Raw genomic sequence first — 72,089 nt, 5'->3', positions numbered from 1 at the left:
CCTCTCCCACATACATCTACAAAGTGGAACTCTTTACAAGAGCCCTAAGTATCTTTTTTGTTGCATCCTTGTATTAATCTGTCATGCAACACCCCCCTTCCTAGTTTGCGCACGTCCTCGAGCGCGGTAGTAGCAAGAGCTGCAACAAAAAACAATTGATACATTAAAGTCTTTTATTGAAAAAGAAAAAGAAAAGAAAAGAAAAGAAAAATCAGCAATGATGATTTCACACGTGAGCATACAAGTGCAAGGCTGATTAAAGTTTTAATGAGTCCTAAAATAGGTGAGTAAAGACTAGTCAAAGTGAGACTTAAGTAGTAGATAATGCTATGCAAAGGCAAGTGTGCTTTGTACACCGCCGGTTATGACCGTAGTCTCAATGTCCTACCAGTATGTAAGTTACTCCTAAATGGCATACCTACTCCTAAATATGAGCAAAGGTGATTGGAACTCTCGTTTTTTTTTTTTTAATGATATGTGTGTAGAAGGTGATAAAGATTAAGTTTCTATCCCAAAGAGACCCAAGCAATGGCCAAGAGACCTCCGCCAAGAGAATCTAAAGACCGCTAAGTATCTCAAGGGCGACAGACCCTTTTTCTTTCTTTTATGACCTAAGGAGTACCCCATGAAGATGAGGGCATCGGTCTCGAGGGCCCATAGTGTACCCCAGAGTCCTACCAACATCTATCAAGGCGATAGATTCCTCAAGGGTCTTTTTCTGAGGCTTTTAGACATCAGTGTTTACCCCATAGAAACCAAGGCATCGGCCCCAAGGTGCTAAGACAACCCCAGGTCCTACCAAGCATTTCACATGGCGGTAGACACTTCGTGTCTCAATTCACTTTGTATATATATATATATTTTTTAGGGTATATTTTCATAAATTTTTATGACTCCTAGCACCTAGCTCATATCTAAGAGGTAACTACCACTAGGGATAACTAATATACCTTGAAAGCATAAGAACTTGGCATATTCCATTGGTATATATCCTACACTGTCTTTAGATAGAAATATCTTTTCCTAAGTCTCCTAAGACTCTAGAATTCACTCACCATATTTTAAGAACTAATCAAAAACTTTAAGCAGCCAACATTGTGTGAACATGCAAACCATATATTCGAAAGATAAGAGCACATAAAGAAATAAAGATTAAGAGTTGAATACACCTGTTGTAGTGCCCTGTTGATGTTGTTCGTTTGCATTGATGCATTGCTGATTTTGTGCAGATTGCTCCTCCTTGATCTTTGTAGGCGTAGCAGGTCTCCCCCCTTCCTAATTTGTTTGCACGATAGGTGGACTATTGGGGCGTGTTTGATGCTCTTGTTTTTTACGGAGATTTCTGTAAAATTTTTATTAACAAACACGAAAAGAAAGAAAATAAAATTTGCCATTGGTGCCAAACACCGAATATAGCCGAGGGGAAAAACCCAGTGGGAGAAAAGTGCCCTGGCTTGTCGATCTTATTGTGGAGTCGTTGAACTTACCCTTGCGCTGGTGGTGGATCCGTGTCCTTGTCTGCTGGAAAGATGGTATCAATTTCCTCAGGATGCAGAGACAACCCCTCACAAAAACCTGCCGCTGGAGAAGTTGGTAGAGGAAGGAGTGCTTCCTCACTAAAGTATGGCATTGGTTCTATGGGAAGGTTAATCAGACAGTTTCGATTTTGGAACTGCGCAATGTAGGTACTCATATTGATCCAATATTGACATGTGGAGGCTTGGGGAAGGAGGGCTTGCAAGATCGGTGGTTGCAAGTCATTTAGGCTTGTATCCCTCCATTGTTGTGCTTGAACCTCCTCAGGTAATCTACGCTGATGTGGTCCTCTCTCTGGTATTCTCACATTAAGAAGATTATGGCGTTGGGGTGTAACTCCCACAATTTGCTTCATTAAGCCCGTGCCATATCGTCTAAAGTAAGAGCGGCATATCCAACAAATATGTGAAGCTTCTTCTAATACAAGCCGTGCACACTCTTGACAATGTGGAAATGGGTGATGCTGTTGATAGAATAATGTGACAAAGTGATGCCCACAGCAACTTTCACCTAAGGGAGCATAGAAGTACCTAGAATGTGTTTGAAATGGAGGAGCACTATAACCCCCGCGATGATCTGGTCGAGTACTATCGGGGTCAATGCATGGTGGACATGTATCTCGCCAAATATCCATCAGGAGTTATCTGGACGTAGAACAATGAAATTTAGAACACTCATATCCATCATGACAATTCCAATCAAAAACAAGATTATCTCAAAGAAAACACATCTTCTAAAGGCATAAGGAACTACATTATTCAATCATTGATTTACCAAAGAGCTTTAATTGTAGTGTTAATGCCTTATCTTTAGTTTTTGGTATATCCTTTTTAAGAGGTGGACACTTTAGCAATTGTCTTGGAATTTGAGCAAGATAAGAGGTTTCAGGCATTGAAATGCTAGAATCTATGCTCAAATGAGACACATTTGGACTTGTCGTAGGTACACAAGTTGATGGTTGAATTGTGTTACAAGGAGAAATCGGGACAACCGGTGTTTCAATACATGTTTTAGGAAGATCAACACAAGTAGTTTTGTAGGTGCTATCACAGCCACCTTTCCTTTCTTGAAGATTTTGTGTTGACTTCTTTTGCACCCTCTGATATGGACAATCAATTGTGGCTTTTGGAATCTTTCTGAAACACTCTTTTACCCCTGTCAAAGCATGGCATTTTGGAAGCCAAATTGCTGTTGCACCCTCATAATAGCCTTGTGCTTTGAGCACATTTTTTGGGACCCATCGAGTAACAATCCGAGGTTTGGGCTTGGAAATGATGTGCTTCTTAAGAGGCTTAGCAACTGGATTAGATGGTACAAGTTTGTACGCATCTTTGGGTAGCCACATTGATAATTCTTTCTTGCCTGGCCTTCTTTGAGCGGCAACTAGAGTAGTTGGAACATGCCAGCCATGACCCTCACTTGAGTACTCATCAATTATCCACATCATTTGTTTTGGAGTTTCAATAGCAGATTTTGAAAGTGCTTTGTGTAAGGTAGAAACACCACCCTTTTGATACGATAAAGCTCGTTGAGTAGCAGAGACTTTCTCTACATGCAGTGCAATTGTGGATGCATTCCTATAGTACAAATCATCTAGAAGATCACGTGGTTGTACCATTCGTATAGGAATAATATCATATCCATCTGAGTCACAAAATTGAATTGGCTTCGGTAAAGCACATGTCGATAATGTTGCAAGGACATGACTCCATTCTAATGGATCAATTAAATGCTCAGGGAAGGGTTGTGGAATGTATGCCTCGTCTGATACACTTCGATTACCCTTAAGTCTCTCAGTGTTGAAATCCCTACATGAGGCTCCACACATCCATAGATCTTCTCGCCCATCTGACAGTGTAACTCTTGAGCCCTCAGATGAAGCAGAATCAAACTCATCTATTGGAGACCTTGTTACATCACGATATGAGTGATTCCTTAGGTTGACCCTTGTGATGACAGAATCATGTCGGAGGTACAAATAATTGTATCCCCAATCTTGAATCATTTGAAATTGTCGCATGAATGGTCTACCCAATATCACTTCGTAGTTTGGATGTTTTCCAAAATCCACTACTGCAAAGGTGTGCTCATATTCAATCCCACATGTGGTGACCAATATGTTCTCGAGCAGCCCAAGGGGATGTTCTAAGCTTCCATCTGCTAGCTGCAAGCGCATCCTGGTACTCCTAATAGCTGGTTTGCCCCACTTTTCCCAAATGGACCTTGTCACAATGCCCACTCCTGCACCACTATCAAGTATTGCAGTTGAAGATACTTTTTGCACTTCTAATGGGAGGGTAGCATTTCCCTGATCGTCTTCACAAAATTTTCCTACTTTGTTGATAGGAACTGGCATTACATGCTTTGTCTCAGGGTGTATAGTACACTCATGGTGACCCTTTTGTAGCAATACCTGCTCTCACAAACATGTGGCAATATCATTCCACAACTCAGGTCGACTTTTTATCAAATCAAGCAAAGGTAAGGTACAAGCCACTGGTGCTGACAAAATAGCTTGCACCATACTCATATCCTTCTCCTTTGTCAACCTTTTATGCATGGAGGGTATCCTCAAGGTTTGAGAACAGTTCTCATATTCTCCCAGATATGATGGTAAGGTTTTCATTGTATGCTTACTTCTAGGAGAAACAATTGTTTGAACTTCCTCCTGGATGCTTGGGTGTCCAAAGTTGTTTTCCGTGCCTCTGGTAAAATCCACCTCAGAGAATGGAGGCGAACTAATAGAAGACATGTGCTCATGAACTTTCTCGTGAACTGCAGCCCACATCTCATTTGCCATGTCCTCATTAGCATCAATAACTTCATCATTGCATGGGAAGACAAGGCTAGGTGGTGGCAGATTACCCCCTTTCAATTGGGTGTCAATTGGTGCAGACCTTTCGCTATGAGCTTGTGAAATGAACTCACTTTTCATTTCCCTACTTGACGACACTTCCGGTATGGTTTCTAATGTTGGCTTAAGAGAGGTTGGACCCCGAGGAATAGGTGGTGGTGGTCCCTCAAGTATTGACTGAGCTTCCCTAATGAGTTGCTGATGTACAGCTAGATTGATCTTCTCCTCACGAGGGTTTGGGTATTCTTGAAGCTTCTTGGGTAGTTCAGATAAGGCTGTAATGCGACTTCTATGAGCATCAATGATGGCCTCTAGAGTCTCATTCACTTTATCCACAAAAACAGAATCTTCAGAACTAACCTCAGTCGTACTAGCCTCATTTTGTTTAACACTAGCCCCAGGTTGAGGTTGATGTTCCTCATGCACTTCTTGGGATGTAAAAGTTTTTATCCTTCATGTTTTGTTTAGAGGCTTCCTGAGAACTAGTGGATGCACTTTTAGTTCGCTTGTTTCGGTTCTTCTTCCTCCTAGTGGTCTTTTTTCTACTGGACTGTAGGGTCTTGTCCACTAGATTTGTTTTTGCATCCCTAGTTTGAGGTGTCTCATCAGTTTGCATTTCTGCATTTCGTGTCTGTGATCTAGTCATGACTCTAAGTGGCACGACATCCTCATTCTCAGATGAAGGTGGTGATGGAACTGCCCCTACAAGGTTGAGTGAGACCTTTGGTTGAGAGGTGCCTTCCTCATGTGGTTTCAGCAGACAGTCTTTTGGGAAGTGTTCTACACAGCACCCTAGACAATATCTTTCAATTGGTGGAAACTGTTGTACTGTTGTATTGGATCGATAAGCTTGCCTAGAGCGATGTGGACAATCACGAGCCCAATGGGGTTCTCCGCACTCATAACAGGGGCCCATTGGTTTGGCTTCTACTTTCCTTGGCTGCCATTGACCTGAGGGGCCTGGAGTCCTAGGTTGGTAGCTGCCTAGCAACATTAAAGAGTTTTGTTCCCCTGGTTGAACGTCCAGTGCTGGGCTTGGGTATGCGGGACTTTCAAAGAGATTATCTTTGGATGAATATGATGCGTATTCTTCTTCCACATAGCCTGGGTTTACCAAGTCTCTACACATATTTGAATTGTCATAGTCGACAACCCTCACAGGAGCAGTCCCTGGAGCAGGAGGTTGAGCACCAAGTACAGGTCGTGCTTGCTCTTGTGCCATCGGTGGCTTACGTTCAAAATTAGTATACTGTTGATACATTTGTGGAGCCACTCCACCCCTCGGCTGCTCACGTTCCTGTCTCATTCTCGCGATTCGAGTACATTCCTGTGTGGTATGAGTAAAGTTCCAAGCACAAGCTTGGCACCACTTCTTTGTGGGTTGGTTTGTGACTAGAGGAGAAAAGGTATTACAGTCCTCTGTTTTATGGTCACCGCCACATGCTCCACAAAGATGAGGACCTGTAGGAAGTACACTCCTCATTCTCTGCTGCTGTTGTTGTGGCTGCATGGGTGGACGATAGGTTTGTCCTAATCTCCTTAGCACTAGATTAGCTATCTGGTCTGGATTTACTAGCGTGCTAGACCCTGAACTTTGGTCGTCACCCCACTGATCTCTAGGTTTCACCTCTGGGCCAGAACCATCTTGGAACTTGAAGTTATCGGTGAAATCCATAGCATCATGGCAACACTCATTGAAACTTGTATGCTTCTTCGCATAGAGATGTGTATGCAGTGTCGAATTTTTGAGGCCTTTTAAGAAGAGAGAAATTAATCGACTTTGGGCGGGCTTCTCATCTTCTGGGCAACGATTAATGTACTGCTTCATTCTATTTACACAGTCTCTAACACTCTCATTCTCGCCTTGTTTGAAAGAGTAGATGTGTGCTACCGTGTCATGTTGAATTCCCATCAAGGAAAAAGCAGCAATGAATCGCTCTTCCAAAACTCGTAAAGAAGTTTTGTCTGAAGCCTCTAATGCCTGAAACCAAGCCAGGGCTTTTCCCTCAAGAGTGAGTCCAAACCCTTCAATTTGAGTATGCTTATCAGCAACTTGCTCAGCTCGAACTGCTTGCCTAAATGCTGCTACATGGTCGTATGGATCTCCCGACCCTTCATACTTCTTTACCAGTTTCTGAAGAGTTGATGGCCTTACTTGTCTTGAATACTCATCATAGGGCCTACGGCCTCTTACTCTCAGTGGGAATTGTTCCTCTCTTTGGAAAGATGGTCCACATGTTTCCAAAATTGGTGTGGGTACCCTATTACCAGCCTCACCAAACCCCTCCAAAGATCTTGTCGCCCTCATTTCAGGAGGTGCATTTATAGGAGGCCGAGTTGGCTCCCCTATCCTCCGATTGTTATAGTGAGGAAGATGTTGGTGTGGTGTGACCTGTGGTCGCACATTTGGTGAAGGACAATATCTTGGTGCTAGAGTTGGGCTACTAGCTGTGGTCCACTTGGATGTTGAAGGTCCCTCTCTAGTGAACTCTCGTAGGGGAGGAGCAACAGTTTCTCCAAGAAAGGCTGTCTCTCCTGGTTTGGCTGTATTTGTTGAGAACACTTCCATAAATAATGGTTGTCCTTTCCACGTTAGTTCCCGAATCTCTTTCCAATCTAAGGTTCGGTATTCATTGGCCCATTTATCAATTATTCTGTTCATGTGTCCTGCAAGCTTCTCAACTACCACCACATGAGCTAGAGGAAGATCCAGCTGTGGCAATCTAGTTGTGGCATAATATTCCTCTAACGAGTCCTTATAGACCTCTTGAAGTGGGTCATCCTGTAAGACCTTTGTCACAGGAATTTGTCGTACAAACTCCCATTGGCTTTCAGCCCCCTGATCCATTTTACTCTTGCCTTTCCTATCCCTTTCCAAATTTAGATCTACAAGAAGTAAATCATCTATGGTGGATGGCTTTGAGGATTGGGCATTGGATGGTCCAGGCATGTCCGGCTCGATGAGCCAGTCATCTCTAGACTCCCTTGCTCTGGAAAGTTCTGATAAGTCTAAGAACTCGGTTTTAGAGAGCTCCCCTAATTTGTCTACCTTTTCTGGATGGTAGGTGACTTCGTAGCGAACACCATCTCCACCCATATACATGTTACCCTGGTCATTGACTAGAGGTGCGCTATCAAGTTCTGAGAGAATGTCTGCGATCTTAACAAGATACCTTTGTTGTGGATCCCTAAAGATCTCAGCTCCTTGAGCATTTGTGTAGACATATTGGAGTCTCACATTGAGTGTTAACCCCATGGTGTCGGCTTCAAATGGATTAAAGGATCTTGAGGGTGTCTTATTTAGGGCTACGGGATGACTATTTGTCGGCCCTAGATTGTCCATGGACAATGAACTAGTTGTTCTAGAGGAAAGGGTATCGGATTGGGATTCAGAAAGGGTTTCAGCAATATCTGCCAAATTGCCTACCGATTGGGTCCCACTTTCTTGCGTAGGTACTCTAGAAGGTGCCCTAGGCCCTATGGCAGAATCTACAAGACGTCCCGACCGCAAGTGCATAAGGTCAAATTTTTTTGGTTTTTTATGTGTTTTTGTCTTGTTTTGTTTTTGTTTTTTGTGTTTTTTTTAATAAATATATATATATATATATGTATACATATATATATATTTTTTACCCTACCTAACCACTAAAGAAATAAATATGTGTGGCGTAACTATCTATCCTATTTTTTTATTATTTGTTTTTTAAATGTTTTTTTTAATGATTTTATGTTTTTATGATTTTTACCTTTTTTACACAAAAATTATGAATCACACTAAAAAAGATACTAATTATGCACAAAGTTACAAAAATTAAAAAATGCAGGTTAAACTAATTATGCAAAAAATTAAAGAATGAAGAATTACAAATTATGCAAACAAGTAGACTCCTAAAAAATACTCAATTTTTTTTTCTTTTTATTTTTTTGTTTTTTTTTAAATTTTCTTTAGTTTTCTTTTGTTTTGTTTTTTTTTCTCCTTTTGTTTTGTTTTGTTTTTTTTTGAACTAATAAATTTCGTGCCTAATATAAAAAATATGAATTTACTAATTATGCATCATTTACAAAAATTCTAAAAAAAATAAAAAATAAAAAATGCAAGCTACTTTAATTATGCAAGACTTTACAGAAATTGAAAAAATGAACAATGGTTTCAAAATACAAAAGTAAAAATTGTTTTTTCTTCTTTTTCTTTTTTTTTTCTAAAAAAATTTCAAAAATTTAAAACAATGCAAATTACTTTAATTATGCTAAATATTACAGAAATGAAAAAAATAAAAAATATGCAAACAATATGGACTCAAAAAAAACAAATAATTAATTTTTTTTTATTTTTTTTATTTTTTTTATTTTTTTTCTTTCTTCTCTCTATTTTTTTAATATTTAATTGTTCTCTTTTTCTCTTTTTTTTCTATCTTTTTTCCCCTTTTTTTATTTTTTTATTCTTTTTTTAAAAAATATATATATATATTTATTGTTTTATTATTTTTATTTATTTATTTTTTATTTAAAAAATACAAAAATCATGAAAATTTAAAAAAATAAAAATAAAAAATAAAAAAAATAAAAAATTCCACCAACCTTATCTCCACCGCTTCGCCTCGCCGGATTTTTCGCTGCTCCACGTGGGTCGCCTTCAACGCCTTCGCCTCCACGTCCAGCTGCCGACGCCTTCCTCTGCAATGCTCGATGCAGACGATGCTCCTTGCTTCAAGCTCCTCACCTTTACTTCCTTCGCACCTTTTCTTGGCCGCCTACTCCAACGCTGCTCTTAGCTGCTGCAGGCGCTTCACCACCTCCAACCGCCTTGCTTTCAGCCGTATCGACGCCTCCTTGCCTTTCCACCTTCGCTACAGTCACCGCCTCACACAGCTCGACAGCTTATGCGGGCTTCGCTACAGTCACCGCCTCTCTTGCAGACGCCGCCCACGCTACGCTTTGCGAGCTCTTTCAGTGTACATAATTTTTATTTTTATTTCTTTTTTTAAAAAAATTCCGCCTCCACACGCTTCCCACTGTAGACGACGCCTTCACCACCTCCTTCTACCAGCGCTTCACGCCAGCAGTGCCTTCGCCGCCCCACTGCAGCGCTTGATACAGCCGCCTCAATGCAGCGCTCAATACAGACGAACGCCAGCAGTGCCTTCGCCGCCCCACTGCAGCGCTCGATACAGCCGAACCCCTCCAGCTGCCACGTCAGATCTATAAAAATATATATATATATATATATATATATATATTTAAAGCTGCCTTCTCTCTCCTTTCAGCCGGCTTCCAACTGCTGTCCTTCGCCTGTCTACAGTAGAGTACATATATAAAGAAATAAATAAATATATATATATATATATAATATATATATATATATATATTTTCTTTTTCTTCACTGCGCCCTATGAAGACGCCTCCTCACACAATAACAAATCAAAACAATAAAAGAAAGCCGCTTCCACTACTTCCTATCTACCTCTCGCCAACTTGCAACAAAAATACAAAAACAGAAAGTACTTAAACGGGATTACTCAACCGCAATGGGGTTTAAAAATTTTTTTCTTGCTTCTCATCAAAAAAACGAAAACACACAAGGCGCCCTTGAGATCACACACTCAATGCCCTAAACCTCAAAACAAAAAGAAATAGTGGTAGTAATGCAAGCTTCTCAACCGGTTTTGAGTCTTCTCCCCGGCAAACGGCGCCAATGGAGAGACGAAAAACTCTCTCACTTGTAGCAAGAGTAGTATGATCCACACTTAGCTCAATCCAATGGGATTTGCATCCCTTTCGGAGCTAGGGATTCAACCCGTACCGGTGCACAAAAGCTTATCCATTTGATGGAGAGAATGCTAAGAAAACTACTACTATTGACATAGACTCAACACACACTCAAGCTCAATCTTGCTATTGCTCACTCAACTCCACATTCCATTCATCCATACATCCAAACAAGAAGAAAGCCTAGCTATTGCTTACACAAGATCAAGCATTCTTCATTCTCAAATACTCATTTCCCTAGCATGCACACAACTCTTGAAGCTATCAATAAGAAACATGCATACTAGAGAATTGACAAGAGAAGAGAGACAAATATCAACTCATTGCATTGAATTAACAAAAGAATAGAACTTACAATAATGTAGATGGGGAGTGAGAAGAGCTTGCACCTCTATGGAAGAAGAGGGAGAGCTAGTCTCAAGAGAGCTCAAACATGAGTTTGCCCAATGTGTCCATGCTCTCAAATGAGCCACCTTTTATACAAAAATTCTAGAACTCCCAAAAGTTCCCATGTGGGATTATTGTGAAGCCCTCTCCCACATACATCTACAAAGTGGAACTCTTTACAAGAGCCCTAAGTATCTTTTTTGTTGCATCCTTGTATTAATCTGTCATGCAACAATAGCCAAAATCCTTTAGCACTCCTTCTCTAATCCTAGGGATCCTAGACACATGTTGATATGTCATGCCATGCAAGACACTCTTTCTGCGATGTCTCTCTAGCCACTCATATACATCTCAAAATTGTCAAAGCCAACTACTAAGCGATGCAAGCATGGCCTCTAGATCAACAAACAATGTGCATGGCCTCTAGATCAACAAACAATGTGCATCGTGGTGGTAGAGTCACTACCTATCCTCCTAATAGTTGTCAACTCCCTCTCAATGACTCAAATGATCTATCTCCACCACTACCACTAGGCTCATGTCTATCTACTCCACTACCACTAGGCTCATGATCAACAAACAATGTGCATCGTGGTGGTAGAGTCACTACCACTGGCCTCTAGATCAACAAACAATGTGCATCGTGGTGGTAGAGTCACTACCTATCCTCCTAATAGTTGTCAACTCCCTCTCAATGACTCAAATGATCTATCTCCACCACTACCACTAGGCTCATGTCTATCTACTCCACTACCACTAGGCTTTTGTGAATCCATGTGGACAATCTAGCAGGTGAGGCCACAAATGAAAACAAGTATTGCATATGATGTAACACACAAAAGACAACAATCAATTAAAATAATATATACAACAACCTACTTTTATTAGATCATAAAAGAAAGAAAAGTACATATAATAGTTTATTTAATTAATAATCAATGGTATCTATTTTTAATTATTGTGGATAAGTTTATAATTTATCCTAAGGTTTAGGCTAAGATTTATTGTAGAAGGCACTATAATACAAGGCCATGTTTTTTGGCTAAGGTTAATGATCAAAGACTTAGGCTAAGGTCAATGATCAAAGGTTTAGGCTAAGGATTATTGTGTAAGGCACAAGGTTTAGGCTAAGCTTTATTGTTCCATCCTAAAGTTTAGGCTTTTGTTGTGGAAGGTAGCACTATAATATAATGCCACATTTTTTGGCTAAGGTTAATAATAAAAGGTTTAGGCTAAGGATTATTGTACAAGGCACTATTAATATAAGGACACGTTTTTAGGCTAAGGTTGTTGATCAAAGGTTTAGGTCAAGGTTTATATTCATTATTAATCAAAGGTTTAGGCTAAGGTTTGGCTTACTTGAAGTGCTTGATAAGCTTTCAATTCAAGATGTGATCTCTTGGGCTACTCTAATGGCTAGATATGTGGAACAAGGGTGTAGTGATGAGGTGGCCTTGACTATTTTCAACAGATGCAATGTGATGATATTGTCATGAACATCATCACATTTGTTTGCTTCTTGAAAGCATGTGGTACCATTAGAGCCACAATCTAGTGTCAATGAGCCACTAGGCTCCTGTCTATCTGCTCCCACTACCGGTAGGCTCCTATGAATCCATGTGGACAATTTAGTGGGTGATGGGCACAAATAAAAATAAGTACTACAAATGTAACACACAAAAGAGGACAAGCAACTAAAACAATATATATGACAGTCTATTTGAATTAGATTATAAAAGAAAGAAAAGTACATATAATAGCTTATTTAATTAGTCATCAATGGTATTTATCATTAATAATGTTGGATAAATTTATTTATCATAAGTTTTATTATGAAAGGCACTATAATATATGCCACATTTTTTGGCTAAGTTTCATGATCAAAGATCTAGGCTAAGGATTATTTTGCAAGGTACTATAAATATAAGGACACATTTTTAGGTTAAGGTTATTGATCAAAGGTTTAGGCCAAGGTTTATATTCATTATTCAACAAAGGTTTAGGCTTGCTTTGCAAAGGAGCACATGAAGTGCTTGATAAGCTTTCAATTTAAGATGTGGTCTCTTGGGTTACTCTAATGGCTGGATATGTGAAACAAGGGTGTAGTGATGAGGCCCTGGACTATTTTCAACAAATGCAATGTGATGATATTATCATCACATTGCAAGGTACTATAAATATAAGGACACATTTTTAGGTTAAGGTTATTGATCAAAGGTTTAGGCCAAGGTTTATATTCATTATTCAACAAAGGTTTAGGCTTGCTTTGCAAAGGAGCACATGAAGTGCTTGATAAGCTTTCAATTTAAGATGTGGTCTCTTGGGTTACTCTAATGGCTGGATATGTGAAACAAGGGTGTAGTGATGAGGCCCTGGACTATTTTCAAATGCAATGTGATGATATTATCATCACATTTGTTTGCTTCTTGAAGGCATGTGGTAGCATTAGAGCCATAGTCAAGTGTCAATGAATACCTCAGAAAATGATTATAAAATTAAGCTTGTATTAAGGTCATAATCATTAGCCATTAGAGCATTAATGTTGTAGGGTTTATATGTGCAAATATATATAAAAGCAAAAAAAATTTGACCTTCTCTCTGCAACCCTATTTTAGAAGATGCCTCACGTGGAAGGTTTGGAGGGCAAAGCCATAAGGTATTAGGGTTACATGTGTAATCATATATAAAATTAGAAAATTTTCCTAAGTCAACGTATTGCCAATAGTAGCAGACCAGTCACTAGGATTCTTAAGTTTTAATCTAATGGCCTTTTGTTTGTAGCCCTATTTGAGAAGAGGCATTATGTGGAAGGTTTAAAAGGCAAAAATGGCCCTATTTCAAGTGATTAGGGTTAAGAAGCAATTTCATCGCAAATTAATTGTCATTTAATCGCATTGTTTCATACTTAATAGTGTTGCTTAAGCATTAATCCCACCATTCAATGGTTTTCTTCATTCTATTAAATAATATTAATGGTCATTAAACTAAGATTAAAACAATAAAGGAGCCTACATGTTTCTTTAGCTCTCCTCTTGCTAAATGATAAAATGGTGATGGGAAGGCCAGGTCCTAGATTCAATCTTGGCCATCGAGACCTTGATTGAGGTATATAAATATCTATATATTCACAAACCTCAATCGAGGTACCAACGAAGTAGATGCCTCCACCTCACTTTTGCATGCAATCTTGGCCATTAATTTTGATCAAAGACGTTGCTTCTGCACCTGCCCTCTTTGCTGCTTCTGCAACGCTGGCTACCCTCCGCCCTTTGCAGCCTCTGTAGGGCTCCTGCTGGTCACCCTTCGCTACCTTTGCAGCGCTGGCTTCTTATTGCTTCCTCTGCAGTGCCACTTGCGTACAACTGACAACCTGTTCCCGCTCCAGCTTCACGCCTTCCTTTGCTGTTTATAGTTCCTCCCGTTATTTCTTCTGTGCTGCATCTTTTTTCTCTCAGGTGCGACTCTGTGTGTGTGTGAGTGTGTGTGCGTCTGTGTGTGTGTGTGAGAGTACAAGCTGCAGCACCTGCGTGTGCGTGCATAGCTCCGTCTGTGTGTGTGTCAGCCTGTTTCCTTTTCACAGCCTTTCCCTTTCCGTGGTTCTATCAATGGCTTCAGCTTTAGATGTTTGTACTTATGCCCGAAAAGAAAGATCTGCAGATGCTAAGCGACGCCTATCAGAGTCGGCTTTACAAGATGATGCATTTACGTTGGAAGCTCAGTATGTGTTTGATACCCTTAAGGATGACTTTCAATAGTCACGATAGGAATGGGGCAAACCGATTCCAGAGGTCACCTACAAATTGAAGTTGCCGTCCCTGGTAAACCCTCTCAGAAAGTTGTCTCAAACTGCGGTTATAATATTCTTTCCAAGAAAAATCCCTGCGGCCAGCGATGTCGCGCAGTGGATTAAGTCCATCCTTGGAGGATGCTTTGTAGAGGGAGTGTATTTTGCTTCCAGAGGCTTTTATGAGGTGCATTTATCAGATGCTTCATGCAAGCAGAGGCTTCTTGAGTTCTCTCCCCTGTTTTATGGGAGGCAAATGGTACATGCTATGCCCTGGTCCCCAAACAAGGACTATCAAAGTCTTATACGGCATCACTGCCATGTATGGGTTGAGGTTGCAAACTTCCCAGACTATATGCGTGAAGAGTTACCTGGCCTGGCTGCTTCCTTGGGACAGGTCATTTGTCCACCACGCCCCATGGGAAACCGTAAAATAGGTTTTGCATTCTCTGGGACACTGACATACCTACCCCTCCTTCTATTGCGGTGGAAGTTGAGGGAGTGCAATTGGGCAAAAAATATTTTGAATTGAAGTGGGGTGTGTTTGCAGGTGCTTGTTTTGCCTGTCACAAGTTTGGGCATCTAGCCCAATGGTCCTGCATCAGCCTCCCCCAAATGCTTTGCCACCCCAGACACGGGAAAAGAATGATAATTTGCAAGTCAAGACAGCAAATACAAATGGAGTAAAGAATGCAAAATCAGTCAATCAGGTGCCCGCACTTGCAAGAAAAGGAAAAGATAAAGGGAAAGAGAAGATGAAGGAAACTGTGGGAATTGATCAAGACGGTTTTAAACAACCCAGGAAGGTGGTTGTATTGAAGCAACGCCCCCTTCAATCTCATCAATGGGATGCTTCTTCTCCCTCACCAGGACAAACTTCTACTTCAGCCTCTGCTCCTATCCTTCAAAATTGGGTGGGCGTACTGAAGAAGGGCATCCCCATATGTGATTCAGAAGAAGAGGAAAATGCTATGTCTTTCATGGGCAATGAAGGTATGCAGCCTATGCAGGCAGAGGCCTAGCCTCTCTGATGTCTGGTTTTTATTCTCACACTCTGCTGTACATACCTTTTCATGTTTCAAACACTTAAGTGCTTTACATACAATGTACAGAGCCTCTGCAATGTCTCAAAGTGGAGGCTTTTATGGATATATGTACATAAAATGCAGCCAGATATTGTTTGTTTGCAAGAGCATAATCAACACTCCATGGCTGGACAACATGGTTTTTTGCACGGCTATGATATATATTATGCTGGTACTGCTACCTATTCAGGCGTATGCATACTTGTTAGACACGAGTTGCAGCCTCAGTTGGCCTTCAATGACAATAGTGGCAGATGGATAGTAATACAATGCAATGTTAATGGTGATATTTTTGAGTTTGCATCAGTCTATGCCTCCCAGACCTCTGCCATGAGGGCTTCTTTGTGGGATTCTTTATGCAGATATCCATGGAGATCCAATGCATTCATCTGTGGGGATTTTAATAATTCCCCTCTCCCTAGAGATAATACCACTTCACGATCTCATATGCTATCATTGGAAAGGCACAAATGGGATGACATGCTTCTTTCTGTGCAGGCTAAAGATTTATGGGTACTTCTCCAAGGGTCAGTCCCTGGATATACTTTTCATCATAATGCACTTACTACGTATTGGGCAAGGCTTGACAGATGGTATTTGTTTTATCCACAACAATTTGCAGATTTTAGCCCTCATCTCTTTATAGATTTCTCATTGGGCTTGTCAGATCATGCTCCGTTGTGGATGAATTTGCAGCTTGGCATGCCTCTTGACATTTCTCTCCAGTAGATTATTGCATGTTAATCGGGCTTATTTCCAACATCACAACTTTCAGCAAATGATCAGATTTGCCATTCATCCTTTGCCAGTTCATGCCCAGGAGGACATGAATTATGCTTGGGACAGCTTCGTCTCGTATTCAGAATGTCATTAGGGAGTATGGCAAATGGCACATGACAAAATGGAGGAATGAGGTTAAATGGGCAAAAAGGACAGCACAACATTTGACTGAATTTTCTCAGTCGAGGCCACTCTCTGATTCAGAAAAGGATTCCCTTTCACATGCACAATTTAAACTTACTGTTAATGATAAGAGGAAATTGCACAAATGGCAGATTAGGGCAAGAATGAAGCCCCTCATGGATAAGGGCTGCTCTTCAAAATCCTTTTTCCAAGGCTTGCATGCTACTCGAAATAAAAATTCATGTCTAAGGGTTAGGAAACTGGATGGCTCTTGGACTCACTCTTTCTCTGATCTCCAAGATGAATGCCACAATTATTTCCAGAAATTGTTTTTTGCTCCTGGTTCCCCATCAAATCAAGTGACTGATGCCAGGATTGAATTTCTTCAATATGTTTCTAGAATAGTTGAAATGGATGATGCTCTTACCTTGGAGAGGCCTTTTACTGACACAGAACTTGATGATGAATTGTTCCACCTCAGCAAATACAAGTCCCCTGGCTGGGATGGCCTTACAGTGGAATTTTATATTTCTTTTTGGGATGATTTGAAAGAGGTCCTTTTGCGAATGATCAATGTGGCCTGGCAAGAAAATCAGTTGCCGCACTCTTGGAAACATGGTATAGTCAAGCTTGTCCCCAAAAAACATCTGTGTGATCATATATCAGATTGGAGGCCTATTACTTTGATGCCTGTACTTTATAAACTTATTGCCAAAATGATTGTACATAGGCTTCACAGGATACTGCATGCAGGACTTCATCCTCGTTAGTATGGTTTTGTGCCGCGAAGACAAATCCATGACAATATATCCAATGCCTTGATTGCAATTGAATATGCTAAGTATTCGCATCAAGATGTGCTTATATTGCAGGTGGATATTGCTAAGGCATTTGACAATGTTCAATGGGATTTTATCTCTCAGATCATGACAAAGTTGGGCTTTGGTCCCAAGATGGCAAATGCTGTTTATTGGCTTTATTCTGGCTCTAGTGCTCAATGCATTCTTGGGTGCCATCTGTCTCGGTCATGGATATTGGGTCGATCAGTTAGACATGGCTGCCCTCTCAGTGCCCTCTTCTATGCCATTGCGACCCATCCTCTTTTGATGTATCTTGATCATCTTACAAGCACAGGACAGATGACTGGTCTCAAAATCCCAGGGGCTACATCTTTTTTGGCACAAGCATATGCTGATGATTCCTTCTTCATGCCACAGAATTCTCCTCAGGAACTTCGCATGCTTATGGCCACTCTTTCTTTATATGGGTTAGCAGCGGGATTGCATGTCAATTTTGAAAAATCTAAATTACTCCCCCTGAAACAATGTGACTGGCATTCTATTCTTTGGCTGGGTCAGGTGGTGCATTCCAGAGATATTGTCAGGCATTTGGGATATCCCATAGGATGGCATATCACCAGAAAGCAGCAGTTAAAATGGATTTTCCAGAGACTTCAACATTAACTGGAATACTGGAAGATTTCTACTTGGCCTCTTCATGTCAGGCTCAGAATAGTACAATCCATTGTGATGTCCTATGTCCAGTTCTATTTGCCCTTGCTGCATTGGTCCTCCAGGGATATTTCAGCTTTTATGTCTCAAGCTATGGAGATATTATGGAAGACAAAAACTGCTGTAAAAGCATTGAGACTGATGAAGATGGAAATGGTGTGCTCCCCAAGGATGCATGGTGGACTTAATGTCCTCAATATAAAATATCATGTACTTGCAAGGAAGGCTACAATGTTGCATACTTTCTTCCGTCAACAGCAGCCATGGACTTGTATGTTAGCATCCATGTGTGTCAACATGAGGACTTGTGCTTAGGGTCATTGGATTACGGATCATTGGGAGGTTGTGATTGGGAGATTTGTAGGGAGGATACCTAGTTGTCCTTTCTCTACTGCCCTCATACTTGATTGGAAACAAGTTCTCTCTAAGGTCAAATGGGCTCCTGATAATTGCTTGGAAACAAACTCGATGAGGAAAGAAAGTATTCATTGGAGTGCCATCTTTGACACTCCACTTGCTTTACAGGAACCTGTTCGGGCATACAATCTTATGAAATTGGGAATTAGGTACAAACATGATGTGGTAGATGATCGGGGATATGTCTTATCCTTTCCCCAGGCCACTGCTACCTATGCATTGGGAATGCATCATAGGTTGATATGGAAGAAAATTGCTGATTTATTGCATCCCTTTTTACCTATTCCACCCGTGGGTGGCTGACACAGACAGGCTTATGGATTGGCAATTGCAGCCATCTACTACATGCATTCATCCTATTCCCCTTCCTGCCTTAACCTCCATCAAAGCCTACAGGCTTCTTCAGCCTGCCCCATGGATTCATCAACGTGCTAATTCTCTGTGGCATATAAGGAAGCCCCTCTCATGGTGGCGGAAGAATCTTCGGATGTTGTGGAAGTGTAAAATGCCATTGAAACAAAGACTTTTTCTTTGGAGATGTTTGACAGGCACATTGTCAGTGGGGGTCATACTTGCTAAACGTCACATTGCACCTTCCACATGTCTAAGATGTCAGGCTCCCTCAGAGACTGTTCTTCATCTGCTTTGGCACTGCCCTTGTTCCAGGATCCTCCTCAGGAGAATTTCAGATTTTCTTCGGCTCCGTTTCCCTGGTCACAGATTTTTGGGAGATATATGCGGTCCTTGTCCCAATACTTACTATTTCTCTCTTGGGTGAGATATTGGGCTCTTTGGACAATTTGGAGTGAGCATAATTTGGCATACTTGGGTCGGTAGAAGCACCAGTCATATGAATCCTTCAGAGCCTCATTGCGGCAATCCTTATATGATGCCTGCCATGAGGGTGATATGGATGCTTCTTGTTTAGAGCTTTTCTTTTTATGTTTCTGACATTTGGGATACTCTCCGCTTCGGAGACTTCCCATCTTGTAAATTTATGAGCATATAAATATACTGCACTGGATATTACCAAAAAAAAAGAGAGTGTGTGTGTGTGTGTGTGTGTACATATATACAATCAAGGTATTTTATTTATTCTCGACCGTTGAGACCTCGATCTAGGTATGTTATTTTATATGAGCTCGTGCGTGAGTGTAAACAAGTGGACACCCCTAACTTGCAACCATGCTGCTAACCAAAAGGAAGTGAAGTTGCTTGAGGAAAGATGCAAATGAATGGACTTAAATTAACGAAGTGTTAACATTGAGGATGGTACCATCCTTACAAGAGTAGAGTATGTATACCAGAGGATCATTGCATTAGGCGCCAAATTCTTTATAAATTTCATGATAGTCCTAGTGCTAGACATCCAAGAATACATAAGACTTATGCTTTTTTGAAGAGAGACTTTTTATGGCCAAGTATGAATAAGAGCATCCATATTGAAATACTAGAAATTTCAACAAGTAACAAAGGTGAAACATCTAAAAGTAAGCAATCTTTTATATTCATTAGTAATTTCACACGACAGGTGGAAGAGTATTTGCATGGATTTTTATTATAGGACTACTGCAAATACACATATGTGATAGAAATCTGTGTGGGTTATAGGACTACCGATTACACAAGTGAGACAAACCTGTGTGGGTTGTATGGTAAGTTTAACAGTCACTTTTAAAGGATGTCTTTGAGAGATTATATACAAGTTTTCAAACAAGTGACAAGTGGGAATCCTTACACAGATGGTTAGACCAAGAGGGTGAATTGGATCATTGAAGATATGCTTCAAGCTTAAGTAAATAAGAAGCAAACTAAGTAAAGAAAGTATGTGCCAGATTTTGAATTATCTTATAACAAGATTCAAATATTAAGCACATGCTTTAGTCAATTTACGATATGTATGGATTTTAGTGTAAAAGTTTAGAGTTGGGTTAAAGAAGAAAAACGTAGAAGCAACTACAGACTTTCTTGAGGATATGAACCAAATAGTTGGACTGACTTAAGAAACCATAAAGAGAGCTCAAGATAGAGAAAGAAATTACGTTGATTCTCACACACAAAAAAAGGGTAGAAAACTCTTTGAAGTACCTGATTCTTTTGAAATCCTGAAGGCTAGAAGATGTTCCTAAATATTGTGGTTTATTTCCGATACTTGGAAGAGTACATGAAGCTAGTAGATGGATGCAAAGTGCATTTAGTGTTTCTTATAAGTTGCCTAAGAAGAAAACTAAGCGATTAGGATAAGCTGGTAGATGAGAACACCCTTGTTGAATTTATAGAAACACTAGTCTTTCATATGAACCCAAAGCAATTCTACATAAAGCAACAAGGCGTACTTAGCATTTTAGATTATCTTATAAAGTTAAAAAATAGACACGAGGAAAGTTCAAATTCGGATTGAGATAAGACCTTTTCTAGTTTTGTTTGCAAGAAAGTAAATGTTTCTAAGGAGAGGGTAGTCATGTAGTGATGAGATCCCTAAGACAATTAAATAACTAGGCAACCTAGAGGACTTGCCAATGTGTGTGAAAGTGGCCATGCTAAGCCCAATTAAATGACATGAGGAAGTGCTTTTCAACATTGGGCTAGAGAACGAATATTGTAGCATGAATAAATGATTTTTTTAAAGAAAGCCCAAAAACGGGATTGAGGGACGAAAAAAACGACCCATGCTGATTGTTTGATGCTAAGTGGAAGGGGCAGCCTTTGTTATCAAGGTGAGCAACACATCAGCCCTTTCTTGATTGGGATGATTAAGGTAATAATCATGCAAGAATGGCTCAAAGAGAAAAGAGCTTCCACCTTTGATATCTAGGTATGAGTGGACTCCTTATAACTCCGCTTCCTTACTCATGAGGAGGGCATTGATATATATGTAGTGCTAGTTTCTCATGCAGATGATAATTAAGTTCTTCCATGTATGTTTCTACTAACTTTCCATCTCTCTTCAATTCTTGTTCATATAGGCACTTATGCTTGTGGACTTATAATTATTACTCATGGGAATAGTGAGTGGAGTTCAAGGTATTTGTTTGCGCCGAGACTAGGAGGGTTGATTTCACTATTACATAGCTTTTCCTATCATTCCCAATTGTTGTGGCCTTGAACACATTTGCCTTGGTTTCCTAACCACAAGGAGTGGTTTTTACACAACCTCCTGCTTCTCGGTGACCACACCATTGCCTTCATCATCCTCACCCATGTATTTTGCAATGGCTTCAACCATGTCACGAACTTTTGTCGTCTTAACACGGTTGACAATAATGGTTTTCCCCTTTCTCTTTGTTCCCCATTCTTACAAATATAAATTTTTTGAAACCATGCAGTTTCTTAGCCAAGGGACCGCCTTTTGAAACAAAACCTTGAAATGAAAAGAACCTTGAAATGTTGTGTGACTAGTCGGTCACGGGATGCGCTTAAAGCAAGTAGCAATGTAGGGGTTAGAGAGGAGAGCTGAGAGGGCAGGTTGATACCATGCTGGCCAGCTGGCTCAGCAAGAATCAAGGGTTGTATGGCTCTGTAAGGGGAGTAAGGTTGTAAGGGGGTGAGTGGTGTATGGTTCAAGGTGGGAAATAACGATACCATAGTTAAGTAAGACTCCACATGCCATACCATAGTTACTAGGAAGTGACACCAGAAAAATTTAGTTCCACATGCCATGTTTACTTATAAGACAAGCACCAACCAAAGAGTGTTACCAACAAAAGTTCGAGACCTCGTAGCTATGATCAACACATTACAGAACTGTTCTAGGAACAAAGCATACAGCAAAAGCTGTCTTACTGTGGCACTCCAAGAAACGTACAACATGGCAATTTGTCCATCTCCGAGGCATTCTTGACCTCCAGACTTCAAATCTAGATTTACACAAGACCCAAAGACCCAACCACCTTGGAAGGAGGCGGCCAGACAAAAAGCATGACCTCATGCAAGAAAGTTCAATCACTCTTCTTTAATATGCTACCCTCTTCTTTCATCTCTCTGGTTACCCGTATCAATTCCAGGTCTCCTTTCAGGAGAAGATGAATAAGCGTTCCCCCTGGTCACACTCCCAGGCATACGTCTTTGTGAGAGCGTTGGCCGGGTGCCTCTGGAGAGCAGCTGAAGTTGTAAACTGGCTGCTTCTTCTTGAAGTATTGCTAGCTGCAATGAAAATAATAATAATCTATAAATCAAATTTCCTGTAAATTCTGGCATCCTTTTAAAATCTAGCATAACCATCAAACTTTCTGGAGGTTGAAGGGGTAAAATCTGTCGTTTGCTCACTCTTGCATTGTTTTGTTGTAATCGATCCCAGAGAGAACTTAAGACCGGACTCAAACTGCCAAATACAGAACATGATCACACTTGTCAATGTATCATACAAGTGGTTGGCGCAAATTCTCTATAAAGAAAATCGAATGAAGACCAGGCCTAGCACTTGCCAGTACTCCATGAGCTTGCAAAGTGATGCTTGATATGTTGCCGAATGGCGTATCGAAGTCAAAGGATGAACTTTTCCCTTCCTACATGAACATAGCAAAAACGTTCAAATTTTCTCTGCTTACTGCTGCCAAATAAAGCTACGAGTAAGCTATGAGTCAAATCTATATAAGGGGCTACACAGACATAACCTCCACCCGTTTAAAGGGGAGATCTCCCCCGCCCATCCCTCATGGTCCCTCCACTTAGATTCACCCAAGCTTCATCCTGGTCATGGATACATCACCCAGGTTCGGGTTTATAAAGAGTGACAATTGCCTCAGCAAGACTCAGTTTCGCTACTACAGGGGGGTCTCCCCTTAACCAGGCCACTGCCTCTAAGTTGCCAGCTCATTCTTCAACAGGCGCGCAGTCAGAGATCCGATTCTCCTCCCACTCCTTGGGAGCTCACCGGTTTCATGTTCTATTTCACTCCCCCACGGGGGATCTTTTCACCCTTCCTTCATGGTACTGCTTCACTATCGGTCACTCAGGAGTACAGTTCAACAAAACAAAAGACGTTTTAATACAAAAAGAATTGTGTACCTTGTGCTTTGGGACATTGCTTGATTGTAAGCAGTGTGCTCTTCATCAAAGAGAATCCTTTGCAGGCTAACCAGTGAGCTTAAGGGAAAATCCACTTTTGCAAGCGTATGGCCCGGAACTACCTGGAGTGGTACTTCCTTCCTCGTAAACTCTGCACCACTGTACAAAACCAATCCTTCAAAAAGAGCAGGAATATAGTGATGAAAATTGCATGGCTTGTCTCTGAAAATGATCCATCAATATCACTTCCGAGGGGATGCAAAGGGTAAGTCTACCTCATTTCAAGGTTCGACAGATGCATAGCCTCTTGCATGCCTGCTGTTAAATCAAAGGAATCCATTTCTGCACCCGCAACAGTCATCTGGTCTGTGTTTTCATATACCCCTAGCATGTCCATGCCAAAATTGTCCGTCCTGCCCTTTGTCGTCTCACCGCCTGTATTCGCAAAAAGTTTGTCCAGTGCTGTTGCATTAGGCTGAGCGTCATTGTTCACCTGACCAAAAAACAAGTAGAAATCTTAGCTCAAGTACCTCCAGATATAGCTACTGTTGAGATGGGTCAATAAAATTCATTATTTATGGTTGATTCATCAAAACCTTTGAATCAGGTGCATTGATGATTGTCATATCAGCACTATCCGATTGGATGGAGCTCGATGAGACTGTCGGTGCCCTCTGAATATCTCTCTCCATATCACTGGACAAATCCTGAATATTCCTTCCTGGATAAATTCCTCCTGCGGTTGGTTGAAAAGATGTTTGCATGTTTTTCTTTTGCCATCCACTTGATGCTTGAAATGCGGTCGCTTGGATTCTACCAACCTGCAACCAAAAACAATAGCACAAAAGCTTTGCCACCTTGGTATCAGAAAGAGCAGCCACCCTGCCTTGTATATGTAGATTTAGGGTTTGCAAAACAAAAAGACGAGCTATGGGGGATCAATGATCTCCATGGTGTGTGTGTGTGTGTGTGCGCGCAGAAAGAAAGAAAGAAAGTTATATTAAACCTCTTCAAAAGACAAAAGGTCTATAAGACATAAGGGATGAGAGAGAGAGAGAGAGAGAGAGAGAGAGAGAGAGAGAGAGAGAGTATTGCACAACTCAATGATAATTAGATTGATATGTTAGCTTACACCCAGTACATTGCTTTATAGTCATAGAGGTTCATCTACCTCATAGACTACACATGAAATGCATACTTTTCCACTGTCCTAAGAGTGGGTTCACACAAACAAACACACACACATACACACTCATAGGGAGTGGAGTGTTCACACACACATGACACGAAAGCCTTTTTAGGGGCTGTTCACACATACATGCATACGAACACAAACAAGGGTTCACGCACATAAGAGACTCTGAATCCCAACAAACCCCTCTTCGGAGCAAGAGTGAGAGATGTCAAGAGAAGCCTTCAACTAGCAGCTTCAGGATAGCCTCTGGACAGACAATACCACATACTCCACTATAGCAAGAACAGGGCTTGTTCTCCACTTCAGACTCAGAGTATGAGTATGGCTCAAAGGCTCACATATGAGCATGGCTCAAGGGCTCACCAAAGCATAGTCTTTGCAAAAGACTCAGAGACCAAGTTTTGCTTTCAAGGAGACACAGACACCAACATCCCGGAACTCAAGTCTCAAACCCCCTGGGATAAGGAGTAGCAGGCACTTGTAAGGGGCTGCTTTGCATTATTATTGTGTAGTCAGTCGTGCAGTCCACTTTTGATGGGTCTATGCCTGGACCAGAGTTTCTACTCCATGACGGATCAGAGATTGTCTTTCTAAGGGCCCGTGGACAGGCACTGGTGGTATGAGATGCCAGTGCTGACTAGCATGTATCCATAGAGTGGAGCCTTAGCCCCTTGCTTGGGGGTGGATCGAAGTATTGATCCTACGGTTCGTTGGTGAGCTTGCATGCACCCCTTCTCTCTAATCTTGTTTGGACTGCATTTAGGAGATCTCAGTTGACAAGCCTGGGAAGCCTCTTACACTTGGTATTAGAGCGACCTAAACGCGGGGTCACAATGATTTGTGTGTCTTTCATGGTTTTATTCATGTTGATATTCCCAGGTATTTCTCTCAGCACCATAGGGTTGTTGTCGTGGTTGTATGTGGATCTGAGAGAGGCAGAATATGCAAGAGTCATGCGTGTTGGAGATGTGCAGAAAGAACCCTTACAAAACCCTAGTTCCTCTAAGGTTGAACTCCCAGTTGGGCTGCGTTTTATGCTCAAAAGTCTACCCTTGACACGTATTACTTACGTGTAATTAAGGGGATGAGTTTGGTGCCCGGGAACTGTGGCAGAGGGCTGTTACAACCCGCGCGCAGTGGATATGTGGGCAGCAGACGGGTATGATGTGGAAAAAGCATGATATGTAAAGGGCATCAACAACACAGACAGGCGGCAAGTCGGGGGCCAGGGCGGCCAGCAGAGAGGACAGTTGGGTTATCCACATGGATGTGTGCATGCACATGGGCACGTGGACTGCAGAGCATCGTCTGAACTGGCCGCCATGCATGTGAGTTGTTTTTTTAAAGGAACCTTCTAAAAAACAGGTCAACTCTAGCTTCTTTTGCGGGGATCTAAGGGGCACCTGTGTTTTGTAAGAAAAAGCAGTGTGGGCAATTTTTAATCATAAACGTGCATCTTATGCATTAAACCATAAAACGAAGCCTCTTCTCAGTACTCAGGGTGGGCCAAAACAGTGGGAAGCAGATTTCAAGCTCATGCAACTCCGAACCAGTTCCAAATGTAAACAAAATTTTAGGTTTGTGAAGGCTTCCGCAACTCAAAATCAAACCTGGAATTCAAATCAACCCAATTCCAAGAAGGCTCAAAGAACCGAGCAAAGCCTTCAGAACATTCGAGAGGGCTGGTGCTTTAATTGTGGCCAGACAAGCCAATGGAAAGGAAGCTGCTCTCAAGCGTAGAAAAAGCAAAAGCCTACGGGAGCTCACTTGACCAAGATTACAGGTAACCCTAAGATTACTTCCGTTCATACCAGGGTGCTTGATCATAGCTCTTGCATGGATTGTAACTTTAGCATGGCAATTTTCGGACCCAATGATCTCATACACATGTATGGATCAATGTGGCAAAAAATTGTACACATCCTATTTGATTCAGGTAGCACTCACAATTATATTAATGCCAAATTGGTGCAAAAATTGGGAGTGGAGACCCAAACAAGTGATCATGTCTACCATGTGAACCTCGAAGCGAGGCATGGATAGATATGGGGTAGATGTGTGACCCAATTACCTATATCTATCCGAAGTTATTCAGATAGTCTAGATTTTTTGTTGATGAATCTAAATAGAGTAGACATTATTATAGGTAAAGAATGGTTTCATAACCATGACCCTAGAAGGATCATAGATTTTCTTTTTTACTAGAAGATTCTCTAGTTTGTCTCAAGGGTGATGTATCTTATTCAGAATGGATTGTTGTTCCGAAATGAAAGGGTTTGCATGCTGACTAGTGCTCAGATTAGGAGGAGGATCCTTTATGACTTTCACGCCATTTCTCCATCAGGTCATCCGGGGTACAGTGAACCTACGATAAAACGTATGTTTTACAAGCCGAAAATGAGGGCAAAAGTCCACAACTCTGTGGTAAAGTGTCGTCAGTGTCAAGTGAATAAGGCTGACCGCCTAAAGGCTGGAGGACTGTTTCATCCTCTGGAGATCCCTTATAGTAAATAGGAAAGTATTTCCACAGATTTTATCACCAGTTTACCATGCACTCGCAGAGAGCATGATGCCATTTGGGTGGTGGTAGACAGATTGACAAAAATGGAAAGATTTTTACCTATAAGAAAAACATTAACAACTCCTAAATTGGCATAGCAACTTGTTGGGCAAGTTTTCAGGTTATATGGTTTACCTTGTGACATAGTGAGTGATAGGGACTCAAAGTTTACTGGACACTACTGGCAACTAGCCTTCCAAAAATTGAAGACCAAACTGAGTTTGAGTTCCTCTAATCCGACAGACAGACGGAGAGGGTGAATCAGGTTTTGGAGCATATGCTTCGTGCATACGTTTCCAAGAGACCATCAAACTAGAGAGGTACGTCCCGATGATTGAGTTTGCCCATGATAGTGCTAAGCATGCGGCCATTGGCTATGGCCCATTTATGCTGATGTACGGATACCAACCTAGATCTCTGGTAACTATGGGACTTGAGGGTATTCACAATGATGCGGCTAGGGATTTCTTGGCACACGTGCAGGAGATGTTAGAGATTCTATCAAGAGTGCTTAGGATAGAGCACGGTTTTATGCTAATAGACAACCTTCATCGAGGGATTTATCCGAGGGAATAGTTTCAGCAAAGACTCAACTGGGAGGCTATGCAAATCTAGCATCAGCAAACGATGGCACAAATTCTGGCATCCCTCCTCAAGATGGCTCAGAATACCTTGTCCTCCACGGTCCACCGCTCCTACCACCACCGTCATACAAACCTCTCCAAATTTTAGTAAGTATGATGGTAAGTGCGATCATGCTGCTGTTACTCAATTAATTCATCAATTTGAAGCACATTTTCCATTAGCTAAAATTTCAAATCTACAAGACAAAGTCCATGTGGCAGCGCCCCAACACATTGGGGAAGCTATTACTTGGTGGCAGCATGTCATGTGCATAGTGTGTATCTACCGTGTGCTACACGCACACAAGACTAGCTTCGAGGTTTGGGGAAGCTTGGAGCTAGGCAGGCTGATTGGCCAGCTGAGTTAGGGATAGACTAACGGGCGGGCACCCAAGTATGGACGGACGGGCGTCCAAGTGTGGACGCCCGATGACCAGCCAAGAGCCTATAAAAGGGTGGCCAAGGTTAGTCATTAGTCATATAGAGTCTCGCGTGACTTTGTGAGAGCTCTATGGTCAGGAGCCTGGATCTAGTGCACATGTGCACCTGCTTCATGCAGCCGAGGCCGGCATCAGTCTCGAGTCCCACGAGGGTAGCTTCGTGGCGGTATGGGACGTCACGAGGTAGAGATTGGTCGGTACGTCCATCTAGTTAGCTCAGCTCGTGGCCCGGTGGGGACAGCCAAGTCTTGTGGGCTTTCCCACGGCTCTCGAGGTTGGGAGGTGAGTCAGGCCTGCACCCCCTTCTTGTTTGTTTCGTTTGTTTGCAGGTTTCGAGTCTTGTACCAGGAGCGTTCTACGAGGAGATCCTATGGGGAATTGACAGTGGTATCAGAGCATGCCTCGTGAACGAGCAAGTCGGTAGGTAGAGGAAAAGAGGTCGAAGAAAAGGTATGAGTTCGAGAAGCTTGCTGTTTTTTCTTTGCATACTGTTGTTTTTCAGATTTAGTATGTTGCTCTTTCATCGTAGGAACCCGTGATGATGGTGATTGTGGTCTAGAAGGGATTGTTTGCTTTGCAAGAAGTAGGGCTTAGATGTTTTCAACTGTTTGAACACTTTGAAGAGAGAGAAAAACAAGCAAAAGCCTGTCGGCTGTTTGTAAGAGAGAGAGAGAGAGAGAGAGAAAGAGAGAGAGGTCGCCGGCTGTAGCTGTGTAGCCCTTGTATGCGCAGCCAGGGCTGGTGCTTATTTGCAGTCGCTAGCGGGCTGTTACACATGTTCTGGCGCACGTGTGCAGGCGCTGGTAAACAGGCTGGCAAGCACAGGCGCCCCTATGATGTGTAGGCGGCCAAGTATACGCACGGGTACACGCAGGCATACAGTCGTGTGCAAGACAGGTGCGCTGGTAGCAGTGCCAACCATGTGATCGCAGGCGTACACAGGCAGTCGACAGATTCCCTTCGTGCGCAGAAACGCTACAGGCGGCACACGTGGGCAGTCGACGGGTGGTACGCAGGCAGGCAGGCGGTGCTCTTGTCCGTGCGCGCCGGCGTGTAGTACACGTTTGCAGTCGGGCCCTTATACGCACGCAGACACGCAGCGCACGTGTGGCAGACAAGTGGGCGCAGCAGAAAATTTCGAAAAGCAAGCCGCCAGTAAGGTTTTTTTAAGCTTTCTTTTTTTTTTAAAAACTACGCTACCTTGCTTTCGTTTTTTTTTTGGCTAAACCTTAGTAAAGGGTTTAAAAACCCACTTTATGCTTTATAGGTTTTTTTTTTTTTAAGGAAACAGAATATATATATATATATAAAACACAAAAGCAAAACCTAAAGATAGCTTTTGGGAAAACCTATATATTCCCCTTAAGTGGGCTTCTAGTCACACATCTCTCAAGTTCTCAAGCTCTCAAGCTCTCGAGTTCCCTAGCACTCTTATTGTGCAAGATCAATTTTTCTCTCACCTTGCCATCTTCAAGATGTCAACCCGTTTTCTTCAAACACAATATATGACCAATCTTGAGGACGAGTTTTACAAACCCACTCAGGGTGGTTCCCTAGTTTTGACCTATTCCAACAAGCTCATTACCATGGCCCAACACTTGGACATATCGAAAAAAGATAAGCTAAAGCAGTACATTAGAGGTTTAGGCACAAACATTAGATACCCAGTTAGAAATTTTGAGCCTAAGACTTATGCACGAGCACTGACACTCACTTAGAATCAAGAACTGATGCTGAATGGAACTTGGAAGTAAGCCCAAGAAGACTCCTAAGCAAAAAGCTAAGGAGAGTCAATCACTGGAGGTTACCTCCAACCGGATGAACAGACACGGTACAAGACAAATAACCATTGTTTCTTATGCCACACTGTAACCGATCAAGGACCCGGAACAATATACAAACACTTCATATACCAAACAGAGTATGAAAACACAGCAAGAAGCCACAATAATATAAAGAAATTGCACTAAGCCGGAAAAGCCGGCCCCCATAGAAACTTCTTTGTTCAATAGAAGCTTTTACAAGAACCCAAGGTGCGGGTGCAAACTTGCAATGGATTTTCCACAAAGCATCAATAGGGCTCTTGCCCAAATCTCTACCCAAAGCCAAGATTCAGCCCCAACTCTACCCGATGCATGGCCAAGATTGTGAGAGAGAAGAAGAACTTAGAAGAACAGTTGAAGTCACATGTGTGCAGGCTGTATGGGTGTTGTACGGCTATCTGGACAACCAGCATGCGACCCACTAGTCGGCGGCCAGCAATAGTAGAGCGTGGTTGTTGGTGGCTCTGTAGGCGACCAACTCCAAAACAGGACAGAAAAAGAGAGAGAAAAGGTGGCTGTCGTCGGCCAGCAATAAGACCAACTTGCAAGAAATAGACAAGAATACTGTGCAATGTAGGTGCTGAATCCCTTGCGCGCATAATAGATAGAAATGTCCTCCAAGCTATCGGCTGTGTGCATCCCAAGGTTAACCATTGTTGTACGGCCAGCGCCAAAAGAGTAGGAGAGATTCAATTGCAGTTGGCCAGAGAGCTTGAGCGCATGACGATAAAAACAGAAGCCCCTCCTTGCTTTTTATAAAGTCGACCAGCCCTCTTTTAGCTTTGCTTTTCCTTTTTGCCAAAAGTGGCTGAGTATGCCCATCCCAGACTTTTTCTTTTCCCAGCTTGCTCCTCAAGCTTTATCTAGGCGCCGCCTTCTGTCCAGGGATCCATGCCCAAATAATAATACGTCCAACCAAAATTTAATGATGTGTGAACCTATTGACTTATAAACCTTATAAGTCACTTTAGTGATAAAATTCCCATGTTGCTCGTGCTGTGTAGCCATCTTTCACGTCAATCCTTGTCTATGAATGCTTTGTCTTCCTTCGATGGAAAATCCATGTTCTCACCTTGGCTCTGTATTGTGTGTGGGCTTGCCCCAAAACGCTGATCAAGACTTGTCAGGGGACCAAATGGTGACATCCCCTCCGCCTTATAAAACAATTGTCCACAACTGTGTAAGCATGATACCGTAGAAATAGTCTTCAAGGATAGCAGATCCACTGCCATGTCATAAATTGGGTATTAAAGCCATAGATCCAGATCCACGATCCAAAATCAGATATGGGCACAAGAGCCAACCGTATCGAGAAACAAACTTTCGTGATATCCGGAGTCACAATTTGATAATAACCAGACACAGGCACAAGAGCCAACTTTGTCCCAAATATCCATAAATCCATAAGTAGCTTAGAGTACCTGCAAAAGAAAATAAGCAGAATACATAGCCACAAAAATATATTGTCATGCCATTGGATTGCATAAGAGCACCACTCCTATGATCCATACGCATGCCCTAGCCAACCATGCTTCACATATCCATGTGGTTCACCAGGGCAACGATCCTTCCATGAAACCATAGATACTCGATAGAGTTTCCCCTTTCCACGAGGCTTTATTTACCAAGGCAATGGCTCTTCCATGAATTCATGAAATACTCACTAGGGTCGCCAACCCTTCCATGAGTTCACATACTAGAGTCACCAACTCTTACATGAGTTCTCAAGGTCACCAACCCTTAGTCACTCAATAGGGTCACATACTCATTAGGGTCACCAACCCTTCCATGAGTTCATGAAATACTCACTGTAGAGAATTACCAACTCTTCCATGAATTCATGAAATACTCACTTGACAGAGTCACCAACTCATGGAGTTTACATAGTCAGCAATGAGAGTCACCAACTCTTCTCACTCACCAGAGTCACCAACTCCTCCGTGAGTTCAAATAACTCACTAGGGTCACCAACCCTTCCATGAGTTCATATAAAATAAGAATGAATCACAGGCATAGAAATCCTGGTTCTCAATAAATATGTCTGTGATTGATAGTTTTACAGGCATTTCGGCCAATGATAGAAATCCATAGAAAAATCGTCGATCCGTAAACCCTTTGTATCCCGAATAAAAGAAGCCACAAACATAGTACATCCCAGTAAAAGGGGAGCCATGGAGTTATATATAAAGCCCATGAATCACCGAGCCAACGATAACCATATAGATGCGCCAAACCATCATGTATGTATAAATCCTTAAGTGAAGATATACCAAAAACTTAGTCCATAGTCGTTGAACATATCCGTATGAAAAACCATATAAACCAAGCTTTTCAATCATTATGTTTACCTAAAACGGTTCAAGGCAAACAACACACAAACCAGGCTTTTCGACCATTATGTTTACCTAAAACAGTTCAAGACAAACAACACACAATTCTCCATGCGCTCATACAAGGGTTAAGTGTCCAAAAACAGTTCAAGACAAACAACACACAATTCTCCATGCTTTTTACAATAAATTGCAAAAAGCACCAACTTTGCAAAACTCAAAGTATACTTGGCTTTTCTTTGCCAGGTTCGTCATGAAGCCCAAAAGAAATATCTCGTCACCATATGCATAAGATATCTTGAGGTATATCTTCATATAGCTTGCTTATGAGCTCGATTTATAATCCATATGGAAAGAGTGCAGAACACGGGCACATAAAGCAAACTCCATACTTCGAGGATAAAATCTGTGAATCCATAAATCCTTAGACCAAGCTGTCTACTACTCACTCTTGACACATGACTGCTTCCATAAGAAAAACTGTTGGTCAGTGTGGTCCCCACTTTTGATCTTTTCTCTTTCTCATTCATGAAAGCAAGCCTCTGCTTCCACGAAAACCCATGCTCTGATACCACTATAACCGATCAGGGACCCGAAACAATATACAAACACTTCATATACCAAATAGAATATGAAAACACAGCAAGAAGCCACAACAATATAAAGACACTGCATTGAGCCGGAACAGTGGGACCTCTGTAGGAACTTCTTTATTCAATAGAAGCTTTTACAAGAACACAAGGTGCGGGCGCAGACTTGCACCGGAATTTCCACAAAGCATTAGCAAGGCTCTTGCCCAGATCTCTATCCACAGCCAAGATACAAACAGCACCAAAATCTGTCCAAAACTGTCCCAAAAACAGTCACAAATTCAGCCCCGACTCTGCCCGATGCATGGCCAAGATTGTAAGAGAGAAGAAGAAGAACAGCTGAAGTCACATGTGTGCAGGCTGTACGGCTGTCTGTACAGCCAGCATGCGACCTGCTAGTCGACGGCCAGCAATAGTAAAGCGTGGTTGTTGGTGGCTCTGTAGGTGACCAGCTCCAAAACAGGGCAGAAAAGGAGAGAAAATGTGGCTTCTGTCAGCCAGCAATAAGACCAACTTGCAGGCAGCCAGTAGACAAGAATACTCTGCAGAGAAGGTGTTGAATCCCTTGTGCACATAAAAGATAGAAAAGTCCTCCAAGCTGTCAGCTGTGCGCATCCCAAGGATAACCGCTGCTGTACGGCCAGCGCAGAAGAGTAGGAGAGATTCAACTGCAGTCGGCCAAAAAGCTTGAGCATATGATGATAAAAACAGAATCCCCTCCTTGCTGTTTATAAAGTCGACCAGCCCTCTTTTAGCTTTGCTTTTCCTTTTTGCCAAAAGTGGCTGAGTATGCCTAAAATATCCCAAACTTTTTCTTGCTCCCCAAGCTTTATCTAGGCGCCGCCTCCTGTCTAGCTATTGCCCGCATTCGGTGCCACCAATGGTATTTATATATACCTAGATGAATCCAAGAACATGCCCAAATTCACCTTATAAGAAAGTGCAATTTATAACCTCATGTTAAGTCATCCACAAGACAATAAACCATCAACTCCATCATGCATAGTATAGACTAGATACATCCCCAGTGCCCAATAGTGAGTGTAGAACTTCACATGCACCCCCCACGCACACACACACACACACACTAGTGGTATTTGATGATCAGCACGAGGGTGAGGAAGAGGGAAAAACGAAGGCTCTCATTTGTACCTATGGCACTGCAAGGGGACAGCTTCATTGTCATCTTTGACATGGGCAATTCGGAAGATGCCATCTCTCCACAGTTGGCAAACAAGATGAGTTGTACCTTGGTTCCTTATCATTTAGATGTGGACAAGTTTACACCTGGTCTACATACACACATCTCTCTGTTTCCCCTCTTTTAAGGTGTGACATGATCCTTGGAATCCAGTGGTTTAGATAGTATGCACCCATTCCTAATTGGAGGCAGGACACTTTCACTATTGCTGAAGGTTTTCCTAAGCCCATCATGATTCGCAGGGATCGGAGCATTCTTAGAATACCATTCATTTCCCATATTTAGGCCCAACGAGCCATAAGAAAAGGAGCAGAGTGTGCATTGCTATATGTCCGCTCTCAGTCTACTGCAGTTCAAATAGCAGAGAATGGCTGGTCTTTTGTCTCAATACAACAACATTATGCTACGAGATGACCTCCCACCCAGTAGACCTGGGGACCATTGCATAGAGTTGGTTCCTGGTTCAGAGCCTCCCAGCAAGTTCCCCTACCGCCTTTCTAAGGAATCGGAGAGCGAGCTGGAGCAACAGTTATCCCAGCTACTCCGGCCTGGATTTATCCGACCTTCCTCCTCTCCATTTGCTGCTCCCATTTTGTTTGTCCAAAAGAACGATAAGACCGCACGCTAATGTGTGGATTATACGGCGCTAAATAAGCTAACGGTGGACACGTTCAAAGGTCATTTATGACAAGAGTGTTTAGATATCCGATAGTTCTGTGGTTCTCAAAGAGGGAAGGTATTTTTTTTAATATCCCCTAGGTACAAGGAATTACCCAATCTTGATAGGATAGGTAATTTAATTAGCTATGACAATCGTCTCTATGATGTCAGATTATCTGATTCCTCAAGAGTTGGATTGAGGGATTGTTGTGTTCCACACAGTTGAACGAACAACGGCTGCAAATTTAGTCAGTTTCTATGACAGAGTTACGAGTGAAAAGTGCATGAATGATGAACCAGATTATGGACTCAGTTGTTAGATGTAGCTTGAGTTTCCACTATTTATTTCCAAGACTAGGAATGTCTTTCATTTGGAAGATAGTTGCTAGTTTACAGCATAGGTTTCCTATTTTTCTTTCTTAGACAGATTTTATTTCCAAGAGTGGAAACGTCTGAGGAGGGGAAGTATATTATGTACCTATTGCTAATCCTCGATATTAGTAGCCTAATCTGGTAGGGTTAGGGGAGCCCTGGTATTAGGAGAAAGCAAGCTAATACAGGCAGTAAGGTTATTATTGATAAATCCATGCATAGTGGCTCTTTATAATAGGATGGTTATTTACAACAGCAGTGGGCGCTATATAAGTGAAAACATGGGTTATTATTGTATAACCTCCCTACTGGTCAGAGTTCGGTTCGAAGCATAGAACCTATATTTGGGAGGTGAGCTAGCTTGCACCCCTCTTAGGGGGCTTGTACTAATCACTGGTGTTTTGCGTTTAGGAGATCCGTGGGTTGTAGCATAAAGGTCCAAGACAGACTGGACCCCAAAACTCTTTTATAAAAGTTTATACAATATGATACACAAAGCATGAAAATGGACCTCAAAACTCTTTTATAAAAGTTTATACAATATGTGCAGAATATTCCATATGATACGCAAAGCATGAAAATGGATCATGGGATTCCATACTTATAAGGAATGCAGCTACCCAAACAAGCACGTTAACTCAGCTCAACGCTCAACAGCCTGATGGATTGTTCACTCAAGCTAGAGTTATGAATTGACAAAAATCAAACTAGCCTCTCTTCAGTAATGCTTTTCATTGAAAGAATGGGACTAAGCTGAGATAAAAATAACAAATGAAGTATGCAATTAATTCCAGATTGCTAGAGCTACAGCCTTGATCAGAAATGGGTAAAACTTTGACCTTGTTGGCATCTTCATTGAAACAAGAAAAGATGAGACCTATAAAACCCAGATCCAATAGCTGATACATTCCCTGAGTTCTTACATCTGCAAAAGAAAAGTCAACCATATCACATCATTATTGAACCTATGAAGATTCACAAGAAAACTCAAAGCATGAACATATGATTCCGAATATAGCAGGACATGTAAAATGCAGTGAGTGTCTTCAAATCTTTCAATTGAGAAAAACAAAATTGAAAATCAAAAGAAAAAAAGGATACAATTCAACCCGTACGCTCCAGCATACAAACAAGACCATTAAATTGTCTTTATAGAATAATTTGATGCAAAAGTCATCCCAGACAAGGATTAAAAGGACCTTTTTTGCTGAAGTCACATGTCACCTGCATCTCGCACTTGGATGCCACGTGGACATATGTATAGCAAGTGCAGGAGCTGGAGTGGAAATAGGCCCCTTGTGAGCCAATTTCGACCCGTACGCTCCAGCATACAAACAAGACCATTAAATTGTCTTTATAGAATAATTTGATGCAAAAGTCATCATAGACAAGGATTAAAAAGACCTTTTTTGCTGAAGTCACATGTCACCTGTATCTCACACTTGGATGCCACATGGACATATATGTATAGCAGGTGCAGGACCTAGAGTGGAAATTGGCCCCTTGTGAGCCAATTTGGACCCGTTCGCTCAAGCATACAAACAAGACCATTAAATTGTCTTTATAGAATAATTTGATGCAAAAGTCATCATAGACAAGGATTAAAAAGACCTTTTTTGCTGAAGTCACATGTCACCTGCATCTCGCACTTGGATGCCATGTGGACATATATGTACAGCAGATGCAAGAGTTGGAGTGGAAATCGGCCGAGCCCCAGTTCGGGATGAGTTAGCCAAGGTTCCACTCTAAGCATCCAAGGTCACGTGTACAAGTCCTGTACATGGTCTTAGTCAAGTGTGCAATGCCAGTCCGTACTATGAGTCACCCTCTGGAATGATGACACGTGTTCCCGGTATTCGGCTTGTAGCCAGATGCCAGGCATATGAGGAAGCATGTAGTTGCATGTAAGATTGCATATACAGTATAGGGTTTTACCCAATACTTGGGCCATGTGGGGCAGCCCATGGGCCATGGCTTTGGCCCATAGAGCCCCATTGCATGTGTGGCCAGCCCTTATAGGGCACACGCCTTGTAGGCTTGTTGGCCAGCCCTCTGAGGTTTGGGCAGCATGGCAGCCAGCCAAGAGGCTGTGGCCCAGTCGGCCAGCCCTAGAGGCTACACAGCCAGGCGGCCACGCCATGCAGGGCCAGCAACAAGGCAGCACCAGCAGAACCAAGGCGGCCAGCATGGGAAAAAGGAGCCCATTTAATAGCATAAAAAACAGGTCGTGGGCAATAAAGTAACAGGCCAATAGCTGTTATAGACCACCGACCAGCAGATTTATTGACTATATAAGCATGGGCTTAGTAAAGGTCAAAACATCTCATTATTCACAAAGTGCTGAAGAACTCCAAGGGCCAGGACATCCAAAGGGAGCTTAACGCAACGGTGGACTTGAAGGTCAAGAATCAGGTCATCTTCAGGCTGCAGGTTTACAGCCGAGGAAGATCTCCCAAGAAGTTATTCATTTTTCTCATCATTCAATAAAGCAGATACAGCATCCTTGGTGGAGGCCCTGCAGAGGGTATTTGGGACCCATCGGGTGTACCGTGTCTTTATTGTGGTTCTCTTCTCTCTCTCTCCCCCCCCCTCTGTCTTGCACTCTTACGTTCCACCACATTGTGCAATCGTCATGAGCCAACGTGCTGAATATTCACTATCTAAAGTAAAATCCTGTATGTAAGCTTCCGCCTATTACAGTGGTGTAGCATGCACCAAGCTAGGACCGTGTGAAACAACGAAGCCTTTCTTTAAACCTGAGTTTAGTGAGTCATTAGCAATCCTTTAAAACAGCATACATGAATCTGAAATAGACATCGTAGAGACGACACCAAATGGGGTCCCGAATTACCCACTAAATGCTAGTCAACTGCCGACTTCTCACGACTAACATTGAATGTTTAATCGGCTGCCTTTATCGGGTCAGGTGGCTGCCAATCCTGGCCGACTGCTCCATAACCTCCCAATGGCTGGTCAACTGAGCCTAAGGTATGACTAAGGGATTGTCTACCCCTTGCAAGGCTAGCCCACACTTTGGGGGCTGCCTTGGGGCTAGCCCAAGGTCACCACAAAATGTTTCACAATTGAAATGAAACGATGCTGAAACGATTTATTTTGGAACAAAACGTTTCAACACCAGGTAGGTGGACAGTGAAACGTTGGACCGAAATGATGATATACATAAAATGTGAAGGTACTTGTCATGTGCACAGTGTGTATCTACCGTGTGCTACACGTACGCAAGACTAGCTTCGAGGTTTGGGGAAGCTTGGAGCTCGGCAAGCTGATTGGCCAGCTGAGTTAGGGATAGACTAACGGGCGGGCACCCAAGTATGGACGAGCAGGTACCCAAGTGTGGACGCCCGATGACCGGCCAAGAGCCTATAAAAGGGTGGCCAAGGTTAGTCATTAGTCATATAGAGTCTCACGAGATTTGCTCTTTTCCGCCTACCATTTGGTACAATCCTTCTCGCCACGCCCCGTGTGGTGGCAGAAAAACAAAGGTTTTCTTTGAAGCACCGTTCCTTCTCATCTGACTACAAGAATCCTCCAGTAAGGCCCTCCTTGACCTTTTCTTTTGGGATCTTCTTAGGTCCATCTTATCACTCCTTCACGGAGCTATTCTAGACCTTCTTCTTTTGATCCTTCTTGTTCTTGTTGTTGTTGGGAGCCCCCTTACCTGGATGTTGGTTAGACGCCTGGTTTTGCTGGTTGGTCTGCGTCTACTGAGGTTTGGGGGTGACTGGAGCGGTCTTGGGCTTGCCTTCATTGAGCATCATCTCATGATTCTGTGCAAGAGTCAAAGCCCTATCATATGTCTAAGGTTCAAAATTTCAAACGGGGAACCAAATGTTTGGATCCAATCCTCGAATGAGCTGCTTGAGCTTCTCCTTCTCGGATTTCCCCAACTGTTGGGCTGATGTGATCACCTTGTTGAAGTAGGTGAGCACAGGGAACCGTTCTAAGTGAGTTTATAGAACTCATCTTCAAGATTTGTCATGTACCGTGGAGGTAGAAACCTGGTCTTCAAAATGTCACTGAGATCCCTTTCCAAACCCCTTCCGCGATCCCTACTTCGGCTATCTCCCTTGAGGAGTTAACACAGCATTCCCCTACCTTACATGAATTGCAGGTACGGGAGGTAGAGCTTCGAACACAAGCAACAGCCCGCGCTGCTGCATTGGAGGACCAACGTCGACGCGTGGAGCACGAGTGATACCTTGTAGTTCTTGACACAAGGACGGGTACCTGCGACTTCTTCAACTCACCTTCACAAGAAGGTGAATTTTAGTATCCATAATGGTAAACTTGATCCCACAACACTGTATTCTTGGATTCGTCAGTTTGAAGCCTACTTTGCTGCTCGTAGGAAGTCAAACATAGAAAAGGTGGTGTTAGCTAGTTACTACATCGAGGGGGAAGCAATCTCTTGGTGGACTCATTGGGCTCAAGTGGGACCAATTTGTCACCGACCTTAAGAAGTGGCTTCTACTGCCTTATCTTGAGCGACTCAAGGACGAGCATCGAGGATTGCGCTAGAATGCGCTACCTATCCTCCAATTTGCAAATAAAGTCACTCACTTGGGTTTACAGTTGCAAAAATTGGATGCAGATAAACGAGGACAATTCCTCTATGGTTTGGACACGCAAATCCAATGGGATGTGCGCACTTTGAACCAGAGGTGTCATGTGCATGACAATGGCGCTAACCGAAGGTGTGGGAGTTGGAGGACTAGTGACAACCTGGGGGGGGGGGGGGGCAGTGTGGGAGACTCGCTCACCACGACTGATATCAAGGCCGGAGTGGTGGTCTAAGCAGGGGTCTTCTTAGGACAATCCTTAGAAGTGTGTTCGTTTGTATGACAAAGAAACACCGCCCCTTCTTGTTGTATTGTTCACGCTCTTCGGGACTGAGCTTATCACTTGTCTTGCCAGCCAGAGCCTTTTGGTCTGGAATAAGGCGAGGTCTGTTATTCAAGTTCTTGGAACCAAAGACTCCCAAGGTAGACCCTCACTGGGTCTAGTTCTGACCCTTGCTAGAGACAGTGACTACCTTGGCTACCCCAGGCGCTGGGAGGTCTTTGGTTTTCCGTTATTGTACTTCATCTTTGCACTTTGCACAAGAGCAAGTGCCCGATTCTCTATTCGCAACCCCAATCCTCTTTGTGAAAAAGAAGGATGGATCCTCCCGACTTTGCGTGGATTATAACGCGCTCAACAAGCTAACGATAAAGAGAAAGCTCCCTATTCGAGGCTCCCTATGTCTCGGATTGATTACATCTTATTGCTATTAAGCATGGCCAGCCACTTCATAGCCTATGAAGCAAGAGCATGAGCAATAGACAGCTTGGTCTAAGGATTTATGAATTCACAAAATTTATCTTGGAAGTATGGAGTTGGCTTTATGTGCACATGTTTAGCACTCTTTCCATATGGATATTGTGGATTATATTATCAAGCTTACAGGCAACCTATATGGAGATATATCTCAGGATATCTGAAGGATATGGTGACGAGATATTTCTTTTGGCTTCATGACCAACCTGGCAGAGAAAAGCTAAGTATACTTTAAGTTTGCAAAGTTGGTGCTTTTGCTATTTACTATGAAGTATTTTTTATGTTCACTAACCCTTGTACAGCCATGCATGTTATTGTTTGCCTTGAGATGGTTTCAGGGAAACATTGTTTATGGCTCCCTTTATTGGGATGGACTATATCTATGGAGATTTCTGTCTTGCACGAGATTTATATAAATATTGGGCTTCACAAGCAATTTCTATGGACGAATCTATCCAAGTTTACAGAGAAGAAATCTTTGGATATCTCATGGATATGATGCTTTTATGGATAAAGTCCACCTCTACTTGAAGGTGTGTGGTTAGCACGGAGTATGTGGTAAGAGTTATGGTATACAAGGATTATGGTATACAAGTCTATGGATTCCTGGACTTCTTTTCTAGGGATTTGGATCTATCCTCAGGTTTATGGATTATTCTTTTTGGCTCCCTTTATTTGGGATGCATTGGACTTATGAAACTCATGGTTCACATACCCTGTGTAGTGTTCTCTTGTCCTACGTGCTCTCTTGAAGATTGTTTCTACCATGTGTGGGTGGAACAATAGAGAGTAGATGGAAGGGAACATGGGCGCACTTTAGAGGGTAGTGTCGAGCACAACATACCGTGTGTAATGTTCTCTTGTCCTACGTGCTCTCTTGAAGATTGTTTCTACCATATCTGGGTGGAACAATAGAGAGCAGATGGAAGGGAACATGGGCACTTGAGAGGGTAGTGTGAGTTGGTGGCCGAAATGTCTCCAAACTATTGGCCAAGTGGTAAAGTGGACATGACGCCTCGTTGGCACGAGACTTATGTCTATGCCAAGGGTCATGTGGACCGATGTCTTGTTGGTAGGAGACTTATTTTGTCTCGCCCATTTACTTGGGACATGGATTATGATATCTAGACTTATGGGACTGATTTGTCTCGCCCATTTACTTGGGACATGATTATGATATCTGGACTTATGGGACTGTTTTGTCTTGCCCATTTATTTGGGACATGGATTTATTTATTTTTAAAAGCCATATTAGAATCCCTATCTCCCCATACAGAGGCCAAGAGGTTCATTGTTCATCTCACCATGCATGTGGATTCATGTTGGAATTGTGAGAGGGCAATTCAATGAACACTCCACCATACACGTGGATTCGTGTTGCGATTGTGGAGTGAGTGTTTTATTGTTTCCACACCATGCTTGTTGATCAGAGTTGGGATTGTATGGAAGAACATGGGAGCTGTTGGGATTGGGAGAAAGGATTGCCAAAACTATGGAGTACCAGCTTTTCTGTCACCATGGTTTGTGCTCTTGAATGGCAACAGTTTGTGTGCATAGCACATGTTTCTGTGCGAGGCACTAGTTTCTTCTGCATGGCACTTATTTAAGTGTCTTAGCACCTGGTTCGTGATTTTCATTGGCATATGATTATCTCATTGATATTGGTGATTGAGACACAATTGGCTCTTGTGCCTGTGCCTAGCATATCTTCCATGGAATTCTCGCCCATTTATTTTTGGACATGATTTTGATATTGGTATTATGGAGACTTATTTAGTCTCACCATTTCTTTGGGACATGGATTCTTCCGTTGTATTAGATTTTTGAGACTACCTCGTCTCGCCCACTTAATGGGACATGATTATATCTTGAATATATGGCTTGAAGCTTAAAGTTGCGGACAACTTTTAAGAAGCTGAGGAGGATGTCACCAGCCTGGACATTTCCCAGTATGAAAGGGGTCTGGTGAACTCCAGGATGGCAAATATTTGGAAAGTACAAGTTTTGGGAATGGGGCTAGAATACAAAGGACCACACTCCTAAAATTTAGGAGTTGCTATTTTTGATCTAACTCCGATGGAAATTCTGTTCACGTCATTACATCACGAATTGAGCAAATACCAAGAGTTGGCGAAGTGCCTATGACAGAATGTCTACTAGTTGGGATATTTTTAGAGATAAGGTTTATGGAAGAACCCATCTCTTAGATTGGGACATGTGGCAAGAAACTGGATCAAAGTGAGACAAGTGGCCTGACAGTTGTTAGAAAGTGGATCAAAGTGAGACAAGTGGCCTCACACTTGTCACTTCAGCTATTGTGTGGCTCTCCACTTGTCATTGTAGCCTTCTCTTGCCATTTTAGCTCATGGGAGGCCCAAATCTATAGATTGGAGCCCTCTCTCTTCATTAATGGAGGTCTCTTGCTGCACACTAGCCTCTACCACCATTACACGTAGCCCTAAGGATGGCTACTCTCTTTCTCTCTCTCTTGAAGGCTGCCCATGAAGAATACCTGCTGCTGCTGGGGACTGTTTTGGAGGCTTCCATCGCGAAGAAAGACTTAAGGCAAGGGTATTTAATCATTTATTATGATTTCTAGCCATTGTACTTGTTGTACCAACCCTTGTACTTGCTCTACCAACCACTATATTGGCTGTACAAGCCACTGTACTGGCTGTACCAGCCACTGTACTAGCTGTACCAGCCCTTGTACCAGCCACTGTACCTACTGTACCAATCACTGTACCTACTGTACCGGCTGAATGGAGAGCTGAACCTACCAGCTCTATTACATGAAGACCCGTGGTTTTTGGGGAAGAATCAATACCCACACGGAGGTATATGGATTATATTGTTGGCTCGGCATTTCTACAGCTTGTGTTCCGGCTTGGTAGCCTCATGTTGGGCTGTGTTATGGCATTTGTATATGGATAATCCAGCATCTCCCGTGGGGAGAGTAAGGCCCTCAAAGCTTGTACATGATATTATTCTCCTTGGGTAATAAAATACTCCAAGGGGGGGGTCGGCCCATTCCGGCCTCTATGTCATGTGCAAGCTCCATTTTCGACATTTGTGGATGTTTTGTCCATCTTTATGTTTTATGCAAAGTGATGATGGATATGTGTTAAGGCTGTGGCCATGTTTAAATGTTTTAATATGCATTGATGGTATCAACAAGTGTGTCAAAGGCCCTAGTCCCCCGGGCACCGCCGCGAGTTACAGCTTTAGGAATGGGGGATTATCCTAGAATACGAAGGACCACACTCCTAAAATTTAGGAGAGTTGCTATTTTTGGTCTGACTCCGATGGAAATTCTGTTCGCGTCATTACATCTCGAATTGAGCAGATACCAAGAGTTGGTAAAGTGCCTATGATAGAATGTCTACCAATTGGCATATTTTTAGAGATAAAGTTTATGGAAGGACCCATCTCTTAGATTGGGACATGTGGCAAGAAAGTGGACCAAAGTGAGAAAGTGGCCTGACACTTGTTAGAAAGTGGATCAAAGTGAGACAAGTAGCCTCACACTTGTCACTTCAGCTATTGTGTGGCTCTCCACTTGTCATTGTAGCCTTCTCTTGCCATTTTAGCTCATGGGAGGCCCAAATCTATAAATTGTAGCGCTCTCTCTTCATTAATGGAGGCTCTCTTGCTGCACACTAGCCTCTACCACCGTTACAGGCAGCCCTAAGGATGGCTACTCTCTTTCTCTCTCTCTTGAACGTTGCCCATGAAGAATACCGACTGTTGGGGACTATTTTGGAGGCTTCCATCACGAAGAAATACTTAAGGCAAGGGTATTTAATCATTTATTATGATTTCTAGCCATTGTACTTGTTGTACCAGCCCTTGTACTTGCTGTACCAGCCACTGTACTGGTTGTACAAGCCCTTGTACCTACTGTACCAACCACTGTACTGGCTGTACCAGCCCTTGTACTTGTTGTACCTATTGTACCAGCCACTATTTTGGTTGTACCAATCCTTGTACCAGCTGTACCAACCACTGTACCTACTGTACCAGCCATTGTACCTATTGTACCGGCTGAATGGAGAGCTGAACCTGTTGTACCAGCTCTATTGCATGAAGACCCGTGGTTTTTGGGGAAGAATCAATACCCACACGGAGGTATATGGATTATATTATTGGCTCGGCATTTCTACAGCCTGTGTTCCGGCTTGGTAGCCTCGTGTTGGGCTATGTTATGGCATTTGTATATGGATAATCCGGCATCTCCCGTGGGGAGAGTAAGGCCCTCAAAGCTTGTACATGATATTATTCTCCTTGGGTAATAAAATACTCCAAGGGGGGGGGGGGGGGGTCGGCCCATTCCGGCCTCTATGTGGTGTCACATGTGCAACCTCCATTTTTAGCATTTGTGGATGTTTTGTCCAGCTTTATGTTTTATGCAAAGTGATGATGGATATGTGTTAGGTTGTGGCCATGTTTAAATGTTTTAATATGCATTGATGGTATCAACAAGTGTGTCAAGGCCCTAGTCCCCCGGGCACCGCCGCGAGTTACAGGACATCCCCAAAACAGCACTCCGTATTGAGCGGGCCCGCTATGAGTTCATGGTCATGCCTTTTGGTTTAACAAATGCCCCAGCTACATTTAACCGCATGATGATGCGGTTTTTTAGCCCATACCTCCTCTGGATCTCCGTCCACATCTGTTGAGCATTACTCCGAGTAGAGATAAACTGTGACTGTATAGACGAAATCATGCAATGGATGATGATAAGACGGGCCTATGCATCCAATATGCTTCTCAAAGTAGGGTCCACCGAGTGAGGTGTGGAAATGGACATCCACACACCGACTCCTCCTAGTAATAACTAAGTGCAGAAAGACCAAGTATGATAGTTGGTTGTTGTAAGCTTCATGGAGTCACTAACTTGGGGAGGATTGTAGGATGGAATATGGGTAGGGGTGGGGGCAAGACTTGGATAAGAGAAACTTAGAGAGAAAGATTGGGAAGAGGAACCACCATGAGAGTGGGAGTAGGGGATCCAAGCAATGAAGGTGCTAGAGTATCAGCTGGAGAAGGAGCAGCAATACAGAAATCTCCTGAAGCCATGTCCTCTGACAAGAAACCTTCTCTGAATCAAGAGGACTGTAAAAAACAGCAAATAGCCTCCTCTCAAGCTGTGCACAGCAAGAGGAGAGATAGAAGAAAGGGAGAGAGGGTGGGAAAAGAGAAATAGAGAAAGCAAATCTCTCAGGAACCCTATCCTCAGCACCTAGAAGAGAGTAAACGCAGGAGTCCCAAGGTAGATATGCAAAAAACGCAGCAAGATGATGTCTGCTCCGATCAGAAAAATGGAGCACCTTCTGCCTGTGGATTAGCGTTGGGCTCTGATACCATGAAAGAAAGAGAAAACACAGGCAAAACACATAAGAGCATGTATTCACACAAAGTCCTTCCTACTGAGTTTCTGTCAAACCTCTGAAGATGCAGGGCAAACTCAGCCATAATGAAGCCTAGCACTAAGAAGAGTAGCAAATAGAAAGAAATAGTGTAGCAAATAAGTAGTTGATAGGGCAAATGCACTGCTAAAGATAGAAAGAATTAGCATAATATCTACAAAATATGCTAATGCAGGGTCTCATTAAATGACCAGTACAAGCATGAAAAGGTACATTTAGACCCTCTAGAGATGATATATATTCCAACAGAAATGGCATGGCCTTGTGGCGTCCAATGCCTGTTCCCATTGAGTACCGAATTCCATGGAATCCACGTACTTGTGCTTCATTTCATCTAATCCTTACCAGCAAATTCCATCCGTGTGGATTGGGTATAGGACACAAGTTCCTTTCCTACTCAAGGCATCGGCCATTGGGTTGGCCTTGCCCGGAAGATACTTGATCATGCCACCAAACTATTGGAAAATCTTGCTCCAAAGGTGGACAGTCACTCCAACTCGCCCTTGGCATTGTCTGAAGCCAACACAAAGCTTGGTGATCTATGCGAACCTCAAAATCGCGCCCATAAAGAAAATGTTTCCAATGCTTTAGGGCCTGTATCACCACAAGGAGTTCCCGGTCATAGACCGAGTAGTTCTTCTCTGGAGGGAGCATGTCATGTGCATCCATTAATCCCGATGCTCATACACATGTATATTCTCATTAGCAAATATATGGGCAGATTTAGAGCGGATTTTGCAGCCCTACAAGCTCCGGGAAGTGCCCAAGGCATAGCTCAATAGTTGGGGCACCTTTTGGGCATAGTTTGAACGCAAAATATGACTTTTTGGACAATGTTTTGTGGGAAAAATACGCAAAACCGAATTGATTACGAATTCGTACCTTTCGCCTATAAATCAGATCATTAGGTATTCATTAGAATCATCATTCATAGATCAAGAGGATCCATTTGTCAGAGTCTGCAAGGACACAGAGGTGGATTAGCAGGAGCTTCTCTTGTCGATTGCAAGTAGAGGGCTACAGGGATCTTTGGTATGCATCATGAAGCTGTGAATCAGCAAGATCATTTGCATGAAGTTGTGAATAAGCAAGATCATTGTATATATAGCATGTTTTGGCAATATATAGTAGATTCGGTCTCTCACAGCCACAAAGAGATCCAACACTTGAGCTAGAGACTAAAATATTGAATGTATTTGAATATGTGTTGAGTAAAATATGAAGGTACAATGACCATGCTTATATACATCTCATGTAGAGCAATCGGCCAGTAGCATTGGAGGACAAATGTCCACGACTGATAAAAATGCTATAAAATAAGCCCATTGACATCCATTTGGTAAACCGGCCAGTGCTCATGAGCAAAAAGAGCAAGAACTATCCAGATGGTGGTGTATCTGGCTGCAACAGCAAAAATTTCCTCATAGTCCACACCGTCAATCTGAGAGTAGACCTTTGCAACCAATCTACCTTTGTGTTTGTCCAGAGACTCATCAGCATAAAACTTGGTCTTAAGGACCCACTTGACCCCAATAACCTGTCAATGCAAAGGCCAATCCACAAGCTCCCATGTACGATTCCTCTCAATCTTGGCCTCCATGGCTGCCCGCCACTCCAGAAGAGCAAGAGCCTCTTTAGCTGTAGTAGGCTCATATGATTATATCACTGTACTCATCAGGGTGAGATTACAAAAATGACGAACGTGTCAAAGATTGTGCTGAAGAATCAGCAAGGTGATGAAGTTCCATATCGGAGAGATGAGAATCACGAACAGTGGTTTCCAGCTATCGTGGAATCTTGGGGCCAATCCTCCGTTGCACAAGAGAAAGAGGAGGAGAAGCCGAGGAAGGAGGGGGTGGAGAGGCAAGGGGTAGGGGGTAAAGAAGTTGATGGTGGAGAAGCTAGTGGTGGAGTTGGGATGGCTGTGGAAGAAGAAGGGACCTCGATGGTAAGCTCCGGATGAGAGCGAGAATCATCTGATGAGGGTTTTACAAAGTGAACATCGCAATTAATCACCGAGGATAGCAACTCTGGATCCCATAATCTGTAAGCTTTGGAATGAGAGCTAGATCCAAGGAATTTGCACTTCTTGGACTTGGAATCAAATTTGGATCTATCAGAATCAGGGATATGAGCATAGGCATCACAATCAAAAACCCTAAAATGAGAGACGGAAGGTTTCTGTCCCATACTGGTTGAGTACTTTAGATACGGTGCGGTATAGTACGTGTATGGTACGTGTATGTAAAGTACGCATCAAGGTAAGTACTTTAAGTACGTTCACGTTTTTTACTATATATATATATATGTATGTATGTATGTATGTATGTATGTATATATATATACACCATGAGAGACAATGGTAATACTGAAATGAAAACTAATCTATTAACTACTGAGCAATGACCACTGATTAAAATAATTAAAAAACGGGCCAAATAAGTGTTGTACATTGAACCTCATATTTGGTACAAAGACCTTATCCATACGAGGTACGATACGTATGGAGTGGTAAGGAAAGAACTGAAGGTACTCATCGGATGAGTACGAGTACGGAATGCAACTATGTTCTGTCCTGAAAAAGCATCCTCTAGAGTCATATGAGAAACCGCCTTTGTAGGAAAACGGTTGATGATGTAAACGGCAGTGCTCACAGCTTCTCCCCACAAAGAGGGAGGAAGATCAAAAGAAGAAAGCATGGTACGGGCCATCTCCTGAACAATCCTATTCTTGTGTTCAACCACACCATTCTATTGAGGAATGTGAGGTGTGGAAAATTGATGGCTTATACGTTTCAGTGAGCAAAAATTATGAAAGGCTTTGGAGATGAATTCTCCTCCATTGTCGGGACAGACTTGTCAAGCCTTCTGTGTGGTCGCAGTCTCAACCAACTCTTGGAAGCGGGAGAAAGCTTGAGATTTTTCTGCCAAGAGATAAACCCAAACTTTGCGTGAGTAATCATCAATAATAAGCATAAAGTACCTGGCTCCTCCTTGGGTAGTAGTCCACATGGGGCCGCACAAGTCCACATGAAAGAGATCCGGAATATGAGAAGCCTCGTGAGGAAAGGCATCTCAGTGTTGCTAGCCATGAAGACAAGCTAGGAGGGTTTCAATGGTGGACGACCCTTGTCCACCTGCTAAGAAGACAGCAGCTGCAGAGAAGTATAATTCAGATGCCCGTAGCGAGCATGCCACAAATCCGTATCCACATGAGCTACCAAGGCATGATAGTTGTGAAGAAGTTGCAACAAATGAGATTGGGACTCATTCAAAGAGCCTCCATAGTCCTTCAACCGATAAAGACCACCTTCCTGGATACCTGTGGCAACAATCTGCACGGTGCTGGTGTCAGTGATCTCGAGGACAGAATTGTCGAAGTAGACACCATATCCTTTCTCTGCAATCCGAAAAACTAAGAGGAGATTGCCGGAGAGGAAGCCCATCCCGAATGGTATAAGGCTGGCCCGGGAAAGAGTTAAGTCGCACATTACCAACCAAAGAGGCCTCCAAGTTGGAAACATCGCCGTCGAAGAGCTGAGACTAATGTCATGAAGAATGGTCCTGTCAAGAGTCATGTGAGTAGTACACCCACTATCAACCACCCAATCCATACGACATGAGGTGGAAGGTGCAAGAGAGTCAAGGGGAAGCTCCTCAATACCGATGAAGACAGTCTCCTTGGTGGAAGAGGGTTTTTGAGTTTGGTTGGTGGATGAAGAGGTTTGATTGGGGAGTTTCTTGGCAAAATTAGGCTGAATGTGACCTTTTAGACCACAATAATGACAAATAAGCTCCTTATGAGTGAGATTGTTGGCAGGTTTGGAGTCACCTTTGTTGCTCGTGGAAACCTTGGACTGCCATTTGCTTTTGCCCTTAGCGTGAAGAAGAGTCTCGGAAGTCAACTATCTCAAGGAATCCAGGGAAAGCTCCCATAGCCTGTGCCAGTATATCACTATCTGGAATAGAGCCTCTGTCACTATCGGTGCTTCGACTTCTCTCCAAGCTTCCAGGGAGGTTTCATGCTTATTTCCAGTCTCTTGTTTCTTCTCCTCGTCCTATTCCAGTTACTTGGGATGAAGTTCTCCCCTCCATTATGCAAATTGAGTCTCGCTTTGAGGAGCAGATTGGCACCTCTAATGGTTCTAATGGCTTTGGCTGCACGAGATAAAGGGAAGAATCAAAAAAAGAAAGGGAAAGGGGGTTCTGACAAGAACTCCAAGGATAACGACAAGGATAAAGACAAAAGCAAATCTTCTAAAAACAAGGACACTGAGTGTCATTATTGTGGCAAGAAGGGTCATAAATCTGTGAAAAGATGCGGGGGGGAAGAGAGCTTGAGCTCTTGCAAGCACACACACACTCACAAAACCCTAATAGAGAACACACAAGGTGAGAGGCTGAATATCTTCTTCTCCTTCACTCAACACTCAACGCACCATATACAAAGATAAGAGTACTCATAATATGAAAGGTACTCAACCAAATACATACACGGGTTCTCTATAGTGTGAACCCAACTGGTCCTTCTCATCCCACTTTTGTGGACGAGGCTCTTTCACATGAGCCGTGGCATCGTGCTATGCACGCAGAGCTGGATGTTATTGAACGGAATGGCGCTTGAATTTGGTGCCTACGCCACTGCAGCGTAAGGTGATTGGTGTGCGCTGGATCTTCAAATCAAAGTTCCGAGCTGATGGCAGCTTGGACAAGCACAAGGCGAGGTTGGTTGCCAAGGGTTATGCTCAACGCCCTGCAGTCGACTTCGATGAGACCTTCACTCTGACGGCCGGATGACTACCATTCGCACCGTTCTTGCTCTTGCAAGACATCATAGATGACCCGTATTCCAGATGGATGTCAAATCGGCTTTCCTAAATGGACAGCTTACACAAGAGGTTTATGTTGATCAGCCGTCGGGATTTGTTGTTCCAGACAAACAGGATTAGGTGTACCGGCTGAAGAAGGTTTTATATGGTCTAAAGCAGGCTCCCCGGGCTTGGTACCAACGGATTGATGAGTTCTTTCAGAAGCTCAGCTTGCGTCGTTCTCATGCAGATTCGAACCTTTATATCCTCCTTGGGAGGGGGCTGATTGTTATCATTGTGGTCTGTGTTGATGACCTCGTCTTTACAGGTTCTTATTCTGTGTGGATCCGTTCAGTCATGGATGCTTTGGAGACAAAGTTTGAGATGACAAATCTTGGCCTTCTGCATTATTTTCTTGGCTTTGAGATTTGGCAGACCCCTAAGGGCATTTTCTTCTCTCAGCAGAAGTACACACAGGAGATTCTTGACAGATTTCAGATGACTGGATGCAAACCAATATCTTCTCCTATGGATACTAGTGAGGAGCTTTCTCTACTTGATGCTTCTCCAAGGATTAATTAGGGAAAGTATCGGGTTCTCGTCGGTTGTTTGGTTTGGTTGACCTACTCCCGATTGGACGTGTGTTTTGCAGTCAGTTTATTGAGTTCTTTCTCATCCAAACCCCGTCAGCAACATTGGCGGTGTGCTCTCAGAGTTCTGCGGTACTTGCGTGGCTATGGCCAAGGATACACTCTTCTTGGATAGTCTGATTTAGATTGGACTGGATATCCAGATACTCGGCGTTCGACCATTGGTTGTGTTTTTTCACTTGGGTCTAGAGCCATTTCATGGAGTAGTAAAAAGCAGCCTATTGTGGTGCTTTCCTCTACAGAGGCGGAGTATCGTGTGGTTTGTTATGCTGCATGTGAGGCGATTTGGCTGCGGAGATTATTGGAGTAGCTTGGTTGTCCTCCTACTGGATCTACTCTTCTTTGGTGTGACAATCAGAGTTGCATGGCCATCGCCAAGAACCTTGTGTTTCATGCTCGTACGAAACACATTGAGATACCGTATCACTATGTTCGTGAACGGGTTCTTGCTGGAGATTTGCGTTTGGAGTATTGTCCTTCAACGGAGAATGCTACAGATTTGTTCACCAAGCCGGTTTCTCAGGCTTCCTTGGCTCCTCATCTTCGGCTTCTCGGAGTTTGTTTAGCATCTGGTAGTACTGAGAGGGGGTATTAGCACATTCATCCCTAGTTTCTGCCCATGTTTGGTGTCCTTTTGGTTCCTTTTGCATGGCCCTTGATTGTGGCTAGCCACCCCTTATTTACATATTTTTCTCGGATTTTTCCCCGCCTGGATGCATTTTCCCAGTCGGCCAGCTTTATCATGCCCAGTCGGCCAGTTGTAGCATGTGCAATCAGCCAGCTCTTCCCACCTATAAATAGGTGGGTTGGCCTCTCACTTTTGTATCTTGCCTAGTCTTTCTTTTGCTCCCTCACTTATGAGACTATTTCTCTCTCTTGCTTGGGATTGTATCACTTCAGTATATTTAGCATAGTTGCTCCATCTCTCTCTCTCTCTCTCTTGCACTCTCTACTCAGCACACACTAGTGCTTATTTGCTTCCACTCTATGCACTCTTTCACCCCCATCTCTGCCCACACAATCTCATGTGGCACCGATAGCTTACTTCTAATCATGCGCAAGATCATCAACACTAGGGGCCTCTCCATCGGCTTGCACCCATCATATACCTCCTCTGTATCTGTCTCGGCCAACTCTCTCCTCTATCTCCTCCTGTGGTATAAGTTGGGACTCCAGATGGGGGCACCATACAGTAGTGCAGGGGTAACTAGAGTATCAAATAGCCAAAGCTTCGTCCTCGGCTCCTGAAATTGTATCTGTGAGCATTGCCTCTCTAGCGAGCCAAGGGTTGCATATCCCCTCATCAATCTAGCTTCGGCCGCCTTCCGCCGCAGAGAGAGAGAGAGAGAGAGAGAGAGATTAAGCGTCTACTAAAGACCCAATGGGCCTATGAGACCAAAGTGATACAATAATGTCAATGGCATATCTCATCATGGAATGGAAAATAAAACAGAAAGAAAAAATAAACATAGCTATCTCACTGGGGTGATATAAAACTGTCCATGGAAACTCATCATGGAATACTAAGAACATAGAAACATGAGAGCAACATCAGCTCCGAGTAGATGGTATACCACTCTCCAAAATATCAAGCATGGGGCTAATGAGTATGCCTCCCTCAGCTATACGTGGAAAGGTAGCTCGATGGCAATGGAGCATGTCCTGGATCTGGAGCTGATGAGGTGATCGTGGCCGATGGGGGGGTCAAGGGCGTCGGGCACGCTGGAGTGCAGAGGCTCAGTCCGAGGTAACTCCTCTCGGGCGAGGTAGGTCCGGAGCGGCTCGTGGAGGGTCCACAAGATCCACTGTGTCGGTGTCCTCCACCTCTTGGGTCCAGAAGAAACTGGTGATGGTTGGCTGGCGAGGGAGGAGGCGGGGTGGTTGGGGCCGAGGCTCTCTCAAGAAGGTGTCCTTGTACACAGTACACCACATTGAGCGGGGAATAGGCCCCGCCCCCTCTTCAAGAATTTATTTCAGGAACAATCCACGGGCGTTCCCAAGCCAGGACCAATACAACAGATGAATACAATATCAAACAAAGGTGTCGATGACGAGATTGGACCGTTGTCGATGTCAAGGCACAAGATATATAATGCCGAGCTCACCTCGAGGATGACCCAGAAGAAACTTACACTGGGCTACTACCAAAATCCAAAGAATCCAACTGATGTTCTCAAGTATCCACAAAAAGCTCTTTCTTCCCAATCCAATCCTTTCACTAATAAAGGAGGAGGTGGCGGTTCTTCAAATGGAAGCAACCCCCCTCCCAAAGAAGGCGGCTAAAAGGAGGTGCTAGCCAATAGTTGGTGGCGGAGGAGTAAACGGGCAACCAACAGGTGACAGAAAATCCAGCAAACAAGAGGCAAAAATTCCGGCTCTAAAGCGGCAGAGATGCTGGTGGTAGGTGGCGAAAAATTGGCTCTGAGGCAGCGACGATGCCCGCTGAGGTGGCTCTGGGCGGCGACGACACACGCGGCAGGTGGGCGGCACTGGCGAAGTTGGCTCTTGGCAGTGGCAGGCGGCGAAGGCGGCTCTGGGCAGTGGCGGTGGCGACGGCACTTCTTCACAGGGGTTACCATTAGACTTACTAAAATTCACCTTCTTGTGGAGGTGAGTATGGGAAGTAGCCGATAACACGCCCTTGCGACGAGAGCTACAAGAAAGCGATCATGCTCTATGTGTTGTCTTTGTTTCTCGTGTGCAGGTTGGTGAGTTGCTGCATATGTCCAAAGCTCGAACTCCCGTACTTGTAAATCATGTAAAGCACGGGATTGTTGTGTTAACTCCGCAATGGAGCTAGCCGAGGCAAAGATCTAGAAAAGGATATTGGTGACAACTAGTGGAGGAAAGGGGGTGGGAATGGGTAAGAAGGTATTCTAAAGAGGTATCCGCTTCTCCAAGGCCTCCATCGCAGCCTTGTACTCCAGCATTTGTTCCCTTGGTGCACTATGATGTGCATAAATTTCTGGAACATGGCGTTCATATCACCACTGACAACTTAGCTTCTTGATGCAATCACCATAGAAGTAACAATTTCTCCAGAGGTCTTGTGTTCTCTCTCATCGTCAAATTTCGCCATAGTGGGAATGGTCAAGTTTTTCCGTGACCGCAAATGAACCATCCACTATGTCTGTGGGAGATGTTTCTGGTCGCTTCCGGAGGCTATAAACCAACAATTCTTCAAGCGACAGGAGTCACATTGGAATGGGGAGTGCTACCACCGTCTATAAACCAACCACACAAGCGGGAAAAAAAAAATTTTCTTGGCTGAATTTCTTCACCAAAAGGCAAAGCTTACAGACTGGATTATACTCTGATAATGAATATTCAGCACCTTGGTTCTTGACGATAGCACAATGAAATGAAGATAAGAGTGCAAGCATGCACACGCGCGTGCGAGAGAGAGAGAGAGAGAGAGAGAGAGAGAGAGAAGAGAAGAGACAAGTACACAAGATAGGATCCCAAATACCCTCACCACGGATGGTGTATTTGCTTTATTAGAATGCTGAGAACAAACCCAATCTTGGAGACCTTCCTTGGCTAGAAACTATAGCCTGAAGATGCCTGTTCTCGACCTTCAAGTTCACCTTGCATTAGCCTTCCCTTTGGCTGTCCTAGCCCTTGGAAACAATTTTGTCTACATAATGTGTGCAAGTGATATGGGAAAGCATATGGGATACATGTATGAGGAATAGGGGCCACCTAATAAGGTCTAGGACAAACAAAAACTTCAAAATTTGTATAGAAGATTGTGCATTTTGTATGGCGTACAGAACACCCATCCATACTCATACTCAATCCCGTTATCTTATAATACTTTGCGTACTCCATGCATGTCAAGACTTGGCTATTAGACATGTTGAGCAAGCGCTTTAAAAATTGTGTCACTTACCAACATGAGAAGGGAGAACTGTTATGTGTGGATGTGAATGATACCATCCTATAACTCTGGTAAGTCTCCCTGTCTCAGCAGATATTCTGTGTTTGGCAGTCAAGTACACGCACTTAAGTGAAAAGGAACATGGAAACCACAAACACACACACATGCACGCACACACTTCTAATGCCTTCTCTCTATGATGATGATGACTCATGCGGCAGCATATTGGAAAACGAATGGATATTTCTGCTTGAGCAGTGGCAGCTGCAAGCTGCTCTGGATTTGTTTCCACTCGGTCTTTGCGTCGATCCGACCGAGTCTGAGGAGCTGCACCCCAAACAAGTGCTGTGACACGTCCATTGCTTGAATCCTGCACCACCAGGTCATGTCACAGAGTGTTAGAAAGCTTGTATTTGCTGAGATCTTGGCAATATTGGATTCATAGTACATATAGATCGTATACACACTTCAGAATATAATGCAAAGGTCACAGTAATCAGCATGGTTCACATTTACTGGTCAGCTTGCTTCAATTTCTTTTCATAAAATTTTTCTGAAATTCAAGCCCAAATCTTACACTGATCTACACAAGACAATCGAGTCTTGGGAAAAACAAAAAAAAACAAAAAACAAAAAAAAAGAAAGAATAATGGAGTACCTCAATGTCGCCCAACAATAACCCCATAATTTCCTCTGTCTCTGTTGAGAAAGCATGAGTAACGCAAGTCAGCCAAACCTCCTCCGAAATCTTCACCCCTGTGAGCGACATGCCAAACTCTTTCTTAATTCTGATTAAACCCTCTTCGGCGTATTGTAATTACACAAATTCGTCTGCATTTCCTGGAGCTTGGCCAGCTACAAAGATCTCACAAAAAGTTCTCCTTAAAGATTTAGGGTTTCCTGTTACGTTAATCCATCGCTATCTTCTTCTTCATCAAAGTCTTGCATGAACCCCCGAGACCACCTAAACAAAGCCACTTCCACCATACACCATGTCCTTCATCAATAATCCTTCATCAATAATCTTATGATTTAAAGGTCGGGAGTTTTTTGGAAGTTTTTTTTTTAAATAAAATACACATGTACTAATAATAGAAGACAAGAAGACAATTGTTGCAAGTGAGGAATGCCGGTAGAGGCCCAGGGACCTTTATTGAGTTGTTCAAAATTTATTGTCTTCTGTTTGAAAATATTATATGTGTGGGACCATAACAAAACTAAGGACTTCAAAAGAACCATTCCTATATAACCTCCCAACCTAGAAAGGTAAAAAGAACCATTCATATAACCTCCAAAACTCTTACTTACATGTATACATTAGCAATTTAAGGCCTTCCATAACAAAACCAAGGACTATTCATATAGCCTCCCAACTAAAGTTTAATTCCACTTAAGAGTAAGCTGTTTGCAAAGAAGAGTCACACATCTAGACTCAAGAAAAGGGAGCCTAATGTGCCTTCCGGGGAGCTCTACCAGTAGGCCCATCTCACCAACAGAGTTATGCCAAAGTCTTATTTACTAGCTCGGGTACTTCTTGCAAAGAACTATGTACCAACATTCAACATGTAACCCTTTTAATAGCTTGAGTATTCCTGCAAAGAAATATATACAAACATTTAACATGTGTGCCAACAACCCATATAATATGAAAGGAGTTGTTTGGGGAAGTTGAAAGAGTCCACCCAATAACACAAAATCTCAATATTGTGCCCACCACTACGCCCAATCATTTTAGCCTTAATCACTTTGCTAATCCAATTCTGTTCCCTCTTCTACCCATTCACTCAAATTAGCTCAAATAAAATGATTGGAGGGATTCTACTAAAGGTTTTGTAACCCAAAAGCCCACAAGAGCAAGGAGATCATCTACAGCTCACATTAAGCATCACATCAAAAGCATGTAGATCGGGAGGAAATTTAGATTTCTACATTGATTGAAATGAGCTCAGGAACTAGTATAAATCATGTTTTTTTTGTAATTTAAGCTATAATAATGACAAGCTATCATTTCTCCATGCTCACATCAAGTCTTATAGCCTGATTTGCTCTTTAATCCCCTCAAATCATCAATTTACTCTTTGTTTTCATACAAAATTTGCATATAAATAGAGAGTAATCAATGCTTACTTAAAGTGTTAATCTCAACCTTTGAGGGTTAAAATATCTAATTGGTGTGTTGCTATTCCTTTGTTTTGCATCATATTAGCACTCTAACAACATTTAGGAGCTTAAATCACTAATCCAAAAATATGGTATATTTTGCATGAAATGGAATTAGTGCATAATGAGGAATTCGGACTTGCATTGGTCATAATTGTACTTGTCTTGATTGTACAAGGCTAGGCACTGGCCTTGACATCATTCAAGTGCTAAGACCCCCTTCATTTACATAATCATGTGCATGGGATTGATAGTAGATAAGGTCACGAGTGAGGACTTCCACACATGGCAAGTAGAGAAGTTTATAGGTGAGGGCTTCCACACATGGCAAGTAGAGAAATTTACAGGTGAGGGCTTCCACACACATGGCAAGTAGAAAAGTTCATAGATGAGGGCTTCCACACATGGCAAGCAAGTAAAAATCAAGTATCTACTCTTGAGAGAGAGTTTGTGGGGCACATGCCAACAAAGTGAAGAGCATTATATGACTAGCAAAAGAAGAAGATCCCTTTGCCATCATATTGAAAAGCATTCCAAGTGAAAAGTTTGGGCCATTGGTGGGGCCACCAAGTGAAGAGTTTCGGCCATTGGTGGTGGCCACCTAAAACAAGATGATCTAAGAGAAGGAAAAGCAGTTTTGAGGATTGTTGGGTTATTGACTCTAAGCCAAAGTAAACATGATGATATGAGGAAGTGATGGGTCAGATAGTAAAGGATTGATGAGTTAGTAACTCTGAGCTAAAGCAAGCATGGTGATTTAAGAGAAGGAGAAGCAGTTCCAAAGGATTGCTAGTTTATCGACTCTGAGCCAAAGCAAACATGATGATCTAAGTTCCATGGGAGGAAGTCAAAACACAAAAACTCTCTTTTAAAAGAATGTAATGACTCTCACCTACAATGGGAGCATGATCATCCCACCTATAGTGGGAGTACAAGCATTCTTCCTACAAAGGACCAAGAGTGAGAATGAAGTGTCACCATTGTGGTAAGATGGGACATATAGTAACATACTATTAAGATATCGACTCCGAGCCAAAGAAAACATGATGATCGAAGAGAAGAAGAAGACATTCCAAGGAAGGAATTCAAGACCCGAAAACTCTCTTTTAAAAGAATGTAATGGGTCTCACCTCTATTTGTAACCCTATATCCCACGAGAACAAGCATTCTTCCACAAAGGACTAGGATCATCCCACTTACAATAGGAGAATAAGCATTCTTCCAAAAAGGACCAGGAGCGAGAAGCAAGACCAAGATGAAGTGTCACCATTGTGCTGCTAAGACGAGACATATAGTAAAGGACCGTTGTGGGGACTGCCAATGTAAGCTGAAGTAAACATGATGATTGAAGAGAAGGAGTTATGAGGAAGGAAGTCAAGACCCATAAACTCTACTATTGGGCACATCTTTTGAGTAGTAATCTTTAATCAATATCAAAGATCCTTTTTTCACCATAGCTTTTGCTACCTTTAACTTGGTATTAGAGCTCTTAGTTCTAGTCTATTGGGCATGATCTATTCTTTGTGAATTGAGATCATGAGTCTTACTGTAGATGACTCAGCCGCGGTACTCGCTACTAGGGAACTCGAGGACTACTGACACAAACACTAGGGTTGGGGAAAAGGGAGTGTGGATCCTCTCAGGGAAGTATATCCACCAAATATGAGTCGACGTCACTAGCTAGACATGCAAGACCTATGCTCTACACTGTCTACTGTGCTCTCTGACCACCACCTAGCACCACAGTATCCCTATAGGCCTCTCACTCACACCACACCCACCACACCCACCACTGACCACTCACCTCGCTCACGCAGAGAGATAGGCAAAACACCACAAGAGTGCAACAATGTATACCAAACTATAGACAAGAATGATATAAGAGAGACTGTGCTCATACACCAGAGAATATGCTCTCTGCCGAATGTGCTAGAGTGAATGTGACACAGGAGAGCCTCCTCCCAGAATGTGCTATGATGAATGTCCTACCAGCTAGAATGTGCTCGAATGAATTTCCTACAAGAGAGAGTCCCCTCCACTACTGAGAGACTACTCCCCTTATCTCCTCCTTGGGTGTCCTCCTCCTCGATGTCCCAACCCTCATCATGTAGTGTAGAGGGAAGATCTTCCATCGGGAAAAGGGAGACGGTGCTCAAGAGGATCTCGCCCTTCCTCGGGAAGGGAGAGGGGTGTTGCCTCCACAAGTGCCATCAGAGTTGGCCATGCATGTCAGAGATGTCGAAGGGCACTGGCGATGATGGCGGTCGGAGCTGTCAAAGGGCATCGACAGTCGAAGTGGTCAGAGGGCACTGGCAGTGAGTGACAGGTGGTCCAAGATGTCGAAGGGTCGGAGCTATTACGAAGGATACCGACGGCGGTGACAGTGGTTGGAGCCATTGGAGGGCACTGGCAGCGGGTGACGGCGGTTAGAGCGGTCCGAGATGTTAGAGGTGATGGTGGGAAGCTCTTGGTGGAGTGTGGAGGACCTGGCTTCCCATCCACAGGTCACCCACTACTACTCAATTCATCGTCCAAATGAATGGCATAGAAAAAAACACAAGTGGAGGACCTGGCTTCCCATCCACAGGTCACCCACTACTACTCAATTCATCGTCCAGATGAATGGCATAGAAAAAACACAAGTGGTTCTCTAGCAAGCTAGACTTCGGGCAAAACATCCGGCAGAGGCGGGTTCCCATGCATACCTCATACAATGATCTCTCCAAGAAAACCTTCTAGAGAGACACAAATAATAAAAATGATTCAACAAGTCTCCTAGGAACCTTCATCTAGCAAGCGAGCTGTGGAAAAAATGATCGAAATGAGAGCTCCTGGTGGGCACTTCATCCAGCAAGCCATTTCTAAGGACTCTTGGGCACTTCATCCAGCAAGCCATCACTACCTGTATTACTTACAACTATCTTCCCTTGGGCAAAGCATCCGACAGGAAGGTTAACACCAACAAAAGCACAAAACCAACCTAAACAATAATCACCACTGGCCACTTTGTCCAGGCAAAACTTCCAGCACCATGAAATCCAGGCATACAAAGATACAAAATGAAACCTCTAGCCATGGCCAATACATAAAAGATTAAGAGAAAAGACCCGCTTCTCCCAAGCATCATTAGCATGTGCCAAGGTAACCTCCAAAAAAACTTTTGCTTCAGGGTTAAGACTACTCATAAACTGCCCCCACGAAGATGGCCATACCAAAGGCTTTTTATAGCCAAAAGGGTTGAGAAGAGCTGCACATGCTGTGTGCCCTTGAGAGTTTCTCTGCAACCTATCTACACCCCATGCTAGAAGCTCATTTACACATTCAGTTGACCCACCTCAGTTTGCAAAATGCAAAGGTGTGCTCCCAAATCTGAGGCTGCTTCAAGATTACCTGAAGGCAGTGGAGGTGCCCACTGCTTGTTGCAGTGGGCACTACACTGCTTGCAGTGTAGTGCCTGCAAAGTCCTCCCATGGGATGCATAGAAACATGAGGACATTAGCTCCCCCTTCCACCACAGCTCAATGCAAGCTACTCTCCCATGCTTGCAAGCAAACATCAATGGTGTCTGGTTCTCTGCAACCTATCTACACCCCATGCTAGAAGCTCATTTACACATTCAGTTGACCCACCTCAGTTTGCAAAATGCAAAGGTGTGCTCCCAAATCTGAGGCTGCTTCAAGATTACCTGAAGGTAGTGGAGGTGCCCACTGCTTTGCAGGCACTACACTGCTTGCAGTGTAGTGCCTGCAAGTCCTCCCATGGGATGCATAGAAACATGAGGACATTAGCTCCCCCTTCCACCACAGCTCAATGCAAGCTACTCTCCCATGCTTGCAAGCAAACATCAATGGTGTCTGGTTGGGATGATTCAAGGCCTCCAACGACACACTCTTCTCCAACAGCAACAAAAGTACCTCCAACGACACACTCTTCTCCAACAGCAACAAAAGTACCTCTGATTGGCCATGTGACGCAGCATAATGCAAATGTGAGAGAGGTAGCGGTTGCGAGAGAGAGTGCCGGCGGTGGGGAGTGATGGGAGGGAGGCTGGGTGAAAGGGAAAGAGGGGGGAGGGGACGCATGGTCGGTGAGGGGTGAAGCAAGGGGGGCGTGGCCCATGAGTGGAGCAAAGATTTGTTCGAGAACAATGGACCAAGTATGTGGACTATGCAATAACAATGGCCCTAGGGTAGTCGAATGAGAACTTCTTTCCTACTATGAAAAGGGAGAGAGAGAGAGAGAGAGAGAGAGAGAGAGAGAGAGAGAGAGAGAGAGAGAGAGAGAGAGAGAGAGAGGGCCCCCACCCAAGTATTCCCTTCACCTCCCCACCACAGCTCACGACGCCTCTTCTCGTGCTCTCATGACAGTGTTACAGGTCAGAGTCCCAGGTCCTAGTAGAGATCTCTTGCACACCCGAGAGGGAGGTGATGGTGAGAGGGGGAGTTGCGAGGGAGGGAGATGGTGGGGTCGGTGCACGAGAGTGAGGGGGATGGGGGGGTGATGCACACGAGAGAGAGAGAGAGAGAGAGAGAGAGAGAGAGAGAGAGAGAGAGAGAGAGGGGAGGGGTTGGTTGATGCACGAGAGAGTGAGGGGGACAAGGGGTGTTGCGCTCAGGTGAGAGAGAGGGGTGCGGCAGACGAGAGATAAGGAGAGGGGAGGATGATGGGTGATGGGTGAGGGAGGTCGCGAGCGAGAGAAGGGGCGGGTGAGCGACCAGGGGGGGTCGCAAAGAGAGAAGGGGGAGGGTGAGTTTGCGCAAGTGGGGGGGGTGGTGGGCTCGCAAGAGCAAAGGGGTGAATGAGGTGAGGGGGGTTGGGCTGGTGAGAACTGGTCGGTGAGGGAGGGGGTAAGGGTCCGAGGGGAGGGGTTGGTGGGGGGGGGCGAGAGGGTGGGGAGTGAAGTGGTGTGCGAGTGAGAGAGAGGGGTCGGGTTGGGAGGGCACATGAGAGAGAAGGAGAGGGGGGGTGACGGTGAGCGATAGATAAGGGAGGAAGGGGTGAGGGTTGGCTTGGTCTGTAGGGTGAGGGAGAGAGCGAGAGAGAGACAAGGGGGTTGGGTTGGTCGGTGGGGTGAGGGAGAGAGAGAGAGAGAGAGGGAGAGATGAGGGGGTGGTTGGTGAGGGGGGGGTGAGAGAGAGAGAGAGAGAGAGAGAGAGAGGTCGGTGAGGTTAGGGAGAGGAGACAGAGAGTTGTGAGAGAGAGAGAGAGAGAGTGAGGGGAGAGGTTGGTCGGTGGGGGAGAGAGATAAAGGGGGGGAGTGGTCGGTGAGGGGCAAAGATAAGGGGAGAGAGATGTTGAGATGCCAATCTCAACATGAACTCACACTCACAAGGCGTTTTCATGATTTATTTACATCACTAGCGGGTTTGGTAGCTGGCACCAACATATCCTCGCCAGAGATTCTACAGCTGGACTACACTGACAAGTCCACATCTACCTACTCCTCTTAGCGTGTTCACATTATGGACCATTTGTATATACTCTATTATGTGTGTTAGGCACTTTATCTTCTTTGTAGACCTCTTTTGTTGTGTGAAGAAGAAGAAGAATTTTCAGCCTCTCACCTTGTGTGTTCTCTTCTAGGGTTTATGTGAGTGTGTGTGTGCTTGCAAGAGCTCAAGCTCTCTTCTCCCTTGCATCTTTTCATGGTATCAGAGCCTGGTTCATGCTAAGGGTTGAGCGGCAAGTAAGAGAAACACAGGAAGCGGTACGAGGGTAAGAGCTTCATCTACTCTTCCCCCTTTGTGTTGGCTACTACACCCTTGTGTAGAACTCTATTTTTGGAACTGCAGGAAGGGCGATTGGTTGTGCAGACACTGTGTGCTCTGCAAAGAGGTCTTAAAGTTGCCATTCTTCGGGAGCACCGACAAACGAACTTTGATTGAGGAGCTTTCTTCATTGGATGACGTTTTTCGGACCAAAAACGTGTTTCGGATGCATTTGGACCTTCGTTTTTTAATTCGTGAGACAGGCGTTCACAGGCACTGCGAGAGTTTTAATTCTCTGCAGAACTCTATTTTTGGAATGCAGGAAGGGCGATTGGTTGTGCAGACACTGTGTGCTCTGCAAAGAGGTCTTAAAGTTGCCATTGGGTATATGTATGCAAATTGAGGTCACTGGTTATGATAGTTTGGGTACAGTAGGCATTCACGCACTGGGTAGGCACGCTAACGGGCCTTCCCGGGTGTGAGCGAGATTCCTAGGTGTGCCTACCATGGGTCCATGCTTTGCCTCTCCTTGCACCTCCTCCCCATATAGATGCATATTCTTCGGGGCGGCCGGGCCAACATACCCCCAAGGCACCAAGTCCCCTTGGTGGATAGTTTTCCCACGTCACAGTGAATTCCCACCTGTCAGGCCAGCCTAAAATTCGCGAAAACGACGCTTCTTGCTTGGGAAATTGGTTCTCAATTCTGCAATCTATTCGAAGATCTGTTCCGTTAGATGCGTTCGACGTGTTCTCTTACATAAATCTTGTACTCTGTTTGAGAGGTTTTGTGGAAGATCTAGGGATTTGAATTTGCAACAATGGAGGAAGCTCTACAAAAATCAATGGTGGAGAAAAATTGTTGGAATTAGGGTTGCAGGAAAGCACACAAAGCTTGGAGAAGAAGCAGCAAGAATGCAGACAACACACAATGTATTAGATTGTGTCAATGTGCAAAGATAAGTTAGCCCTAGAATGATGGGCGTATATACAAGCCGGGGGAAAAAACCTCCTAAAGAGGGAAAAAGTGCCCCGGCGGTCCTAAGTGTGTTCACACACATCACTGCCTATATATATATATGGCCACAAATCCCCCCTGGGAGTGATGGTGTGAACGAGAGCTGGCACTCATGTAAAGGGGAGTGCCATGCCCGAAGTAGATCAGTCCACAAAGGGGAGCAATCCCAAAGCTTTGCGGAAAGCTTCGAACTTCTTACGAGGAAGCGCCTTTGTGAAAAGATCGGCGAGGTTGTACTGTGTTGGCACATAGGCCAAGCTGATCTCTCCTGCTGAGAGTCTCTCCCTGACATAGTGATAATGCACCTCAATGTGCTTTGTGCGAGCATGAAAAACTGGGTTTCTCGCAACTGCCAATGCGCTCTGACTGTCAGTGAAGATAGAGGTGGCAGACTCCTGTCCAACACCCAAGTCAGCCATAAGCTGTCTGAGCCACACACTCAACCGTAGCTGTGAAAGCTGCCCTGTACTCAGCTTCACAACTAGAAGTGGCTACAGTAGGTTGCTTCTTGCTCAACCAAGATATGCATGAGCTACCGAGCATGAAACAAAAACCACTTGTGGACACTCTTGTGTCATAGCAACCAGCCCAATCTGAGTCCGAAAAAGCATGTAAATCTGGCGGCAACGATCCCCCCTTGGGATAAAACAACCCAAGATGTATGGTGCCACTCAAGTAGCGAAAGATGCGTTTAACTGCCTTCCAATGCTGAGACCCTGGGCTATGCATAAACCTACTCACCTGTGAGACTGCGAACTGAATGTCCGACCTCGTAATGCATACATAAATGAGGCAACCAACAGCTGTCTGATAGAGTGTGACATCAAAGTGATCTCCAGCATCATGAAGACTCAAGTTCAAACCTGTCTCCATTGGAGTAGCAATAGGCTTGCAATCTTCAAGGCCAAATCTCCGCAACAATGTCTCAATATACTTTGTCTGACACAAAGCAATACCTCCATCACACTGCTTAAATTGTATCCCCAAATAATGATGCAAATGCCCCAAATCTGACATCTCAAAAGAGGCATTCAAATCAGCCTTAAAATCAGCAATATGACTCTCATTTGGTCCTGTGAGCAGCATGTCATCGACATAGAGAGCAATGATTAGATGTTCACCATCCACACGTTTAACATATAAAGTGCTTTCTGTTGGACTATTCTGAAACCCATGTGCAGTCAAATATGCATGTATCTTTTCATACCAAGCTCGTGGAGCCTGCTTTAAACCATATAAAGCCTTTTTCAACCTGCACACTTTGTTTTCCTGCCCTCTTTGAACAAAACCACGAGGCTACGATACATACACCTCCTCATGCAAATCTCCATTCAAGAACGCAGTCTTTATGTCCAGCGGATGTACATTCCAACCATTATGAGCTGCCAATGCACAAATGCTACGAATGGTAGTCATACGATAAGTGGGAGAAAAGGTCTCATCAAAATCAATGCCCTTTTCTTGAGCATAACCCTTTGCAACAAGTCTAGCCTTATAGTGATCAACACTGCCATCTGGCTTTCGTTTCAACTTAAAAACCCACTTACATCCAATGGCCTTTTTACCAATAGGCAAATCACACAAAGACCATGTACCATTCTTCATTATAGCATCATATTCACTTTGCATTGCAGCCAACCAATTTTCTGAATTTTGTGCCTCATCAAATGAAAGAGGTTCTTCCTCTTCACACATACTAGACACAGCTAAAGCATAACAATCTGATGTATAAGAGGCATGCTGAAAACTTGAACAAGTACGACTAGTCATAGGTGCATCAATCTTACTATCACGCAAGGTTTGCACCAGCCATTTAGGCATACCTCTAGCCTGCTCATTTTCAACCGTATCCTCATGAATTACATCCTGTAAATCTGCATCAGAAATAGGCTGATCTATGATGTCGTTTGAAATCTACATAGGCTGAATATTTACCTCATTAGGACTTACATTTGAATTCCCACCTGTAAAGTGAGACAACAACGTATCAAATACATCCCGTGAGCTCACACCTGTCTCTTTGGTACATGATAACAAGGGTTGCACAGCATCTTCCACAAAAACAACATCTCGACTAATCAAGATACGCTTTGACTGCGGATGATACAATCTGTAACCCTTGCTTTCAGCACTGTAACCAACAAAAATGCATTTGACAGCCTTATCATCCAATTTTTTGCGTTGTTGCACAGGCACTAAAGCATAGGCCAAGCAACCAAAGACACGCAAGTGACCAAAAGAAGGCTTCCTGCCATGCCAAGCTTTGTATGGAGTAATAGACTGCAAAGCCTTAGTGGGACACCTGTTGAGTACATATGCAGCACACATGACAGCCTCAAGCCAAAACGCATGTGGCAAAGCTTGGCTCTTGACCATACATCGTGCCATCTTCATAAGTGACCTGTTTTTTCTCTCAGTAACACCATTTTGCTGAGGGGTATACGGCACTGTACATTGGTGTTTTATCCCACGACTAGCCAGAAATGCATCAAACTCTTTAGACATGTACTCCCCCCCTCGATCAGAACGGAGGGTGCCCACATTACAATATTTTCAACCATAAGCAAAAATTGTTTGAAGCACAGAAACACTTTCGACTTTGCCTTTAGTGGATATACCCATGCAGGTGCCAGATGCAATAATCGTATCACCAGAAGTCAAATCATGAACAGTACATCTGTCATCCACAAATTTGACTACAAATCCAAGTCTAGTAAGTGCAGAGACAGACAATAGATTCTTCTTTATTCCTGGCATATACAAAGCATCTGAAAGTGTGAAAGCGCTGCCATTTGCAGCAGTGAGCATAATTTTACCAACGCCCTTCACTGGGTAAGAAGCATTATTGGCACATGTGACAGTATGCCCATTAGAGGCAGCCTCAAGACAAGTGAACATATCACGATGCGAGGTAATGTGCTTTGTAGCACCACTGTCAAAATACCATACATTAGAGTCAATAGAAACTGCCAAACATGCATCATGTACAAATGGGTCATACTGGCAATACACGCTAAATGCCCATTCTGTATCCTGCACAACATTTGCAGAATCTGCATTTGTAGAAGCATCCGCTATTGTGGCTGCATTTGACTCTTTCTTCTTTGCCTCTTTAGCCTTTAGCTTAGGGCAATTCTTAATGACATGATCATTTGCCTTACAATAGTTGCACCTGGTCTTTTTCTTGCCTTTATCAAGAGCCTTCTCAGACTTATTGTTACTACCTGTGGAAGGAGAAGAAGTTGCAAACCTATTAATAGGAGAAGAAACAGTGAAAGGGGTTGCCTTACCACTTCTTCTTTGCTGCTGCTGGGCAGCAATAAATGCTTGATCAACTGCACGCTGCCCGGCCCTGTTTTGCCTGGACTGCGCTTCTTGCAAGAGCTTGTTGACTAAAGTATCATACTTGACAGCATCAGGTCTGTCTTCATTAAGAAGTCTCCATGTGGAAGCAAAAGTCTGATATGTCTCAGGTAAAGCATCAAGAACAGTCTGCACAAGAGAATGATCAGGAATAATCTCACCTGCAGAAATTAACTGTTCTTTGAGATCTTTAATCTCAGCAAGAAAAACATTCATGTTATCAATTCTAGCTCTCTACGCAGGTAAACGATTTTTGCCTCGTTACGACCTGCATACAAACCAGCTAGAATATCCCAAGCCTATTTTGTTGTTTTAGCTGAACAAATATGTGGGGTGATGTTACGTTTGACAAAAAGTGCAATCAAGGCATGAGCCTGTGCATCTTTACCATCCCAACGAGCTTGTTCAGCAGTGGGTAAAATAGCAGCAATAGTAGAGCTGCTAGAACCTGCAACATCCTCAACAAGATCCTACATCCACAGAACCTGGACGTACATCCATACCCTGCACAATGTTCCACACTCCTTTTGCAACCAAAACATGCTGCATCATGTATGCACAAAGTGGGTAGTTGCTGTCTCCATCCAATTTGTCATCAGCAGAGATAACATGCGAAATACATCATTGTTGTTATCAGCCATGGCCATTGACTGAAACTGATGCAAAAGCTACCTGTAATGAAGCAAAGACTGAACAGAAAACAACTCGTGCTATGTAGCACGGTCCACAATAGAGTACGTATGCCTGTTTTGCAGAAAACTGCACTGTCGAAATTTCTACAGAAAATGACGAAAACACCTGTGCAGAACTTGAAATGCAAAAATTCTGAGAACGCTCGTGAAAACACCTGTTTTGCAGAGTATAGGGACCTATAAGTGCTCGTGAAAACTCACCTCAATCGGAGAACGTGAGTCGGAGGGTGCTGGCGGCATAGCCCTGGGAGCCGATGCCTGCTCTGATACCAATTGTTGGAATTAGGGTTGCAGGAAAGCACACAAAGCTTGGAGAAGAAGCAGCAAGAATGCACACAACACACAATGTATTAGATTGTGTCAATGTACAAAGATAAGTTAGCCCTAGAATGATGGGCGTATATACAAGCCGGGGGAAAAAACCTCCTAAAGAGGGAAAAAGTGCCCCGGCGGTCCTAAGTGTGTTCACACACATCACTGCCTATATATATATATGGCAACAAAAATTACATCTTTGCTTTACTCAAAAGGGTCTACAAAGATAAAAGGAGATTCATACGCAAAGCTTTTTCAAGCTGAAACTTCATCAAAATCAGCTTTGATGGAAAGAAGGATGCATGCACTCTTTTGGCTTGGCTTAGCCAATTCGATGATTATTTTTTGGGAGAGAAATTTTTCGAGAAAGACAAGGTCAAGTGTGTTGCGAATCATTTGATTCAGAATGTTGCTTTATGGTGGAATGCTACCAAGAATGAGCGACATAAACCTCGTACTTGAGAGGATTTTCAACACGAAATCAAGTGACATTTTTAACCTCCTCAGTACAAGGTCAAAGCCCGACAGCATTGGGACACTCTTAGACAATTGAAAGGAAAAGATGTCTAAACCTACATTGAAAATTTTTGGAATGCTCTCATTCAAATGCAATCTATAGAAAAAGTACATGAAAAGCATCTTAAAAGAAAGTTCGTCTCAAGGTTGGATCCAAAGATTAGAGGGGAGGTTAATATGTTTTGTCTTCACACTCTTGCCTCTGCTAAATCTCTTGCTCTAAATTGTGAAAATAAAAATGGTGTGCCCAGGTTCCAACAGGAGAATTGTACTAAATTTTCCAAAGATTCGACATCTTCTAGTGGTTTTGACAGGCGTTCTTTATTCAAACAATCTTTTAACAAGGGTCAAGATCAAAGAAGCCAGTAATTCGACAACAACAACAAAGCAAAGATTGGCAACAATAGCAATGGAGTGAGTGGAGAACCAAAGAAAGATGTTTCAAATTCATTGACTCGAGATGAAAAAGCAAGCAATGTCCAATGTTACACTTGCCATCAGAGGGAAAATTATGCTAATAAGGGTCCAAATGACAACAAGAAGAAGAAGAAGAAGAAGAAGCAAATTGTATGACTTAACATGGTGGATGGAGATGAAGACACTAGTACTAGAGATGACGATGATGCTTTTACGACACAACTACGAGCTAGAGTATGATGGTAACGAGTTCAATGGTAAATCTGATCAAGAAGGTTCTTCTAACCTTGATCCTCATTCTTTTTCACCACATACTTTACTTAAAATAAAGGGAAAAATTCAAGATAAGGAAATCACAATGTTGCATGATGATGGTAGTACACACGATTTTATTTCTGAACGTCTTGTACATGCTCTTCATCTTGACATGATTCCTTCTAAAGGCTGCTTTTCAAAACCAAATGTATAATTGCACTAAGAAAGTCAAGAATCTTGCTTTTTCTATTGCACAATTTTCGGATGAACATACTGTCTTAGTAGCACCTTTGCTTGGTATTGACATGATTTTGGGAATGCCTTTTCGACATGAGTACACACCACATATTGATTATGCAAAGCACACAATGTCTTTTATACATCATGGTGGTAAGAATATTTGTTTACAAGGAATTTTCGAAGGTAACTTTTGAACCATACTTACGCCAAAAGGGCTTTGAGGAAGAGAGAGAAAACTTTTTTAATTTTGGTTTACCAGCTTAGTGCTCAAGAACCACCTCCTAGGGATGCATCCCGTGACTTTTTCATTTCCAAATTCTCTGACTGTTTTCTCAACGAGTTACCTCTTGGCATTAGGAAATTTTTGGACCCAAAAAGGGCCTCCTAAGGATTCCTAATTTTTGGACCCAAAAAGGGCCTCCTAAAGATTCCTAATTTTAAGGGATTAGAGCTTAAAAAGCTAGGCTTAAGGGAGACAAAGTCTATGATGACCCCTATTTTTTTCCTTTCCACATCAGCCATACCCCCCTAGTTTCACTTTTTAAAGGGAATATTCTCATACTCTCGCTTACTTTTTGACTTTTCTCATACTTTCTCTCTTACTTTTTGAATTTTTTATCTTCACTCTCTACAAATTGAATCTTTCTTGTCAGTTTGAAATCTCCTTTCTCATTAACTCCCACCATATCTCCCTTCCACATCAGCAAAACATTCTCGTATTTAGGTGGGCCCCAAAAAGTGAAAATTTTTAATTTTTTTTACATTTTGAGGCGAAAAAAACACCACCCAACCAATATGTATGATGAAAATAAAATTTTCCCTCCAAAAAGCTTGTAATTCAAGGGTCACGTGAGAAGCCTGTCAGGAGCCAGTACATCCATAACTAACTGTCAGGTCCTCACAACCCCATAAACATAACTAACTGTCAGGAACCACTACATTCATGAGATCCCAAAATTGTAGGGACCCCAAAAATTATTATTTTTTATTTTTTCTCATAAATGTAATTTATTGATGAAAAACTCCATGTTAGTATATTTGTATAAATATCATTTTCTACTTAGAAAAACGGATTTGTGTTAAACCTCCAACAGCAAAGTTTTAACAGTCTCACACTCACTCACTCACTCTCTCTCTCTCTCTCTCCCTTTGAGGATCTCTCTACTTCAGCTTCTTCCTCTACTTATTAGCTATAGAGCATTTGCAAGCTGTGTGTGTAGCCCCTTGTGAAGCTAGAAAACGAAAGGTTGATTTACACATTCATATTCCTGAAGAGTATGGCAGCTCTAAAAAAACCCATCCTACTAATGCATAATCTGTCCAAGCTCGTAGGATAGCTAAGGAGAAAAATGCAGATCTTTGGGTTGATGGGTATCTCTATCCAATTGACCCTCCATTAAGAGCAAACCCTCCTTTTTGCGATTTATCATCTTTTATGCAATTTGGTGAAGAAGAGCTTGGCTTGTTAGGATATTGCAGAAGATTGACTACAAGTGGAGCTTGGCAAACCCATATTCTCCAATCTCAATTGCAAGCATCATAATTCACCCTTTTACAATGTCAAGAAGGACTTAAAACATCATCAGATAAAATGAAAGAGATCCTCGCAGGAGAATGTGGAGAAGGATGCAAAGATTCAAAGGCTAGAGGAACTTATCAAAAACGACTCAAAGCAACGCCAAATGGTGCTTGTGAATGCAAAAAGACATTGGCTAGTATAGAATCTCTTGCGTTTAAAGGTGGAGCACGGAAGAAAAGGATTCGTACAACAAAGTGAGTAACATAAACTTTCATTATGCACTCAGTGATTTTAACAAAATAGTCATGATTTGTGTTCTACCAGGAATTTTCTGCAAGGTATGTGGTTCTAACGAAGAGGGATGGAAGGATTTGGTCAAAGCCATTCTGAATACCAAGGATATTCTCTCAATTATTATTGACCCTCATCGTCCTAAAATATGCCAAGCTGTTGTCAGCAATGTGGTGAGCGAGATTACCACCTCTATCGATTCTTCATTAATTCAACACTTGTGATGCGGTTGGAATCATGAAAGGGTACCAAGCAATTCGTCAGGTTGTAAAAGATGCATTTCTAAGACAAGGAATCACTGGCACTTTATTTCTTACACTCAAGGTGATTCACAATGTTAAGCGTATCAATAATGATGATGTGCAGCGAGCTTTAGGACAGTTTTATCACGTTGAGGGCACACTAACATTAGACACAGGGTCAAGCAGAAAGAAAATCAAGACAACAAG

The 72,089-nt window shown here is 43.1% G+C and overlaps 1 protein-coding gene across 1 annotated transcript; it reads right to left on the bottom strand.

Annotated features, from left to right (window-relative positions):
- Positions 1 to 21,885: 21,885 nt before the first annotated feature.
- LOC147635945 (uncharacterized) lies at positions 21,886 to 56,188 on the bottom strand. Its single transcript, XM_086801352.1, has 10 exons — positions 55,806 to 56,188; positions 55,392 to 55,517; positions 55,160 to 55,247; positions 35,884 to 35,969; positions 23,847 to 24,071; positions 23,526 to 23,743; positions 23,251 to 23,409; positions 22,668 to 22,748; positions 22,510 to 22,564; positions 21,886 to 22,386 (listed from the first exon to the last, which is right to left on the bottom strand). Exons 1-10 carry the CDS (start codon positions 55,914 to 55,916, stop codon positions 22,204 to 22,206), a joined length of 1,332 nt encoding a protein of 443 aa, XP_086657478.1. The 5' UTR covers positions 55,917 to 56,188; the 3' UTR covers positions 21,886 to 22,203.
- Positions 56,189 to 72,089: the final 15,901 nt, after the last annotated feature.

The sequence above is a fragment of the Cibotium barometz genome, chromosome 8, assembly GCF_041138505.1.
Source record: "Cibotium barometz isolate CiBa-2024 chromosome 8, ASM4113850v1, whole genome shotgun sequence".
In the NCBI taxonomy this organism is placed as follows: Eukaryota; Viridiplantae; Streptophyta; class Polypodiopsida; order Cyatheales; family Cibotiaceae; genus Cibotium; species Cibotium barometz.
The sequence above is the reverse complement of the archived record's forward strand: the minus strand, read 5'-3'. Positions and strand labels throughout refer to the sequence as shown.

What these genes read in the sequence shown, in the direction of transcription:
- LOC147635945 (XM_086801352.1), bottom strand. Translation starts at nt 55,916, where the DNA reads ATGTCGCTCACAGGGGTGAAGATTTCGGAGGAGGTTTGGCTGACTTGC. An exon ending in CTGCCACTGCTCAAGCAGAA is followed by an intron (nt 55,248 to 55,391) that starts ATATCCATTCGT and finishes ACTGCCAAACAC; the next exon opens with AGAATATCTGCTGAGACAGG. An exon ending in AGTTCTCCCTTCTCATGTTG is followed by an intron (nt 35,970 to 55,159) that starts GTAAGTGACACA and finishes TTTCTTTTGCAG; the next exon opens with ATGTAAGAACTCAGGGAATG.